We start from the raw sequence: 72,089 nt of genomic DNA, 5'->3' as shown, positions 1-72,089 counted from the left end.
GATGTTCTCAAAACCTTTGGTTGAGCCTGACAAGTGGCCTCATCATTAAGCTAAAGATATTTTTTTGCTAAGAGCTGGAGTATGCCACTTTCAAGTAGAAGATGCAATTGCCTGGGTATTACACCAGTCAATTGATTTCAGCTCCCTTCCCAGAATCAGACAATTTATTAGTGAATGTGCCTCCTCGGATGATTTATACACTCATCAGCTTGACAGTATTTTGAAGAACTCCTTCCATCCTATTTTGGCAGGTCTTTATTCCTATCAGCAATCACCAAAATTCAGCCTGGCCCTTTTCCCTGTATACCTGCACTCTGGTGTTACCTACTACCCTGCTCCTGGATCTCAGCTGCCCAAGAACTAAATGCGAGGGAACTGGGAAAAGCAGCAGCAGTTTCCAGCAGCTTTGCAAGTGTATCTTTCATTTCCCCTGCGTTTCTTCCAGCAAGCAAAACATTTAGTTTCAACTTGAATATAGCGCTCTGTGTTAAAGAAAATGCAATATGTTGAGGGGGCTTAGGTGAGAATCCCAAACAGATTTTCATTTAGATCTTCCAGCCTGAATTGCCTGTCCTCACCTCCACTTTGGCAGCCAAAGAAAAAAAATTGTTACTCCTGAAGTGCTAATTGTGATGTTTTACATTGGCAAAGCATTAGCAAAGGTTTCTATTTAGTTGAGTCCTGCACATACAGTAACATAGAGCTCTTACTCTTACTTCACTTGAGCAATTATTGTAACTTTCAACATTAATCCTAATTATCAGACTAAAATGCTTTCATAAATAATTTTAAACACTGTACTAATGACTAATAAATATAATGAAGAGTAAGTATAAAGTAGGATGGATCCAGTTAAATTACTCTTTGGTGTCCAATATCCATGGCATGTTTAATGATTAGACTTCTGTCCATCTATAAATACTTATAATTATTTTCATTCATTACTATCAAACCCAGCAATTTGGCTAATTACTACAAACTGTAGTTAACATATTTTCATAAGTCATTTTTTAATTTCTAGTTATCACCATGTCCTTTAAGTTTCTTATTCTTGATGCCATTAATCTTTGATAAAGTGTTAGAAATAAGCCTTCCAAATTTTCTTAGCAATATACTTTCCTTCACTGAAACAATAGATTTTCATCAGTGCATGAAGATGTCACTATACATTACTCGGAATGATGTTACAGCCTGCAGTTTTGAGTGAGAATTGTACTATACAGTGGTACTCTGAGATTCTGATAGGTCTCTTTGTCTTCCACGTAATGGTATGCCATCCTCTGAAATTCAGCCTGAGATCACCATTTGCAGCAGTTTTGAAATCACTGAGTTTGAGTCTTACCATAACAGGATCCTATTAATGTAGCTCTATGGATTTCTTTGGAATTTCTCCTAATTTACAACAGTATTATAATCAGATTTTGACTTTAGATCTAGTCTTGGAAAAATGAGAAATATTTAAATTACATCAGTTAAAAACCATTTTAAGAAAACAATATTATCAGAACTGGTTGGGAATTCTCTAGCAAAATGTGTTCATGGCACAGAATATCCTCATATAAATCAAAATGTTATTTGGAAGCTTTTCCATATGTCATGGTACCCTGGTTCCCTTAGGATCCAGCCTACCAGGCAGATTTCTAACCCAAGCGGGTTCTGGTCAGCTCACCTACTCCCTCAGCAGTGCACACAAGGGGCTGGTAGCTAACTGAAATAGTGGGAATCATGGATTTCATTCCCTCGAGTCTCAGGTGCTCCACAGCTTATCTCTATGAGCTACACTGTAGAGCTCCTACAGCTTTCATGATTTGAATTAACAAGAGAGCATGAATCTAGCTTCCACAGTCATTGCTTCACAGCAGTCAGAGCTCCCAGGCTACATCAGCATTTATGGATCCAGATCTTTGCAGCACGAAGCCATTAGCCCAATAGCTGGCTACTCTGGGTCAGCCCATCAGATATCAGCCTTCTCCTGTTCTGTCTTGTCACCTACACTCACTTTAGTTGGAAATATCATCATTCCTCTCACAAATTCCTTCACAAACCAGAGATATTGCTTTTCTCATATAGCTCTAATTGGGACTGCCATAGTCTATAAGGCTTTTATGAGCAGTGCATTGCAACATTTGTTATTTCCTGTTATGCCCTGTCAATTTCACACGTCCCAATTCAGAGTCTGGACAGCTCAGAAGTCTTTCACATTTTGTGTGAAAATATAGTTCAGGTCAACATGCATCTACAGGAAAGTTCAGTTTCAGACTATGGGGATATACTCTTCAGAGTCTCGAGTCCTTCTTCATTGTTTGTCACCTTATAGACTGCCTGGAAAGCAATTTCCCATTCTAACTTGATTGTGTTTTATACCTAGAAGTGGATACAGTGTCATAACTGGGAGTAATTCAAAGTATTATCAGATTTCAGATGCCAGACTGAAGAAAATATTGGAGTTTGCTCAACTTCCAATTCTATTCACGATACAAATAAAGTCCAAAATTTGACATCATTCATTCCTCTCCCCTGAAAATGTTCTGAGCTGGGAAAGCTCTTGGTTCTGCTACTCACTATTTGACCTTTCACTGACACGGAAAAGCTCTTGAAACATAGAAAGGGAATGGAAATTTCCCTGCACTGATCAGAATAAATATGTTTATTTTAAAAAGAGAAAGGAGGTAGTTCTGGCTGATGTTAGAGAGAAGCATGCACGTGCATGTTAGATTAGAGGAACCATTCATGAATCATACATTCTTACCCAAATGTTATCCCTGCATTGCTACCCAAGCTCATGTTACCAAGTACACAAGTGCTGGCCTTGAAACGCAGACCTGCCCAAGGGCTAGTTTAATTGACACAGCCAGCTTTTCTAAAAAGGGTGTGTGTTTGCAGATTTGTGAGCTAGATATGTTCTAACAATGAGTCCCCTTATAGTCTTTCTCAATTCTTTGTCACTTTGCAAGACCTTCACTGCTCATCCAGTTTACCCTGCTATCCTCTGACAAATCTGGGCTGGGTGCCACAGACTCCCTGTATGATCTTGGCAAGTCATTTGGGGTCAGAATTTTACTCACACTTAATTTGAAGTTGTTCCACTGGTTTCAGTGAGATTACTCAAAGAATGAATTACTGCAGAGAGTGGTGACAGAAAACTTTATCCTTTCAGATATTTTTTGTGAGGGAACTCTGTATTTGCATCTGGTTACATGAATGAATTTGAGAAAGGCCACTTCTGAAGAAGAGTTTATAGAAGAAACATTCAGAAACTGAATCTTTTTGCATTAGTCAATCCAAGATGTTCCCTGTACACACTGGGATTGGTATACATTAATATGCCTCTTACTGTACCAAAGAATTTGGGCTCCCCAGTGCTTTAAGTAACATAAAGTTCTTCCTCACCACTTCCAGGTCAATTCTTCTGAAAGCTCTCCTTCCTGCTTGTAGGCACAGTGGTGTTTAGTGGATGATGTCTGTCCTTGATAGCCAAAATGGGGCACCAGATAGCCTCTGTATTCAGATGCACAGGATCAGTGTTCATCTCTTTTGAAAGAATTACCACTCAACAGGTGCTTTAAAGCTGTTCTCCTAGTTTTACTGCTCAAAAAAAATAGAGCAAGTCCATCCATTGCAAGGGCTTTGGTCCTCAACCTCTCCTAAGCACGCAGAGGATCTGAAGAAGATAGGGAAATTTCTAGTTCTATTTTCCTATTTTTTAACCTCTTTGTAAGTCTGATTAACTTAATATACATATGAATGTCTTCTAAGTCAGGGAACCAGACAACTTAGAATCTGAGTAAAAGCTTTTCTTTAGGTGGTAGATCCAAAACTTGATATTTGATAAAGAGGTCAGAGATAAGTTTTGCACAAAGGTTGTAGATAATGCGGATGCTAATGGAAACTTGAGGGCAAATGTGTTCTCCATCAGTTCTCTAAGAACAGCTCTCTTTCTGTGTAAACAGCTTTGGTATTTAGTCTTATGCAAACCCTTATATGAATCCCATTTTATGCAAGTGACTTTGGCTACTCAAGGTTAGGAATTTCAGCCTAGAGCCATACAAGAAGTCTTATAAGCTCTGTAAGAACCTCTTACATGTTTGTGCATATATTCTCATTCTCCCATTCTCCCATTCAGAACTTCCTTGACCATTCCTGTGCTAGAAAATTACTCTACACAAGATATTTGGTTAGATATGCTTTCAAAAGTTGCAAACTGTATGCTCTGAGTGATGGAAGGAACTTCCTGTCTCTCTATCATCACGACAGAAAGTTTATAATCTGCGTCAGCAGACATTTCCAACAGGTGATACCTGTGTGAGTACCTGCCTAATACAAGACCAGAGATATCTAATACAAGGCAAGAGCCAGTAATAAGATCAAAAGCCCTCTATGGGAGAAAACCCTTAGACTCTCTGGAAGCCCTGTGCAACTAAACAGGACAGGTATTTTATTGAACATGCATTTTTTTTGCTGTCTGTGCAGAGAGGAAATGGAAAACCAAATAAAAAATTAGCTGTGCCATTCAAGCTCCTTGATAGTGGTTAATCCTTGTCCAAAGTTGTTTTTTTATAAAGTGGATTTTGGCAACTGAGTGGTTGGTTCAGGCACATTCTTTGGAGATTTGGTTGCTAAAATCTCTTATTCCCAAACCATAAACATCTGTGTAATGTGCCTGTAAGTCATAAGGACTGGATAAACAATAAAATGCCAAGTTTTGATTTCTCAACTTTTGTCATTTACAAAATAAAAATCTTACCATTAAATTTTGTTTCCTTGTATTTTTCCTTTGGAAACTAGAGGACTAATATACTAATAACTGTCACTTCTAGAACAACAGACTTCTTCAGCTCAATCCAGATTACAATAAATTAACTTCCAATTAACGTGTCCAACTATAATTCAGCTAGGTATCAAGTCCAACATGTTGCCAGCAGGGGAATGACTCCATAGAGCCCCACTCCATACCACCTGCATCTCATGCAGTAACAGATCAGGCATCACAGACTCCCTACAGATTTGAATGAATATCCCATGCCTGGAGTGCAGGAATTTGAAAGGTTCACATCTGGAGCACAGCATCTTGAATGTAGTGAAAAATATTTCCTTTGGGAGCTTAGAAGCTGATAACTGACAAACAGCTTTAGACCAACACAATTTCACTCTCCTTAATGCAACTAAAACAGAAAATTACTGTAATTGCTAAGGATACAATCATGTAGAGAACTGTGTGGGATTTTTAATAAGGAATTAAATTAAAGAGGAAAAATCATAAGATAATTCAAAAAGAGTATTGATTTTATTAGTAGAAATTTTTGAAGAGCACTGTGGAAAACAGCAGTAGTGGTTTGCAAAATGCTAACCAGTATTTAGCAAAAGCAGGTCAGACCAAGCTCCTCCAAGCACTAAGCTGATTTCGGTGCCCTTGATTTCTTTGTCTGTTTTTCTTTCTGAATTCAAAGCCACGCAGACCAGAAAAGATGCTGGCTCTTTCTTAGAAATACTGTTACCCACTCAAGCCCTTGTAAGTAAGCTTGAAATGAGGAGTTACATTACAGATTATTTTAATGTTATAAATGAAAATGAACTGCAACTTAATTCTGTTTTGTTAATATTTTTCTGTCAAACAAGCTCTATTTGTTTAGCTTTATCTCTGTATAATGTTCTAAAATGGCAATATTTCAGGATAAATAAATAGTGTTGAACAGAGGAGACTTACAAATTTTGATGAATAATACTGGAAAGCCTACACGCTTCCCACAGGCAATTCAAACACTCCAAACCAAACTAAGCTGATTTTCAGGAGATAGAAGAATGATTTTTTTACTTTTGAATACAGAAGTTTTGGATATAAATGTATATGGGATCATTCCTAAATTCAGAGCCAAACCTAAACCTTCTGTGGTTCACCCAACACTGTGTTTCCATAGATAAACAGACTGTAAGCATGGAAATTCAAAAGGCAGATGAAAACACAGGGGAAACAAAGAAAATTTCCAGAACAGAAATACATCACTGTAAAATTCTGCTGGTGCCCCTATAAGAACAGGGAAAGAAAATGGCATATTGGATACTGAATTTATAGTGAAATGTTTTGAGTACTTTCCTGAACTTCTATATAGATGTATTTCCTAATGTTTTGGATTTCTGCTTTCTTGTTTGTTATCTCTGAGATATTTCTGAGAAGATTCATTCTGAATGCAATGGAAATATTTTCCTTAGAGCTTTTAAGCATAAGAATGTAAGTCTAGATCCATGGAAATAATTTCCAAACAACTTTGCTTACAAGGTCTGTTTAGGTGGATGAACCAAAATTAAAAGATTTCAAGCAACAAGATTTTCCAGGATATCTAAAGATTTTGGACATATCTTCCTTGCCAGAAAGAGGAAAGGAATAGCCTACTGGAGAAACCAGTAGCTCAATGCGCTAAAATGGCACTGAAAATCTCCTGTGTCTGAAAACATATCTCCTGTATTTATATCAGCAGTGAGCCTAGTGTCTTGCTTAATTATTAAAGAAATGTTAAAGGTACTAATGGGAAAATGAAGCCTCCCATTGCCACAAAACAAAAGCACAAGCTAAATCATTTTGTTGAATTCTTCCCTGTTTCATGCAATCATTCATTGTCATGGCTTGTGTTTGCCTCATAGTTGCATATTTTTTCCCAGAATACTGAACAGAACTCATACCATAAGTGCTGACTGTAAATGGTAACTGTAGGAAACAAATAGAGATATAAGCAGATGGGGATTATGCAGAAGAAGCCCTGTGTCACTGGAATAAGTTACCATCCTCAGCTTGCCACCAACTGCTTATCATGCCCTCATCTCAAAGGTTATCTAATCCTACAGCAGAGCTGCTGAAGAGGAAACTACTGTCCCTGCTGCATTCAAGATAAGACATCTTACCAAAAATCTAGTCAGGCTAACCTCGTTTTGATTGAGAGAGATTGAGGAACTTGCATAGGATGGGTGTAAAAGGAGTAGCTACCAAAGGAAAGCAAGGGCCAGGGTCTCAAAAGCTATGTCTGCTTGTACTGAGGGATCTGGAACAGGACACTCCACAGCTTTAAAAACATTCACCAGACTGTGGGCTGTCTTCCTAATATATGCAGCTGATATTCAGGGGAACATAAATGAGGATGAACTGAGTAGAAAAGGTCTCAGGGAGGTAGTACTGATAGGCAATGTTGATTTACCATGTGCTGTTTTTAAAGCCATGATCATGCTGATGGGTTTTACTGGATAGGAATATCTGAGAATCCTTGCTTTGTTAGGAACTCTTTTGCTGTACTCACCATAAACAAATATTATTCTCCATTCCCTCAGTCCTTCACTCCTGATCACTTGTTTTACAACTGTCTGTTACACAATCCAGTTTTAAATCCTTGGCACAAATGGCTTCGATATAATTCCAAGTACTAATTAGTTTTAGCAAACTAAAGGTGCCCTAAATTCACATGATTTGGAATTCTGTTTTCAGTTATATATGGATCAATACCTTTGCCTTCTTTCTTTTTTTCTTCCAGAAAATAGAACTTTTTTTTTTCTAGGCATCTTGCTGCAGACTCAGCCAAAATCTTTCTGAGTTTTTTGTCTTTCTGTGTAACACAAAGGAATCAAATGGTTTAATTTTTAGACATGGAACTTGTAAACTATTTCTCTGCCCTCATATTGGGAAAAGAGAGTAGTTAAAATTTAAAGAGTCCCAGAAAAAAAACAGACTCAAAATCAGTGGTTAAACACAGCACAGTCTAATCTAAATGTCTTTCTATTCAGAGAAAGTATACCTTATTAATTATAATGCTATAGGTGAAGCATCTCAGCGCCTTTTCCAAATATGCAGATTTCCTGAATGCTCATGTAAGCCATGCCACTACACCTTTATTCTTGCACAGAAGAGGGATAATTATGCCTTTGAAATTATGCTTCTGCTTTTTGACTGAAATGGCCTCTGAATAGCTGAACAGATTGAACAACATCTCTATCAGACTAGCAATTGTTTATTCTTTTAGGATCACAAATGACATGAGCTGAGGATGGTCAAAAATAGTGTGAATGAAGATAAGATCTTTGCTTAGTCTACAACATTAGCCCAGGACCACCACTGTAGTATAAATTTAGGGAAACCACCAGCTCTTCCCGAAGTGTTGCCAACACTCAGAGGATAAGACTGTTTCAGCAAAGCCATATGAAGGATTTTCAGCACTGTAAAAAGAAATGTGACATGTCAACCTAAGGAAAAAGAAGGCCTGCTGGACAGCACTGATCCTGCCACAGGATGAAGTAGAAGAGTACGGAGGGAAAAGAGTGGTATAAAAATCAAGTAAAATGGCTTGAAAGCATGGTGCTTTGCTTCCTGCTGCTGTGAAGAAGCTGGGTTTGGGAAATGAAGGGGAAAAAGGACTGTTTCTCCTATCAGAGCCCCACCTCCAGCCACACCATCATATGTCTTCAGCAATAGCAGCAGCAAAACTGGCTTCCCAGGGTCTGGGTGTCTGCAAAGCCTGAATCAAAGACAAAGGGGTTTTTTTGTTGCTTCTGACAGTCGTCTAAACAACTGTCTACTCTGTCCATATGCAGACACCTGATCATCTCTTTGGATAGCAGTGAATACATTTCACCAACCAATTCTTCCTCTGGTCTAGGAGACTTCTGCATATTTAAGGATAGTCTATTTAAATGTAGTAGCTTTTGGAGAATCATAGAATCATAGAATGACTTAGGTTGGAAGGAGCCATAACGATCATGTAATTCCAACCTCACTGCCATGGGCAGTGTTACCAACCTGTGGATCAGGCTGCCCAGGATTTTATCCAACCTGGCCTTGTATGCTTCCAGAGATGGGGTATCCACAGCCACTCTGGGCAACATGTTCCAGCATCTCACCACTCTGAGTAAAAAATTTCTTCCTAACATCTAACTTAAATGTACTCTCTTTCATTGCCCCTTGTCCTGTTACTATCAGACCATGTAAAAATCAGTCCCCCTCCTGCCTGTAAGAACCTTTCAAGTACTGGAAGGCCGCAATGAGGTGTCCCTGGAGCCTTCTCTTCTCCAAGATGAACAATCCCAACTCTCTCAACCTTTCTTCACAGGAGGGGTGCTCCATCCCTTTGATCATCTTTGTGGCCCTCCTCTGGACCTTCTCCAGCAGCTTCGCATCCTTCTTGTACTGGGATCCCCAGACCTGCACACAATACTCCAGATGGGACCTCACAAGGGCAGAGTAGAGGGGGGGACAATCACCTCCCTCTCCCTTCTGGCCACCTCTCTTCTGATGCAGCTGGGCTTTTAAGCTGCAAGAGCACACTGCTGGTTCATGTCCAGATTTTGGTCCACCAAGACCTGCAAGTCTTTCTCCTCAGGGCTGCTCTCAGTGAGTTCTTCCCCCAGTCTGTACTTGTATCGGGGATTGCCTTGACCCAAGTGCAACAACTAGCACTTATAACCAGCCTCCAGCTGGACATAGAGCCATTGACAACAACCCTCTGGCTACAGCCATCCAATCAACACTTTATCCACCTAATAGTTCAGCCTTCAAATCTGTATCTCTCCAATTTAGGGATAAGAATGTTATGTGGCCTTGCACAAGACCAGGTAGATTACATCAGTTACCCTTCCTTAGTTTGCCCTTGGTGAGGCCATGCTGGCTGCCTCAGATTACTTCCACATCTCGCGTGCACCTTAACATCTCTTCTAGGAGGACCCACTCCATGATCTTCCCAGGCACAGGTGTGAGGCTCACCAGCTTCTAGTTCCACAGGTCTTCCTTTCTCCCCTTCTTGAATACGGGAGTGATATTTCCCTTTTTCCAGTCACTGGGGACTTTGCCTGACAGCCACAATTTTTCAAATATGATGGAGAGCAATGTGATAACCACATCATCCAGTTCCTTCAGAACTGTGGGACACATGTCATCTGGCCCCAGAGACTTGTACACACTCATCCTCAAGAAGTGGTCTTAGACTTGCTCTGCTCTTACATTGGGAGGGATTTTGTTTCCCATATCCCCACTGCATCTAGACAGCATCCCTGTATTCTTCCCTGGCCACCCACATTTGCTTCCACTGCTTACACTTTTCCTTTATTTTCCCCTCAGTCTGACCAGCATGTCCTCGCTCAGCCATGCTGGTTTCCTGACTTGCCTGTCTGATTTCTTATTTTGGTGGACAGAGAGCTCTTGCACTCTCAGAAAAGCATCCTTAAAGTGCTGCCAGCTCTGTTCTGTTCCTTTGTCCCTAAGGACAGTTTCACTGAGGATCTCATCCAGTAATTCCTCAAACAACCTGAAGTTCACTCTTCTGAACTTCAGGATCATGACTCCTCTCTTTGCCAGGTTTGCAGTTCTCAAGATTATGAACTCAACCAGGACATGGTCAGGCTGCCTCTGATCTTAACCTCTTTCATGATCTCTTCTGCGTCGGTGTGCACCAGGTCCAGGGTTCAACTCTGGCAGGTCTGTCCAATGCCTGAACCAGAAAGTTGTCGTCAATGGACTCCAGGTTCCTAACTAAAACCCACAAGCGGTCAACCTGTTCATGACTATTTTGTAGGGGCAGCTCTTTGCAGTCTATCCACTTCTTAACATAGAGGGCAACTCCCTCACCTTTCCTACCTCACCTATCCCTTCTAAAAAGCTCATAGCCATCAATGATGGTATTATAGTTATGTGAGTCATCCCACAATGATTCTGCAATAGCAATAAGATCACAGTTTTCCAATTGCACTATGGTTTCCAATTCCTCCTGCTTATTTCCCATGCTGCATGCATATATTAGTATTGAGGCAGTTCAGCTGGGCTTTCAGCCACATTACCTTCCTGGAGGAATACTCCCAAAAACCTGTGGGACAAATCTTAGGTTTTCCCCTGCTGCTTTGTAAAGTGGCAGCGTTCCCTGACTCTTCTCTGTTCCTCAGCAGTACATCCCCTCCCCCCATCGAATCTATTCGATGGGGGATGTACTGCTGAGCTACAGGGAACTACAAGGGCTTTGAATCACTTCCAGACACTTAGCTCTGAAGAGTCAGGAAACTACTTCCTTCCCTGGCTTCCTCTCTACTGCCATTATTTTCCCCACCCTCATCCTGTTTTAAGGTTGAACAAGATCTGCTGGGAATTTAAATGAGGTCGGTAGCAATGACTCTCAGCTGAGGATGGCACTTCAAGTTCAATGCTCTACAGGAGCTAGTTTAGCTTGAAGTTTTGTCTCTTCAATACTAAATTTGCAGGGATTCAATATGCATCTATTTCAAAAGATCCTGTATAATTCAAGGGCACTTTTATTCAGCATTTAGTTGCAGACCAAATTGTACTAAGAGAATAATTTCAAATGGCCCCTGGAGTACAGACATCATCAGTTTTATGTCCCAAAAAGCCTTCAAGAGCATATTTTTTTTAGCCTGTCCAAACTACTGTACCACCCTTGAAAAGCATCTTGTTATGAAGTAGATAGCAAGAAAAAATGCACATACTGCTGACAAACCAGGGCCCAGAGCTGTTATTAAAAAAAGTAAACCCAACACAATCTCCCTCAGCTATACCTTCCTCTCTCCTTTACATAGGCATGTGAATTCAAGGCAGATTATTACAGAAAATGCATACTGTTGTATTGTCATGGCTGAGGCACATCAGGGTAAGGCTACATCTATACCAACAAAATTAAATGGTGTTGGAGTTAATTCTCTGGCCCGAAGGGCAACTATTGCAGTCTGGCCACATCTATATCCCAAAAATCAAAATAAGTTGTCATAATCATTCTCTCTTGCGAACTGGGCTTCATGCATGCTAACTCTGAGGCCAAGACTTGGAACTGTCTAGGAGTCTCTTAGATGGCCCCTGTAGAAAGTAAATCAAATATTTTGTTCTTAATTTAAGATATGATCAAATTTCAGTGTTTGTGCTTGAATACTGGCACATTTTCATTACTAAAATAGTTACAACCTGAGTGGCCATTGCAGAGATATATTAAATAAATCACAGTCGGTCTGACCACAGGTGCCACATGGGCATCTGCATTATTCTTTCCTCTAAATCAGACTTCGTGGCCTCAACTTGCATTTTGTCCTGCAGCAAAGCAGTGAGAGGGGAGGCTATGATGCCCCATGGGAAGTGCAGTCTATTATGGCAAGCACAAAGCTTTGAGACATACAGGTGCATGTAGTACCTAAAATATACTACACAGATAAAAGGAAGCTTATTAATTACTGCTGTATAATCAAGAAAAACAATGTTGTTCTGTAGAGATATTCAGTCTGCAAGAAAACTTCATTTGTCATTAAAACTATTTTTATGGAAGATTTCCTGTTTGTTTCAAAGTGTCACGGTAACTGATTGCTGCAGGACAGAATAACATTGCCTAGAGTTTTTTCTCCCCATGCATTCTCCCTTTCATTCTGTTTGGAAGGCAGATGAATGTTTTCTTTGCACTCTCTCAAACTGACTGCTGTATTTCCTCCAAAGCTTTACTTTCCTGATGTTCTAATTAGTTATATTTTAATCTTCATCTGTCACTGTGCAATAAATGTTGTTAGTTTACCTAGTAGCAGGAAGAATGATTATGCATGCCATACATTGGGTTAGTTTCCAATGGAGTGTCTGTCAAAAACATTCTTCTTCCCTCGGAATGTACATACAGGCTCTACATTGCTGTCATTATAGTAAAGCAGACAGACCTATCACTTTGGCAAAACTTAAACATTTACTTTGAGAATAACCAGGAGTATTGCTGACTGGAGGTAAGCTTCAGTGACACCAAAAGCAAAAGTGTTAATGAGTCACAGAGGAAGCTCTTTTTAATAAAGTTATTTTTAAAAGGTAATAGAACAATGTGAGTTCAGCAAGTACTGTATTGTTTTGGTGAATCAAGACTTGTGCAAAGACTTGTTCAGCAGTTTCTGTTCACAGTGAAATGTTCCACTCAATTTACAAGTAATCTATGGAGCTACGAACAGGAGAAAAATCTCTCTTTTTTGAAGCAAATAGAATGAGATAAACAATAAAGAGGAACAGAGGCATGCACACTGCCCCATCTGAATCTTAGAACAAATGTAGTACCAATTTCAATGTGTCTAGAGAGAAAATACTGGAAAGTGAAGCCAAAACGCAAAAGCTGAATGGTCTTGAGTGGTAAAATATCTGGAATTGAACAGAAAGAAAGAAAAATAAATAAAACAGATGTTGGGAAAGTCTCGTCTAGATTAAAGAATGGGCTACTTTACATGCTTGGATAGTCTTCATTTAAAGAGAGAAGATGATGGAGTATAACTAAGTCAGGTGGTTTGTAAGACTTTAATAGGACTGTGGCAAACACCACCAATGGATAAATAGCAACTTATTTCTGAAATATTTATCTTTTTCCCAAAGCAAGGATGCTCAGTACTATGCCTTACTCTGATTCTTTTCTAAAATATATTTGGAGACAGAGCAGATAAACAACACAATACAGACAGGTTTCTTTTTAAATTAATATTAAAAAGTGATTTAACTGTCATAATCTAACTTCTGAAATTGCTCAAACTGAAAGATGTAATAGTAGGATGGTTATGGGCTTTGACAAATATAGTCACTTCCTTTGAAAGTCAATGATTTGAAATGTCCAGAGCACCATTGCCTGGTTCTCCTCTGCCAACCTCTAAACCAACCAACCTGCAAGTTTGGGAAGAACAATAGAGAACATCTGGCCTCATAGTGCAGGTGGGATGGAAATCTAAGAGAGAATCCTTAAGTGTGCAAATGTTTGTTTCATTTTCCTTCTTTCTCAATACCCTGATCAGTACTCAAATATTTACACTGATTGGCAATAAATTAAGTTAAATTCCCCAAAGCTGAACCTGTTTGCCTGCGACATCAAGTGATCTCTCTGTCTTTATTTCAATCTACGTGCCTTCTATCTCATCTTTTCCTCTGGGTGGGGGAAATGAGTGAGTGTCTGTGTGGGTGCTTCGCTATAAGCTAAGGCCAACCCGCTACAGATGCATTATCCATCAAGATGACAAAATTCAATTTTGTCTGTGCTCTGAAGAAGCCTAAGATTGGTTCAATATAATGTTCAATTACTATGTCTCCCATGTGGTACAAAGGTATTTGGTGATTCAAGTCTTTCTTATTGAGGAAGTGCTTTTAAATTAATGTATTTGAGAAGAAATTGAAAACTGTTCTCAATTCAATGCTTTTGTGCAGAGGAAGAGATGAAGATCATACTTCAGTATGACTGCATTGGGAGCAATGGGGTTATTTGAGATCTGACCACAATATTACTCAGTTCAGAATCTGTGCAGAGCCAGGGTATTCTGTGCTAAGAAAGACATCTGGAAAAAAAAAAAAAAAGGCATGTTCATGTAAAACACAGGAGAAGTCTCTCTATCAAGAGAAGTTAAAGCAAGCACACCTACGGGCCAAATATTATCCCACTATAGCTAAAATAGCCTTAATCATACTTCCAGGTACTAGAATACATTCAGAATCATACAATTACCATTGAAAATTCAACTGCAGAAGTTGATAAATTCTGAGATTATAATGGTCTATGTTACTAGAACATCGAATATTTGCTTATTATAAAAGCCGATCAGTAAGGAAAACATCAACATACTTGGAGCAAGGAATTTAAATATATATTTATTTTTGTTGTCAATTAAAATATCAGTATTAGATTATCATTAGCATTGCATAGATATTTTACTTTCAAACATTGCACTGTATCTGAGCCTAAGAACATATAGAAATCAAACTCTCTGTCTTGAAGATCTTGTTCTTTAGACCAGTCAACTGGTTCCTCATGCAGTAGGACAGTGGTAGAAAACTAATAAAATTTGTACCTCCTAAGTCCATATCAATCACCGAGTCTCAAGAAGAAATAGTGCTTCCATCTTAGGTCATGTTAATCTGGTAAGTTTTTTATCTGATAAACACACAATTGCCTCTAGCACCATTCAGTTCTTTATTCCTTCTTAAAGGAGAAGCAGACCTGCTGACTTGTGCTATTGGATTTTTTGATGCGGGAACCTTTAACCAATAAACTTCACGGTGTCTACCAGTGCATTTTATGCAAGCTATTAAACATCCATCAGATGGAAATGACTCACAGTCATTACTGATTAGGTCATATTTGAGCCAGTGACCTAGAGCTGAAGAGTAAAGACAGCTTAAATTGCTTTTTACCGTACAACAAAGAGCCATATGCCAAAATACAGTTGAAAGATGTAATTTAGCATACTTTCCGTTATAACAAGCAGTTATCTGTTGCACTTTTAATTCCAGTCAAAGTAAAATCTTTGATAGTTCACTACTTACAAAGCACTACCCAACCAAACATAGCTATGGTGAATGCAGACATTTTCATGCAAAGATCAACAGTTATTTTGTGGTGCTTTTTTTTTCAACAGCTGCTGAGTTTTGTCAGCACACCAAATGCTACATTTTGTCTTCACAAAGTTTGTTGATGTTAAGATCCAGAGATGGAAGAAAGTTCTATGAAAGCATTACAAGGAATATTGTTGCAGTTGAAGCATTCTTAGTACAATCAAGTCTGCTTTGTGTGATTTGAAGTATTCCCAAATCAAGATTTTATGAGTCTTGTTTTTCTTTGGCTGATTCTTTCACAGACAGAAATATTTGATAAATGGCAGCAAATGCTATTAACCAAATGATCAAAACTGCTGTCAACTGTGGATTTCCATATGGTATCCGTTTTGAATTGAAGTGGAAGGTGATGTGATTACATTCATAAACTTCTTAGGAAATCCTTACAGTACTTTTCAAAGCACAAAAGGAGAATTCCTGGGTCTTACATACGATATTACCCAGACAAAAAGGCCACAGATCTGCAAAGACTAAACTAATCTCTGCCCTTCGTATACAGCATAAATTCAAATCTGATTTGCATTCAGGATAACATCTGAATTTTCCCTTAAATTCAGTTCCAAGGGTATTGAAGGAAAGTAAATTTGGTTCAGTTTTTTGCAGACCTGAATATAAAGCACAGCTGTATTTGATGCCTCATTGTTCTACTGAAAATATTCTCATGGTGTTTGTTCAAGAGTCTTTTTGTACCAGCTGCAGTTTTCACACTATTTCCAGTAAGAATTAAAAAAAAAAAAGGAATTCACAAAGAACAGCAGAAAGCAAGTTTTAGTTTTCTGCAGCAGTGTATTCTGTGAATACAAAATGAAACTCTTGCTCTCTCCTCACATTTCAGCATTAGTAACTAATTGCTTCAACAAACCAGACCACAGGCAGTAATCATTATCTCAAGGTGTTGGCTAATCTCTTCGCTCACTGGTGATAGGCATCTAAAAATACCTTCTTTCACACCCCAAATGTAATACATAGGTAGCTTTTGGGAACATATTTTCCATAGGAACATAAGGTAAAATCTGTCATTTCAATGAAATGATGCATGTTACTAAATGACACATGGATTTGGATACCAAGGACATTAGTAATTCAGAAGGAAAGTTAATGCAGAGATTTAAAGCATTAGTTTGGTGCTGTTCTCGTCTACTTTCCAAACAATCACATGAAAACATCAGTATATTTGAAAATTGCTTAAAGCCTGTTCATTGTCAGAGTACTCCTAACTGTGGCAATAGACTCCTAACTTCCAACTCCTGTAGAGGCTATGTACAGCATCCACATACAGACAGAAACAAGTAAGAGTTGGAGAGTACATTTGCATTGTGTTGATTTGGTTGCAGTTTTCTCTTTGTCCAAACAGCGGACAGTCCCTTGTCCAAACAGCATAGATTTTAGTTTACAGCCTGTCAAGGTCACTCTGAAAATATCTTCCCCTCTCCAGCACACTGCTGGAGAGCTTTCCTCATTTAAGTATCACCTGTAAAGTCAGTGATAACTGTTAGGCTGACCAACCTGTTATTCCCAAGATTATCCTTCTTGTTTAGATATGACTTTGGCTTTTACTAGAAACCTCTTCCAATCACCACAGTCTTCCCAGAAAAACAAAGAGCAGCCTTGCAATGAGGCCAGTCTTCCCCAGCATTCTTGAATATAGCCCTTCTTGAAGTATGAACTGGTGTATGTTCAGTTTGTTTCTAAGCTCCTTATTAAAACCTTCATCTACTTCAGTGTACTCATGTTTTCCTTAGACTTCCTTTTGCTGCCAACATATTTACAGAAACCCATCCATCCTGCCTTTCATACCCCTTTCTAATTGCAACTCCAACTTGGAGTTGCTTTCATAATTTCATTCTTGCATACTCTGTCTACTTTGGTACGTTCCTCACATGTGGTTCCTCTTTAGGAGGCTGTCATTCAGATTTTAAGTTCCTCAATTTCACAGTTGCCACAGCCAAGGATACCTTCAACCTTCACATCCCCACTCATTAGTTCTTTATCTGTGAGAAAGAAATTCTCTGTGGTCTATTCAGCTTCCATCCCTCAAGTCGGGTTATGCTCATGCACCAAGATGGGCACTTTGTGTGGAAGTGGAACAATGAGCCCTGAAAACACTAAAAGCATCACAGATGGTCCTGCCAGTTCATACATCTATCTCCCTGTACTGGCTGATTGTTCATCCTGCAAATGGGGCCTACTGCTTACAGCAGAGCTGACTGCACCTGCATGTCCTGGCAGGACTTGGCTCTCCCGCTCACAGTGCAATAGTTTGCAATGTTCTTGCACAAGATGTAGATGGTTGAACATTATTCAAAGATGTGACCAACTCAGGTGTGCTGACCTTGATCCAGCCCATGAGGGCATGCTGTGTCATTGTGAACCAACCAAAGACATACTTAAGAACTGTTTGGAAAAATTAACCACTAATTGAAGTTGCTGTTGGCAGGCCACTGATCAGCTAGGCCTCATGATACAGAGAGAAAAGGACAGAAAGCAGGAGTTCACAGTGCAGAGAGGAAACTTACACTCAGCAAGATTTTGTTCTGAGGAAAAACAATTTCAATCTACTGGTAACAGGTGGTGCACAGGTTTCACATAGCCAGTTAGTGAACCCCACTACAACATCCATACATCGTGCACTGTGGTCACCAGGGCCTGGCAGATTGGGAATTTATAGGATTTCTAAATGCAATAGTTGTAAACAGTCTGTGTTGGGCATGATATAGGATGAGATATCCTGTGCTCTTTTCCCTCAGATTTAAAAAATAGAACAAACTCTGTTTTCTCTTTTGTTGCCTGACTAGGAATATGTCAGTCCTACTCACCTTTTAACAGGGAGGTTACCCAGGCACCTTACACTCTTCTACAGCACAGGTCTGGAAATGCCTTTGTTTTGGCACATTTCTGCATCACGATTCTTCTATTGCCATGAGCTCTCAGGCCCTAAGTGGCTTCTAGAAACAAAATAATTCTAGAAAAATAAATGATCTGCTATCTTTAAGTATTTCATGGTTATGCTCTGAATGCAACTAACTCAACTTGGTCCCACACAAGCAGATCTCTGTCTTCAAGGTTTTGTTTGCTCAAAGCAGCTTCTCCTTCAGCATGCAAAAATATCAGTATGCTGACAAAAAATGATGCATGTTAAGAGCAAAACTGAGACAAAAAGAATGGCAGTTAACAAGTGTTAATGGCATCTCATACTGCAGCACTGGAAGGAACTGTCATAGCAAGAGTCCTGAAAGAGTTGTAAGAGTTTGTCCTGATAGAACAGAAAAATAGCATTATCAGATCTGGACATGCAAATATGAGTATAAAAGGAACATCTTCAATATTAGCAGTTTCAGCCTTCTTCTGTTCTCCCTGTCATACTTCCTCCACCACCAGTGGAAAATCTTACTCTTTCCTCTGTATTTCTCTGAATGGTAGCTAATCAGAGAATATCCCTGCAACTGAGCATTCTGTTTGACAGTCTTACTTATGAATCTGTTTCTCAGATGCTGAAACCCCACTGAGACTTGTATTTCAGTATGAGTCATATTTCATCACAGTATGTTAATTCAGTTATTCATTTCCATTGAGGGATTGTCTTATAGAACACGTCAATGGAAGCCTTATTGTTTCCAAAAGAATATTATGTCATCTTAATGCGGTTTAGATCCAGTGCCTGCAGCTGCCTTCTGTTTAAGACTTGTTTCATTTAAGTTTATAACATTCTGAGAGACTAAATTCCCATTCATAGCTGCTTGGATCTAGGTCTTTAGTTTTATTATTGATGTGATGCAGCACAAGTTATCCCTCTAAAAGCAGTTCTCAGCTGAATGGTTAAGCAAAACATCAATCCAGCCCCAGGGCTCAAAGCTAATCTTTCAGCTCATTACATTTTAAAGATTGCAAACAGTCAGAAGGCCTGGAATTTATGTAACTTGGGTTATATACAGTAAAAGCATGTAAAAGTTATATAACTTAATGTTCATATCAGATGTTGAAAAATAATAGGTAAATCAGACACAGGAACATAACAAAAATGCCTCAGAGCAGTACTTACGGTTATCCTTTGACTAAACACACACAAAAAGCAACGTATATTTGTATGTGATTAATTCTCTCACCATTTCAAAATGAAATTCACATTTTTGAACTATTTAATTTTTAGAATAGCATTTTCTTTAGTACTTCAATAATCTCAAATCTTTGCAAGTTTAAATTGATTTTATAAACAAGCTTATTAATTTTGCTTTCCTCATTATTGGAACGTCAGAGTTCCTACATACCTGGGCTGCCAACAGCTTGACTGTAGAATAGTGTTACAGCTAACACCAAGATTTTGCCATACAAATGTCAAAGGAAGTGCAGTCAGATTTCAACAGAAAAAGTTATGCCAATTCTACAGAAAGATCAAGAATTACATTTCTTTGTTCATATCTCTTTAAGGAGATATGAGACTCTTTTCCTCAGTGAATAATATTGCCCTGTCAAAATGATCCACAGTTTCTGTATTTAATTAAGAGCAGATACACCTTTATAAATGTATGAGAAAGATGAAGAAATTCCTGTGTGGTCCTCCAGGCTACATTATTAGGGAAGCCAAAAGAAAAGTTCCCAGTCATACTTTCTGCCCTTAAACTTTATGAATTCCAGCCTGACACCCTCCAAGTCTTTAAAAATGTACCTATTTTTTCTTTTTTTTAAAAAGCATTCTTTTCTTTTAATCTAGATCATTAATAAAAGACAGAGCTCCTGCCTGTCTGAGATGTGATGTTGTGGCCTTTTCCCCACCAAAACAGCCTACCTAATGCACCAGACACTGCTGGTCAGCAGAATAAACATGAGACCCAACATTGAAAGGTGCCAGAACTGCTGATATTTACCTCAGCTGCAGTACAGCACAGCTGTCGGCCCTGTACCAGACATGCCTTTAGCCTGGAATAGCTCATAACCCAACAAACAGGCTGTTGCACTCATACCTGGGTTGCTCCACCCCACCTGAGCCTCCAGAACACAGGAACAAGCAGCAGGAGACTGGGAACCAGAGCGATCTGAAAGTCAGCGCATAAAGTGGATGAAGAAATCAAGCTATAGTTACTCCAGTAAATTATAATTTAACACTTTTTTTTCATTTCTCAGATAACACCAATACGGTCATATCTTCCACCAAAGTTTGAGCTCTTAACAAGTACTTAAATTAAGATTCACCATCCCTTCAGATCTCTGCCTCCTTGATGGGAAATAAAAGGTTTTTATGTAGGGTAATTCAATCCAGCTAAAATCCAGATCAATTCCCAAGATCCTGCCAGGTCATTAAATCTACTACCATGGAGCCCTTTCTTCTTGAAATGGAACTCTTCTGCTTCAGGAGGACCATTCCCAGTGACACCCAGTGGAGGGTTCAGTAAAGGATGTTGTGGCTCTTGAGGCTTCAAGTGTTTCTCTGGCTGTTTGTCATTGCATTAACCTGCTCACAAGAAGAAAGTACCAAATTCCAAAAGATTTCATTCAAAATACGGCTCTCGAGGAATCCTATATTCACTGAACAGCCACAGACAATATATGCCTTTGTTTTAAAAAGTGGATCAACAGATCTAACCACTAAAGTCAACTTCATAGAAAACAGGAAAGCTTCCATTAAAATACATTTTGGAGGGGTTAGAAGCAGATTTTTAATCAATTAGATCTTTTTAGATACCTGGGGAGGAGAAGAGTTTTGGGATTATGACCTGACTCTATTCCCATTGAAGTTAATGGGAGTTTTGCCATTAACTTCCAAAGAGAATGAGGCCCAAAACTTTTGAGAGAATAATGCAGTAGTGTTTAATGATTCATGCAGACCTCCTCAGTCGAAAATACCTTTGTGGTTCCAAGTTTCCATCTACCTTTCCTGGATAAACATGGACATTAATTCTCTATTTCAAATTGTTTCCAACTAACATTTGCAATACAGTCATAGTCCGTTTTTGTCTTCTATTAAAAAAAGAAATATTTATCATGTTCCATGATGTTAGGAAATGCCAAAGAATCATTCCAGCAAGTAAAATTTCATACATCTAGCTGGCTAGGAAGAATAAATAATGACCTTTTCCACATGCCAGCAAATATAAAACGTTCATATTTCCACAAGCACAAGCTTAATGGCCATCTGAGATGTCTGATTCATTTATGATTTAAGCACTGTTTATAGAAATTGACCAAAGAATTTACTTGATATCATTGAGGAATGCAAAACACATGAGTAAATTATACAATGCAGATATCCACAAGAAATACACCAAAAGTGAAGCAAAGTACACTTACACTAAATAAATTTTTGCATGCACATATACTTCTATGCAATCATGTAAATCCAGTCTCCATCATTTCAGATCAATTCTGCAGTTTTTAAATTAGCATTTTATAATATCAGATTGGAAGCCTGAATCCACTCTTCTCTTGTTTTCTTTATAGAACTTCTTTTCTACTCTTAATCAACTTGCGTGCTATATGCGTGCTTATTATAGGGCTGCTACCAAGCCTTATCTCAAGTTGTAACTTTTGTTTCTATGAGAAACATTAATCCTTTGTCCAAAATAGCCACTTAGAGCCACTGGAGATTGGTTACGTGGCTGGCAGATGCTGTTTCAGAATGGTGTGGAGCTCCGCTGGTCATGCAATTGAATGTATATAAGTCCATGGGGCCAGATGATCTCCACCCCAGGATTCTGAGAGACAGGTGATGTGGTTGCTGAGCCGCTCTCCATCTATTTGAAAAATCGTGGTTGCCTGGTGAAGTGCCCAGTGACTGGAAAAAGGGAAACATTACTCTCATTTTTAAGAAAGGGAGAAAGGAAGACCTGGGGAACTACAGGCCAGTGAGCCTCACCTCTGTGCCTGGGAAGATCATGGAGCAGATCCACCTAGATGCTATGTTAAGGCACACAGGAGACAAAGAGCTGATCCGAGACAGTCAGCATGGCTTCACCAAGGGCAGATCTTGCCTGACCAACCTGGTGGCCTTTATAATGGAGTGATGGCATTAGGGGACAGGGGAAGGGCAATGGATGTCATCTCCCTGGACTTCTGCAAAGCCTTTGACATGGTCCCTCACCACATCCTTCTCTCTAATTTGGAGAGGTATGGATTTGAAAGATGGACTGTTCAGTGGATTAAGAATTGGTTGGCTGGACACAGTAAAAGGCTTGTGATTAATGGTTCTACATCAGGGTGGAGGCCAGTCACGAGTGGTGCCCCTCAGGGGTCAGTCTTGGGACTGGTGCTCTTCAGCATCTTCATCAATGACATAGATGATGACATCGAGTGCACCCTCAGAAAATCTGCAGACAACACCAAGCTGAGCAGTGCAGTAGATGCACTGGAGGGAAGGGAAGCCATCAAGAGGCACCCAGACAGGCTGGAAAAGTGGGCCCATGAGAACCTAATAAGGTTCAACAAGGCCAAATGCAAGGTGCTGCACTTCGGCCGGGGGCAGTCCCAGGTATTTATACAAACTTGGGGAAGAACTCCTTGAGAGGAGCCTGGTGGAGAAGGACTTGGGGGTCCTGGTGGACGAGAAGCTGGACATGAGCCAGCAGCATGCACTGGCAGCCCAGAAGGCCAACTATGTTCTGGGCTGCATTAAAAGAGGAGTGGCCAGCAGGGAGAGGGAGGGGATTGTGCCCCTCTACTCAGCTCTTGTGAGGCCCCATCTGGAGTACTGCGTCCAGGCCTGGGGCCTCCAGCACAAGAAAGATGTGGAGCTCTTGGAACGAGTTCAGAGGAAGGCCACTAGGATGATGAGAGGGCTGGAGCACTTCTGCTATGAAGAAAAGTTGAGGGAACTGGGCTTGTTTAGCTTGGGGAGGAGAAGGCTCTGGGGAGACCTCACTATGGCCTTCCAGTACTTGAAGGGAGTGTATAAACAGGAGGGGGAACGATTGTTCATGAGGGTGGATAGCGACAGGACAAGGGGAATGATTTTAATCTAAGACAGAGGTGGTTTAGGTTAGACATTAGGTAGAATTTTTTCACTCAGAGGGTGGCAACATGCTGGAGCAGGTTGCTCAAGGAGATTGTGGATGTCCCATACCTGGAGGCATTCAAGGCCAGGCTGGATGTGACTCTGGGCAGTCTGGTCTAGTGGTTGGCATCCCTGCACACAGCAGGGGCGTTGAAACTGGATGATCATTATGGTCCTTTTCAACCCAGGCCATTCTATGATTCTATGTGCCATATTTGTAAAACTTGCACAGATGTCTTGGGCACGTCTCAAACAGCACTAAATACTCCATCTGTGCATGGCAAACAATGGAAAAAGATCTATGTTTTTATTCTAAACCTGAAATTTAACCTCATTCAATGTATTCATAGGATTTCACCCCAGTCAATGCAGATATCTACAACAGCAGATTCATCTCATCTGTTGTAGAAGGTTATGAAAGGCTGTAATGAATTAAACTCTGGAAGTGCCTTCTCATCAATGGCTATGGCTATGTTTCAGTAAATAAAGTTTTTAAAGCTAGCGTACATGCTCAGCCTCCAGCATATAATTGTCTATACTGCTTAATTGTTATGATGCTCCCTGGTGTAGCTTTGGCCTGGGTCAACTAGCACTCTCCAAAACAGTCTGGATATATTTCAGGAGCTAGCACTGGCCAGGGACTGTTCTCATAATGACGAAGGAATGGACCATGTTTCATTTACTGGAAAGATGTAGCTTATATAACTAGCTTAGATGAGGTATTATAATTTCAGCAGGGCCCTCATCTAGATGAGATGAAACCATCTAGTACAGCTGAAATGTCTGTAGCTGGCCAGTAACTGCAGACATTCTGCTGAGCATAAGCACTTTGATCCCACTTTTACAGATTAACTCAAGGACTGCTGGTTCAAAACCTTGTCTTACCCCAAAATGGCTGAGATGGAATTTCTCTGTCTTGCTTAGAATTGGCCTCGTAGCACTGTTGTAGAAATGAGACCTAAGAAAAAACACATCTCAAATACATTGAATGAAAAGGTAAGGAGAAATGTGGGGATAAAGTCTGTAGTACTATGTAGCAAATAAATTAAAAGCAGTGTGGTCATTTTAGTTAATCAGCAGGATTTTCAAAATGTCTGTTCATCCTTTTATGGAGCAGTTGTTCAATACTGATATACAATTACACCGTAAAATGGGTATGTTATAATACATGCCAGGCCTAGTACCATATCACAAAAATAGGCGTGTCATGATTAAGACACTATCTTGGGTACTTCAGCTGGCTACTGGAAGCTAAGCGGGATAAAATAAGGCTACTGTGACTACAGGAAATTTTTCATATTTCTTCTTAAAGGCTATGTAATATGATAGTATGTAAAACAACATGAGCAATGTGTTTTCCTTTACAACCTCTCACATTGGTCATAAATACATTATTTCCTCTGTAGTGACTTCTCAGAGGCATTAGGCAATCTGGATGTAATTCATTTGACTTATATTTTGCAGGGTCATATTCTCCTGTGATATTGCTTTGCCATAAAGGGACTGCATAAAGAGCATCCCAGAACACTGTCAGACTTCAGAAGGAAAATTTTTCGAAGCAGTAAGCTGGCTGCTTATTATGGCCTATTTTGTGAAGTGTAGTCAAAAGGTGCAAACAATCTGAGCATCTAGCCTGTTAAGTGAAGAGTGGGACTTGTTTCATGGTCAAATACTTAGTCTCCCTGGAACAATTTGTTTGATTCCTGGAAGAACTGACTTGGACAATGAGATTTCCAAAGTTCCACTGGGCACCATGAGACTCACAGCGGGAGTGGTCACAGCCTGCTAGCCAAAAAGTTAAAAAACCTGAGGTACTCTTACTTGTGGTAAGTTTTACACACTGTGGCAGGTTTCACATGACTCCAATGAGTCATGACCTATGGCCAAATTTGTACCACTGAGTACAAGAACTAAGTATGTCATTGTGGTTATTTGAGTTCTTCTCTCATCCCAGTCATAGCTGTAGGTAAAAGCTCTTGATGATTAGCTATAAAATGTACTTGACAATTGCCTGGGATAAAAAAAGTTCTGAAATGATGCAACATCTACAGGCATTGGTGGAAAGTGTCCCATAAACTCCACATGGCTTTTAGTTCAGATTCTTCAGGGACATACTTTACTAAGTGGGCAGGGAAAGTAGGCAGTCAGGACGTGATTATCATCTTTACATAAGCTGCCTATCTGACTGCTGGGAGTAGGAGATCCAGCTGGGAATGTTCAAGCCACTGTCTGTGATGAAATTATGTCATCAATACTGTAGCTCTTGGCTAGAGTAATTTCAAACAATAAAAGTTCCTTTAGTTAGTAAAACTAGCTTTTGGATATATAGAAGGGTGCCTAGCGTCTCAGTGTTTCTCACCAAACAACATCTTTCACTCTAAAACAGTATTAAGGGCCAAATTCTCTGTGTGGCTTCAACCCAGACTCTAATATTACAGCTGCAAGTTCTGCACAGGGCGAGTAGCCTTATAAAAATACTAGTCTTGAAGAGTGTACAGTGTAATTCACACACAATCCAGCAAGGAATGGCAATGGACCAACACAGAGATAGAATGGTCATAAATAAGCCAGAACATTTCATTTGTTTCATTTTTTAAAAACATCAGTAGTTTTTTTGGGACTTTCATTAGAAGGGCACCTGGAAGAAAAGAAACATATCAAATGAAATTAAAAAAAAATAATGAAGCTTCATACCACTTCATAATTCATAGTAAAATTTAAACCAACCGAAGAAGGCAATATTTGGTAAGTCTCAGGGGGAAAAACAGAGTAGAGAAGAGTGATGTCTTCTTGCAATAGCATCCTAAAACCATCACTTCCTTGGAGATATTATACTAAGCTACCAGTGCAGCTGCAGAATTTTGTTACACGAGATGGGATTTAGTTTCCCTAATTCAAACCATGGAGGTAACAAAGCAGTGCTAGGGCATAGGCATCCAGCCATCCACACTACTTGTTTGTTGTCATGGCTCTGTCATGCTTCCAAGTTGAGGCAGTTTGGTGGTGTTCCAGGCACAGCTCAGGAGCTGCTGTGGGTGCTTCCAGTAGGTGACAGTAGCCAGCCTGTTCTTTCAGTGAGGATAAAGAAAGGTATGAGAGACTTTACTGACACTGCCGTAGCTAATTTGTGCAGTTTGGCTATAAAAGCTGGAGAATAAGCCTGGGCTCTGCTCTCTTTATTATCCTGGGTCTCATCTTAGCTGCCTGAACAAGCAAAAAGATTCTCACTCCCTCTGGAAGTGTTTAAAGTATCCAGCTCTCTTCATGCAGGGAATCTGCAGTATTCAGTTTGGAATTCAGTATTTCACTTGACACCTACTTGGATCAGGCAGTGGTCCACACCTTGATTTACTACAGCTGAGGAGCACCACATAGTGTCTGCAATTCCCTACACCTCTCTACAAGTACGTTTCTGTTGATAACATCAATGCGTTCTTAATAGCAGTGATATTAATTAATGACTTATTAAGTATTGGCAGCACAGAAGAACATGTTCAGCACAATAATAAATCATTAAATTAATTATTACAATAAAACTGAATTTTTTTCTTAACTCAGAACAAATGACTTGAACAAACTGTATCATGCAGACTAATATTTTAATTGAATATGTAATTCTAGGGCAGAGAAAAACAACACTACTTACATTTAGGGAGCCATGACGTTCTCATTCCTTAAATCCTTAGGGCCAAACTCACTTCTAATATATTCTGTACTCCGCTCTTGAGTTTTCAAAAGGTTATATTAAGATTGAAGAATTTCTAGTTTTAATGTAGAAGAAATAAATGCAAATGACAGTTCATTTTCTAATTCATCTGTGTTCTACCACTCATCAAAAACTTCGCTTGACATCAAACATATCTCCAAACTTGTCTCAGATTTAATCCCAGTTGTAGCCATGAGTATCACTTTTGACCAGTTTGTGGGCTCCATTTATTGTCAGAAATAACTGAATTCAGTTGGCTTAGGACACCTTTTCCAGCAGCAGCAGCCCTCTTGTTTAGACCACTAAACTGGGAAATGCTACTCTCCATGTCCAAACCAATGTAGTTCCCATCTATACAGGAGTCTTTCACTGATTTTCCTGGAATCTGAGCACTGTGAAGGAAACACTCAGAAGAGATTGTTTAGTGCTGGCCTTGTCATCTAGATGTTGTCATTAAAGAATGATGTTGTTAATCCCTGCTTTTAATGCAATAAATATTTCAAATCTTGCAGCAAAAGATTTCTACATAGCCTTTCTATTATCCAGTTCTTCTAGTGATGTGCATTGAGTTGGGAAGGTTCAGGTTAGATATTAGGAAGAATTTCATCTCAGAAAGACCAGTGAGGCACTGGAACAGGCTGCCCAGGGAAGTGATGGAGTCACCGTCCCTGGAGGCATTTAAGGAAAAGGTAGATGTAGTACTTCGGGACATGGTTCAATGGCTGATATCGGTGGTAGGTGGATGGTTGGATTAGATGATCTTAGAGGTCTTTTCCAACCTTAATGGTTCTATGATTCCATAAATTCAGCCACGGAAATCACTCAGACCTTGTGAAATACAACACAAAAACAACTACTATTTCTCTTTTGGCATAAAGTTACTATGGGAGCTTTGTAGCAATCAGAAAGATCAACACGATGGAAAAGGCGCTACAAAAGACGTAGAATGACCAGCACGATAGCAAGGTGCTACAAAGGAAAGGAAGTAGATCACTCACCCATATCAGAAGATTCTGGATTCACAGGGAAAAGCTCCACCAGAGAGGGATCTCCAGAAAGAGATCCTTCCTTGGTGGCAGTAAGCCCTTAAAAGAAGCCTAAGAGGCTTCCAGTCACACAGGTGAATTGCCTTCACCTGTGCTCCCAGGGCTGACTGGGTCTTTTCTCCAGGTGCTCAATCAGTGGTTCTGGTCATGACTCAACAGTTCCCATAGCTTCCCAGAGCTTGAAAGATGCAAAGACAGTAATGAAAATCTGTTAGCTAGCCGATGGTTCATAATCCTTTATCCTAGCCCTATATACTCAAAGTGCTGCCCCTATACCCACTGGAAGCAGCAGTATTTCTCATGCAGAGATGTGGTGGTGGCAGCTCTAGCAGGCTGTGTGCTCTAAGGTTCAGAGAAAACAAAATATGCTTTGCAGATAGGGCTAGTCCTCCTCACGTCATCCAGATCTGCAGCTCTGATGAACTGGGAGAGAGCAAGTAGAAATACTTCAGAACAGGGTATAAGGCCAAGAAAGAAAGTTGGCTTATTGTTACTGAGGAACAAGTATCATGCTGGATCTTATTTAGTATTTTTTATAATCAAGATACACTAAAGCAATTTTTCTACAAATGGGTATTACTTATTCTCACTGAATCTGGGGTCCAGAAATGTACATTTATCACCACCATCCATATAGATTCTTTTAAAGTAAAACTCAGAGGAACTCCAGAGATCTGCTGAGACAGATCAAATGTGCATGGAGTTATCCTTTCCAAGGAATGAAAGGTTCCTCCCAGCAGGTGCTGCAGTGACTCACTGAAACTCTTGTTATATACAGCTTCATAAATACATCTAAAAACAAATAAAAGGAAAGAGCGTGTTCTATTCCAGTACCTTGAAGTCTGAAGGAAAGGCTTAATGGTAGAATTCAGTTCAGGGTAATTCAGCACAGTGCACTAATTGCTGGGGAATCATAGCCAATTCATTTTTTGCCAATAATATTCACTAGTTACTACCTAGAACTGCATTCAGCTGAGTCTAACAGCCTGAATGGACATCTTCTGTTTTTTATTAGCTTTTCAATGATTTCAATGATTTCTTCACTTACTTGCAATCTCTGTAGTCTCATAAATCTGACATTCTTTTCTCCACTGATGCTAAGCTTCAACATCAGCTATGAAGACTGACTGCTCACTCTCAAGGACTTTGGGAAATATGGATTTAAAACTTAACAGGCTGAAAGGACCCAAATGAAGCCTCATGTGTTGTGAATTACTCATAATAGATGAAATGTGAATAACACCCACCCTTCATTATTTTAAATGAAAAACAGGACATTCATCTGTATCAAGAGAGAAGTTGTTGGAAGAATAGGACAACAGACTGAATTCTAGGTTCATAATCTTCTTTAAGTCAGGTAGGCGTGAATTCAGGTGTAGAAAATGCAGTTCACCTTGCCCATATTTAGATGTCTCCACAGCTGGTAGATGTCCAAAAGCTAGTCTGCTTTCATCAACTAATAGACATTTCTAAGACAAACCTGTTGACCTGTTTTATACATTTGCTGTAAGACAAGGTGAAGTGCTAGCTTCTTTCCATTGACTATAAATTGAGTCACAATGAGCAGTTAAGATGTAGATGTCTAGAAAAACTCTTGCCAGCATTTCTTTTTCATATTTTCTGTTTTCTGCACACCCATTAAAAGTATCTGGGAATCCCATTCTGAGGCCCAAATCTCTGCCTAATCCATAGTCACAAATTCCACTCTCCTTTATAGCTGCCTAGTAGATGAACCTGAAAATACTGTGTGTCACTGCTGCAAACCCTATTGTGAATCCAGAAGCTCAGGTTATTTGAAATCTCTTCCCTAGTGGCTTGTGCTCCCACAGCTATCACTCCTTCAGTTAAGGCTCCAAGATACCTGTCATGCAATATCCAGTATGTCCAGCTATCTGAGAAAAGAAGCCAGAAGAAAAAGTCTTCTGTGGCTATTTAGTTAGTAAAGATTAGAATATGATGAGTCCAAAACAAATAAAACAAGGAGGAAATAAATATACATGACAGATATTTGTCATGTTACTTAATATGAAGGGCTTAATACGAAGTAATTAGATGTATCAGTGATACAGACAGACTGATTCTAGTTAATATATGCAAAGAAGTGCTGGGTATTCATGCTATTTCTGGAATATTATGCTGTCAACTATTCCTAGCCTCCTTGGCAGACCTTGAGACAGCCCTGGAAGTAGGAAGCAGGTAGGCAAGTACTACAAATTGCTCTTTCTTGAGCACACAACCAGAGCCTTTAATTCACTCCAGAGACATCAATCTCAGTGTCCACCATGATCAGGAGTGGATATTTTCTATGTCCATACACAAAACAGAAGATAGTTGGAAGCTGAAAGATAAACAGAAGTCATTAACCTATTCTACATCTGGGGAAAATTAAAAGAGAATGTGCTGAAATGTCTTTTCATTTCCTTCTAAGGAAAAATACCCCATCACTCATAAAAAAAACTATTAATTGGCTGCAGATTGGCTAAAAGTCATGTCAATTACAGTAATAATAGTGGCAGCTATGAATAGTTTTGGTATTCAAGCAGTTGTAAAAAAGTTCCAAAGTTAACGATCCCCTGCAAAAAGAAAAAAAAAAGAAAGAGAGTTCTCAGCTGTATTTGAGTTTGGCTACTGAGAAGTTAAGGCTGTGAAATAACAGTTTGTGCCATGAAAAATTTCTTTGCAGTAACAGTTTAGATGAGAACCCAGAGACATCAGCTTTGCCTTGTAATCCCCTGACATGAAACACAAACCCTCTCATGGCCCAGCTGCTCAAGCTGTCTCACAGGGCAGATCAAGAAGGAACCTTGTCAGCTATTATTGATCATTAATTTATTACCATATTTTATTGTAGCACTCCTGCTCCATGACAGATAAGCAGAGTCAAGAGATTTATAGGTCTTTTGAACTTGCAGGCTAAAGCAGCAGTGGCTATTAAATAGTGTACTGTTATAAAAGAAGCTGAGGCCCTATAAAAGAAGGAAAATGGGATGAAAGGTGTCTCCACAGATCTTCATCTCATCTCCCACAGACTTATACTAGTCCACTAATTTCTGATTAATAACTCATTAGGGATGGAGTGAATTTCTAGAAGGAAAGTAAAACCTGTTCTAAAGAGGCATGACTTGCCAAAACCAGCAGACATAATTTCCTTCCTCTGTGGGCAGGTAAACAAACATTCGATGATGAATCAGTATGGTCATTAAGGATTGACCTTAACCACCTTTATACTGACAACCCTCTGTTATGTGAGATAAAACTGAAGGAAAACTTGAACTTTCTGTTATAAGTTATCAGTCTTCCAAGAACTTTTTCTGGGCCACTTTAAATAAACCAAATCATTTTCCTTTGCACATAGATGCCTGGGCAAGAAAATTTAAATAAATAAGTACATTTCATGTCACTTAGATAAGTGACAAGCACTCTTTAAGGATATTCAGTACATTACATTCCATCAGCTGCAAAGGAGATATTGGCATAATAATAAAAAAATGCGGTACTTTATTTCTTTTTTTTTAAGTCAGAATTTTTTGGTTGGGTATTTTTTGGTGTGTGGTTTTGAGGATGTGGAGGGGGATTAAGTGTGAAAACAGCTGGATATTCCCAGTATTTCTTTTTTATCATTTCTTTTTCTTTTTCCCTCAGAGTAGCCACAGTTCTTACTTTCTCCCAGTTTGCCAATAGTTTCTGCTCACATGCACTTGCATTTTTGAAAAATCTACCATTTCCTTCCCAAACCATAGCATAGCAGAATGGCTAATGTTGGAAGGGACATCAAAGCCCACACACCCCAACCCCTGCCATGGGCTGGCTGCACCTCACCAGCTCAGGCTGCCCAGGACCCACCCAACCTGGCCTTGAACGCCTGTGGGGATGGGGCACCCACAGCTTCCCTGAACAAACTGTCTTCTTGTAATCAAATATTTGTGTAGACTCAAAAATGAATTGTCCAGTAATTTTAATATATTTGTTTCTTAAAAATAGTGGACGTGAAATTAACCTTATAGAATTACAACCTGAGACAGGGAGCATAATTAGTCACATTCAAAATCAGACATCTTAAGCATACATAAGACTTACTCATTATGAGAATTTTACAGCAGATGTGATCTATTTCTATTTTATGTGGCCTATTAACAAATGTAGCACAATTCCCAAAGAAAATTCATTCAAAAATTCACATAGAAACATAGAATTATCTAGATTGGAAAAGAACATATTGACTGAGAAGTATGAGAGAGTATGGGGGATATTTGTATGCACTGGATCACTTCCAGTGCTGTGCTTTAACCCTCTTTGCAACTAACCTGTTCCACAAACTGTGGAGGTGCCAGTGAGGATTGTTGTGCTCCACCAAAGCATAAGAATTTGATTTCTCAGGCCCTTAGAGGGGGGTAGAGCAACACTTTTTGTCCCAGTTCCTCCCTACTCCCACTGCAGACACACATCTTTCTGTTGCTCAGATGAATGTAAAACAAGTTTCATCTTTCACTGTCAGTAAGTATCTTCAGCCTGAGCATTTGTATGCATTCAGAAGGAATTTCTCTTCTATTAATTTGTTCAGTCTTCCCTTACGCACACGAACTTTCACTGGATAATGAATGACCATTTTTTATTCCATTTGAAATAAGCTTTGAATGGCTTCATTTGAAGATCTTGCTCTTGCATAGGACAAGAGAGCAGAATCAGCTGAAATTCCACACTGCACGACTTCCCTAAGCCTGCTCAATAGATTAGCAGTAGGTCTGGAAATTAGGTGTTCTGTTTTTTGCAAAGCACCTTCTGTTTCTGCAGAAAAATCTATATCACTTCTTTCTGACTCTGTTCTGAAGCTAGAGGAATTTTCTTGCCTATTTCCTATTCAAAAACATTCATTCTCCCAAACATGGTCTCCCATCAAGTAAATGGCATCAAGCCTTCTTGTTTGCAAATGTTACTGTGGGAGAACAAGTTGCACATTGCAAAACTGCAGGCCTGAATTCAGCATTTAAGTAAAGCAGCAGTTGTAACAGTGTTCAGAGATGATCTTGCTTTGCATTCTCTTTCAGAAAAAACTGGAGTTTTTTCTCCAGTCATTCAAGAGCAAGAGGTCAGCATCCACAGAAAGCCCAGCAGTGTTTTTTCTCCTCATTCTCTGTTTAATGTAGTGAGGACTAGCAAAGATACAGCCTTCCCACAGAAGTTTTTACCCAAACATTTTATATTGCAGTCCTGCTGTTCATGTCTTTATGTGTTCATGATTAAATGAAACCGCTCTTCATCTTCCTTGATGGTGTCCTAGCTCTGTGCTGCTCACATCATTGTGCCATATGTGCAGTATGGATGTGTTGTTCCTAGTGTAGCTGTTAAACCCCATATGCTTCAGTCTGTGGGAAAGAAAATATTATACATGCAATCAACAGGCCATTTCTCATGTTTGTCTTTAATGCATTAAAACCAATTCTTCAGTTAGATTTAATATGCATAACTCTTGACTTACTCATGCAAACCCTGCAACCATGCTTAAAAAAAAGTACTGACCCTAAAATTCAGGGATACCACGTGCCACTGTGATATCAAAATTCCACATAGACACCAACCAGTAGAAGAAGGAGAAACATGGGAAGAGGAAGAGCATGGACTCTACAGTCAGTCTACATCATCTGATATTTTTAAGCATTATCCATACAAACCTTCCTTCTGAAGGTTCATAGAGTCATAGAATCATAGAATGGTTTGGGTTGGAAGGCAATATTTGGTAAGTCTCAGAGTCTCGGTGGGAAAAACAGAGCTAGAGAAGAGTGAGCTCTTCCTGCCCTATAGGAGCAGTAGCATCCTAAAACCATCACTTCCTTGGGGATATTGTACTAAGCTACCAGTGCAGCTGCAGTAGATACAATCACTGTTCTAATTTTCTGGGAGTCCAAACGAGTGAATGTAATACTTCGGGACCTGCAGTGTATTGCACATTGACTGTGGAAAGGTGAGATGCATTTTTGTAGAATTACAGAATCGTAGAATGGTTTGGGTTGGAAGGGAGCTTTGAGATCATCTGGTTCCAACACCCTGCTATAGGCAGGGACATATCCCTCCAGACCAGCTTGCTCAAAGCCCCATCCAGCCTGGCCTTGAATGCTTCCAGGGAGGGGGCATCCACAACCTCGCTGGGCAACTTGTTCCAGTGTCCCACTATCCTCACAGTAAAGAATTTCTTCCTAATATCTAGTTTAAATCTACCCTTTTCCAATTTAAAACCATTTTCCCTTGTCCTGTCTCTACAAGCCCTTCTAAAAAGTCCCTCCCCAGCTTTTCTGTAGTCTCCCTTCAGGTTATTTTCCTATTGTATATTGTGCAATTTGGTGCAACCAAGTATTACATGACATTACTTAATTCTGCATTTCCTCACCTCTGGGATGATGTTTAAGGCTAATTCCTCTTGTTCCAGAATCAAGCACCATGTAATGAAGAGATAACCTACCACTCACCCTGTGAAAAGAACATAAGTAATGAGACAACATTACAGTAGGGAACTGGTTGACATACACAATAAGTAAACTATACTCTGTTCCAGACAGTTAATGATGAATTAAAATTAACCCCTGACTGTTGCTGTTTTCCTGGATAATACTTTAAGAAGTGATGTCCTTAGGTTCAAGACTCCTAGTTATCTTTCAGGTTTGACCTTAACTGCAAGCAGATATTACAGTGAAGTTCTAAGTCCAAATTTCCTAACAAACACTATGGCAAGACAAAGGCTGAAATTAAAAATGCTGTTTTGTTGGTTTAACCTGAGAACTTGATTTTTAGTTACTGGGTTCGGGGCAGCAGGGAGAGGGAGGGAGCTCTACTTTTCAGATCACTGAAAATGTAGTGAAGATATTTTTGCAATTTTTTACTTTTATTTCCAGTGAACCAAAAAATCAGCTAATGATGCAGCACATTCTGGGATTCTTGGGTATTTAGCAAGCTGCAGAACTAGTGAATCATCACAGCAAAAGCACTGCACTGTCAGAAAGCAAGTCCACTTGGGCTGATCAACTCTGAGGTCATAGTGGTGCAGTTAATGAAGGGTCTGATATCACTGGATGATGGGACCAGATAGAGACCACATGAGGCTGTCTTGGCAGGGGCTCTGGCCCAGATTCTGGTATCTGCTTGCATATTAGATAATTCTCCATTGCCAGAGAAAGAATTTAAATCTTCCATTTAAAATACGCCTGTCTATCCACTAAATTTACCGGACTCCTTGATTTCCAAATGGAATTCTTTGTAATCTGACCCCTGAAGAAGAAGACCTCCTTGCTCTAACAGGAACAGTGAGGGAAAGAGCAAGTAAGAACATGCACGCATGCATGCACAGACTCTTTGAAAAGTACACTGATAGAAGACAGCATTTCAAGCTGTATGCTAATACATTGCATTAAAATGCACTCCTAATACATTATTTGTTGTGTGACTGAGTAGAAACAGCATATGCAAATTGATTCTAAGCGTGCAATGTAATTCCCATGTATATGAGCTGTGCAAATGGGAATTCAAGTTTGTTATGAGCACTGACTGAGACACGATCTTTGGTTGTTTCATTTTTTTCAAGCTCTGAGTCATCAGTCTCACTGCCTGATAATGAATTTGAATGAAAGTCTATATAATACTTCTTCATTCTCAATCAGATAACATACTGTCATCATGTCATTTCCAGGGAAATACTGTTCAAATCACATCTTGCAGTGATGAAGCGAGAGATTGCTTTTTTTTCTGGAAGGGGAGGGAATATTTGTCACCTTAATAACATAAAAATGGATACTTCTGAGAACTCTCTGCACCAGTTTCATCGAGCTTGGGATCACTGTGCCATTTTCCTAGTGACTTTCAAGGGCTCATGCTGGGGGACACAAAAAGAGTGAGTGAAATGACTCTGCATTGTATGTGGCTATAGAAAAACAAAGAGAAGGTGAATCACCCATTTGCAGGACCCATTGCTGTCACTGCAATTTTGAGTATGCTCTTTTAGAAAAATTAGGACAATTTATAGTGGACTTTTCCTCCTCTCTTCTTGTTATTCAATTTTTCCCTCACAAATTCTTCCAAATGCCCTTATGAAGGAAGATATGAGCTTATGCTCATATGGCATATGTATGGCCTGGAGTCAGCTATGGGGGATGTATGGTATACTTGCTAATAGAAGAATACTGCAGCAGGGATGACAGATCTCTGGACACTGCCTTTCCCTGGAATAATCCTGAGTCTGATGTAAGGAGAAAAAGGTGATCAAGTAACAGCTCCAAGAAATATCCAAGACTTGGTCCTAGATTTGAGAAGGAAAAGGAAAACAATAAAAGCATGGATTAAAGCTGGTGACTCTGAATAACAGCTATTGTACCCCAAGATGTGAGCTCCAGGAAGAAATTTTCCTTGAGGGCAGCTGAATTCATGACTACTCCCACACACTGTGATCTGGTCACCATCACAGTTCCCAACATTTCTGAAGAGATGTGATGCTTACTAAAAAAGAAAATCTGACATCTTCAAAGGAAGAAGCCTGCTGGCTGCAGAGCATATCTATCAGAACCAGGGTGCCCCTTCCCACCCCAGTCAGTGACACAAATCTGCCAGACATAATTCCTGCAGCTACCTGCACACAGCAGTGAAGTCTCCTCTGTCTGCGCTGGCCCACAGCAGTGGATGCCGCTACCTAAGCAGAACACAGTCCAGTTTTGAGCTAACAGATGGGGAAGGTCCAAAAAGGGTATCATAGAATCATAGAATCACAGGGGCGGGATGGGAGCTCTGGAGATCATTGAGTCCAACCCCCCTGCTTAAGCAGGTTCCCTACAGTAGGTTACACAGGAAAGTGTCCAGATGGGTCTTGAATATCTCCAGAGAGGGAGTCTCCACAACCTCTCTGGGCAGCCTGTTCCAAGGCTCTGTCACCGCCTAATGTCTTTTCCAGAGCTCAGGACCCTCAACTCAGTCCAGAAGGTGACAATTTCTGTGATGTCCTGGAACCCCATCCAGTATCATGCACCAATCTGAAGCTCTCAGTTAGGCAGTGACAGGTCCAGATCTCAGCCATTCTCAGCCAAAGGTCAAGATGCTTTTTTGGCTCCTTAAAACATCACTGAGACAGGCAAGGATACTCCCCACTCCTCCTGATAAGGCTGTGCAAATACTGAAATTTAGTGTTTGCAACTCTTGATCAGATTACAAGAAAGCCTGGCTAGTACTGCCTATTTGTGAATTATTTTTGTAACAGTATCAGTGGACAAGTTAGGCACAAAGACTAGGACCTAGGCCTCCTAAGCAACTAGCACAGATGATTAAACACCCCCTTACCTCTTATTTTTCTATCCATACAGTTTATGTATTTTTTGATTACAGGCCACAGATAGGATACAGGATGAGATATTCCTTGAGGACGGGGCAGAATGGACAAACAGATGGCTGGGAAAGGAACCAGATCAGGGAAAGGACAGGGGCAGAAGGAAAGCAAGGAGGAAGAAAAGAGGAAGACTACTGATGAGGCCGGATTTGTCCACGAGTTGGATGTGGGTTTCAGGTCACATGCAGAGGGCTAGAGAATCAACTCTGAAGGGCAGAAGGTGGTAGTAAAGTGAAGACAGGAATGTGGAGAACTATCATAGGAATAGGAGCCCACAGTTTAATAAACAGAATCGAAGGAGAATGTATGAGAGGTAAAGGGGGTGGTAGAGAAGTAGCACACCCTTAGTAGCACACGGTTTCAAAAACTTGATTATTAACGTCTGATTCCTCTGCTTTTGCTAACAAATAGTGGAAGCACTGGCAAAAGTGCATGTCTGCATCGCCCTCTAGTGCCAGGTCCTCTCAGGAGACGTGTGACACCTGCGAGTTCTTTGGCCGTGCTAGGAAGGAGATCGGAAAGTTGAGGCTGTTGAGAGCCTGCATAAAGGAATGAGAGGAGAAAATGCAGGGATCTTTTTTTCCCCGTCATTGAAAATAAACATAATAAATTGCATCAAAAAGACTAAAGTAAATTTAATTGAGAGCAAAGTGCCACATAATTGTCTACTTAAGAAAATGTCAACACGTAATTGTTATTCACTATTGTGAATGTTGTCTACCACTTGTACCTGGAAATGTTAGTGTTAATTTAGCATCTTCTGCATAAGCATTGAAAAAGATGCACGTGAAACAGAAGCTTTAATTAAAAAATAGATGGATGATCATAAGAATCAACTTTCTTACTTTGTTTATTCAGTTATTTATATTGGATGTTCAAGCTTATTCTCCTTCAGGGCTTCTTGTCCAGTTCAAAAAACAGTAGCATGGAAACTAGGCAGTGGAGGGAAGAGATTTATGGACTGTTTAAAACTCCTTTGACCTTCATTTTGACCATGATGTTTGGTTGATTTTTAATTTGGATTTAGTTTTACTTGTACAAATGTGGTGCTAATTTGCAGAATACTGCACAGTCATGTAAAGTGCAGAAATACATACTTTTGAAACTAATGTTCATACATTCCAGATAGTGATGTGGAAACTCTGAGGAAGGTCCTTTCTACACAATGTATAATACAACAGGTGTAAATTCCTGGTATTACACCTATTGCTGAGATTTGGGTTAGTCTAATACAATCAGATCTCCGCAAAATCACAGCAATCCTCAAAATGCCGCTAAAAATTGTAGTCCAACCTATTCCTCAAAAATACCTGCTCTCATCCAGCTGTCTGACCACGATTGCTTAATGCATTGTGGAGCTCCCCAACTTCAGTAGTTTGCAGGTTCACAGCACCTGCTGAAACTCAGACCCAGTAGTCCTTGGCCTCTTAAGGAAGTTACAGAACAGGTCCTACTCTTTGGAATTATCTGAGATTCAAAAGTTGATTCAGAACAGTGTATTGGCTTGTAATTTTGGACTATGGCATCAATGAGACTCACCTAGAAACGAAGAAGCCTATGCTTCCATGCTGCAGGATCAGAGCTGATCTCCACTAGAGGCTGGATGAATAACAGCTATGGGTCATATCTGGGCTCTAAGTTCCCACTCTAATATTGCAGATTAAATAGACACTATTAATGTCTGATCTGGGATGAAGACATTACTGATAGTTTTCAAACCAAAAAGACAAACAGGAATGCAACCAGGTTGAAAGCTGCCATCCTTTCCTTCTTTTAACATCACAAAACAGGATACTTTAGACAAAAAGACACCTCTAATAATAACTTAGTGCTCCTTTCACCTCAGAGTTGCTGCGTTGGAATTTTTACAATTATTAAGGAATCCTCCAAACTTCAATTACACTATGAAAAGCAGAAAAAAATATTTTTAGAGATCTGTCTCTGAAATAAAAGGATAGACAGAACTTAAAACTCAGAATGGTTGACGCACTCTGAAAAATGTGCATGGCCCCTGTGTGTGTGTTATAAAACTATGCTTAACACTTTATAGAGCTTGAACTGGCCATGCACACTTTATTAAGTATGTGGAAACAGCTGTTCACAATTAAGGTCTTTATTCTTCAAATACCTACTACCGGGCACAGAAATGACTGCTATATGTAATCCAAGTCAGTGATCTATATCTCCTCATAGACATACTCAACAGTATCCTTAAACTTCTTCTCTTTATAATAACGTTAGTTTTCCTGCATAGTAAAAATGGAAACTTGGAGCCTAATTTTCCTCTCACTCACATCAGCATGAATCAAGGCAACGGAGCCGCGCTGATGAAAGCAGATGCAAAATAGAACGATACTGAAATCCCTAGAGCACATTTTAACTTTTGCAAGCTATGTATCTAAAAACAAAAACAAACACCTGCCAAGCTGCTACCCATAAAAAGGTCATTCTCACAGAGAGCAGCAGAACTTCATGACAGATATCCTTTCCACAAGAAGAAGGAACTGTTTGTCACCACTATTACGCATAAACTATGGAAACAGACAGCAACAGCTTGGTCAGAAATCTGCTTTCCTTGATCCTGCATACACCTTTTCCCTTGGCATTATTAAAATATGCAGGAATGGAATATTCTGTTACTTCTGCAGAACAAGATACGCAAAGGAAATGGTTTGGCAAGCTTGTTTCCAAGTGTAAAGGGCTTTTTAGTTCCCAGTAGTCCTGCCAACAAAATTAAAGCTTTTCAAACAGCACTCAAGTTGGTCTTTCCTTAGGATGCATTTAAATGTTCCTAAGCCCACTAAGGTACTTCCTTTCTTTCAAATTCTTTGTGTCCAAATGCCACTTACAAAGGATGAACATGTTCCAGCAGATCCTTAATACAACGCTCAGGAAAGTAACTCCTCATCACACCTTGAGAGCCACAGACATTTGAAGTCTGATACGGCAAGATATTTAAACAGGTGTCCAGTTTGAACAAAGACTCGATTCCAGTGAATGCAAAAACAGTAAAAACCTGAATCCATAGTTTACAGAGGACAAGTGTTAATGTCCCCATTATTAAGCAACAGTTCAGTCATATGTCTGCTTGTTAAACATGTCAAGCCCTGAGACGGCGCACATGGTGCACCAGAAAAGCAGGTTTTGTGGCATACCTCTTTTTTTGTGACGTGCCATAGTCCCCACATGCATGCAGCTCCCTTTTGGAACTTAATCCTACAGGGCCCTGATAAACATGGCAAACACCTCCCAGCAGAAAGCTGGTTCCCGAGTGGAATTCACTGTGAGCTATGTTTGGTTTGGGCTTTTGTAATGGCATGTGACTCATCGAGAAAAGTTTTCAGGTGAGAGCACTGTGAATTACTGGTTGCAGCCTGAGCCCTCCATTGTAAAAATGAATGCGCTTTTGAAAAGATACCGATCCAGTTCTGTAAAAATGTAGACCAGGTAGGATGTGCTGTGATCATTTACTACTAGACTGTACCACTACTACATATAATTGAATTTGTGATGATAGTTTAAGAGGCAGTAATATAATGCCAGCCACATGCTAAGTAGTAGTGATACAAGTGCTGGACAGAGATTGACTCCAGCAGTGTTTACCCAATTTGTGGAATTTAGCCATGGTAATTAAATAAATAGATGTTACTTTGTGTTTTCCATATTAATTTCTTATATTTATGATCCTGTGTTCTATAATGGTCAGACTAATACCTCTTTGTTTGCTCCAATGGGCTGAAGCCATGTGAGAACTGGTGTTTCTTTGAAAGCTAGGAGGAAATTGAAGATTAGCTTGAAGGATCTTGGAAAAGCAACACAAATCTTCATTAGAGCAGTAATGAGCATTAATGCACTGTAACTAAAATGGTCTGTTACCTCTTCTTGTTAGAAGCAAGATGATAGATGGAGACCATTTCCTCTTTCTGATTACCATTGCAATTCTAATGAGTTTAGTGAATAAATATATGATGGAACTTATAATGGAAGAAAACAAGAGCATAAGGCAGTGATTTGATCATGTAACTACCTTTCTGCCTGGAGAGACAAAGCCATTTAATTTTAATGGCATAGGGCATGGATGTTACAAAATGACAAGAGTGTTCATATGTCTTCCTATGAATTTTGGAAGGAAGATTTTTGCTGTTTTCTCTCTAAGTTCAAGAGATCTGTTCTAGATGACAGACCTAACAGGAATAACCCTCATTTCCATATATTTGATCTATCTTGTACTCCTCCTTTCTAACTGTCCTCCTGGTTTTACTTCTATATTTCAGTTTCATATTGTGAAGTCATCAGTGTCCCAGACATAGTACTGTGCTGTGTACTGTGTGTGGTGCTTAAAGGAGGTTAAAAAGCTGTGGGGTTTTGACGCCTGACAATTGTCTTCAAATTATTGTTCCTTTGTAATAGCATTTAAATGACAAGCTAAAGAAAGGTGCTATACATGAATATATAAACACACGGATATTATCAAGCCAAAATCTACCTTTAGATTCTGTGCCTGTCAGTCACTAAGGATAAAAAGTATTCATCATATATTGCAATTATCCCATTGTTGAGTAGTCAAAAAATCAGCAAGTCATAAATGAAGTTCCCCTGGAAAAAAGTATCCAGGCTTTAAGGCATGAAATTGTTCAGTATAGGCTCTAAAGAAGAGCCCCACTATCCAGTTGCACCCTGTAATAAACAAATATATAATAATGAACAAGGACTTTTAATATCTGTAGTCCTTCATTAAATCATTTTAAAGGTTGACAATTTCTTAAAAAATAATTTTCTTCTTTGGTATAATTGTTATATGAAAATACCGTGTATAATGAACAATCTGAGTTACTTGCTTTTTAAGAGAGAAAATTAAATGGAAACATTTGTTGTCTCATCTGCCTGTATTTCTAAATATTTTCTGAATTATCTTCAATAATATGAGATCTAAATAGTGTACCTAATGGTTACATCAAAGAATTGTGTTTGTATTCTTATGTGAATAGGGAGAAAGTCCATGTTTCCTAACATATATGCAAAAGCACACGACCTAGATACACATATTTCTTTCCAATATGACCTAGGCTTCTCCAATCATAGGCAGACATGAATTCTTGCTCAGAGACAAAGTGAAGGAGAGGGACAGCACAAAATTAGTTTCATAGCGTAAGTTAGGAAGCTCCTAACTCCAACTCTCCTCTATAAACTTACATATTCTGTTTTGCTAATGTACAGCAACATGCCCACATGATTCCAGCTTTATCTTATGGCCCAAGACATTCCCCTACTTTATATTTGTCATTACCAGAGCAGGGTTGCCAAGGGTGGCAATTCCAGGAATGGAAATAATCCCTTACTCTTCCAGACATCAGTATTCACCACATTCCCAACAATCTCTGCTTACACAACTCCTCATGCATTTGTTCATGTCCTGGGACTGTCCCCATAGGTTGGACAATGAAACTGTGTTTTTACTTTTGAGGAACTGTGTTGAAGACACAGTAGCTCAAGCAGGAGACTTCCAACATCTGAATGCAGATACAGCGTAGGGTTTTTACAGTGTCAACCAAAGAATGAAAATGGCAGCAGCCTTTACACCTAGATTTTCTGTCTCAGAAAAGGAATTTAATCTTGATATAATTTCACTAATAAATATATAGCTGGGCATTTCATGTCCCAAAATCTCACACTGAGTGTTTAATGGAAAAATCCCTCTGCAGGTAAATACCAGTTCAGCCATGGAAAATTGTATCTATACAAACAGGCACTGTTGTGGAGTTAATTCTTAAAGCTATCAAGGAAAGCATGAGCCAAGTGGGACTAATTTGGCCCTTTATATATGGCATATAAAGCTATGCATAGGAGACCGCTAATTTGGAGAAGAGGCCAGCCTAGCTTTAATTGTATCTCTAGGCTATGCATTCTTCAGCTGATGCAAATGAAAAAGTACAGATGTAATTTTGGCCCATGGACAACTCCTATTTTTTTTTTACTGATGCCACAGAAAAGTTGATCATGTACAAAGTGGCTAATAAATAGAACATAATATAAAAACTCTCAAGTTTAAACAATTCAAACATACAATTTTCTTTTTTAAAAAAAGGAGAGAAATGGTCAGATTTAATTTTCTGTATGTAGATCTCAGAGCAAAGAAGTTGCCGTATTTTGGCTATAAATTTCTCCATAAAAATGGCACCTATTAATATGAATTTTATATCATATTAAAAGTACAAGAAACTCATAAAGAATTGTACCATGCAATACAATTTTCCTTTGTTTTTTGTCTTTCCTGTAAATATGGCCCCAAATTATTTGCAGAATGAAATCATATTATTTAATTTTATGATTTATATTATTAGTTTATATAATCTCAAGCCACATAGCCAAGGTTTCCATAGACCTAGTCCATATGGATCATGCAGTCACTTTGTCTGGTCTCCACACGCTCAGCAGACAGCCTGAGAGCTCAAGAGAACCCTTTTCGCCCTTTATGCCTCCCCTCTCTCTTCCCCATAACTGCAGCCAAGAATTAGTCACAGCTGCCTTCCTTCAGGTTTTATAAGTCTAACTTAAGCCCTGCTTCTAAAACAGACAAGAAGAAAAGTCAAACTTGGGCACATGAACCCATGTAAATTCCACCAGCACTTACCATTAAGCACAAAGTTTAATTATTCATTGAGGGCAGAGCTATGGAAAGAGGCAGATCATTGACCTCTGCCAGGTAGAGCACTAACAGGGGCACATGCTCGATCTTTAGGATGTATGCAAAGCTCTCTGTTGTGGCTCATCAAAGAAGTCCTGCTACGACATCTAGTTGTGGAGCTCTGGGTCATCCCATGCTCTGAAAATACATGCTAGTGTGGAGCTCTGGGTCATCTCATGCTCTGGAAATACATTCCAATGCTGTTATCTCTTCAAGCATCATAGAAAACAGGAGAAGGGATTTCACTCCTGTTTTGTTTTCTCTTGTCTAAGAAAGCCAGTGTCTCAGCTGCATCATGGAATAAATGTTTTGTGATATGGGCAATCCAGGGCATGATACCCAGGAATCATTTGCTATGAGACAGAGTCAAATGAGTTTAAATTGAGATGCTGACTCACAGCAACCCATCCTGTCCTGCCTCCCAGCTTGTTTGCACAGAAGAAAAAAGCAAAATTCCCAGTGCTTTCAATGGCAATCATGAGGTGCTTTCACCTGGGTAGCTCACCTGGCAATATAACCTCACGCTATTGGGAAAAATAAGAACAGTTTTTCCTAGCTGCATGCTGCAGAGACATCTGGGCAAGTTATCTATCCTAACCCATCCTGCAGCACTGTCACACAGTTTCTGCTTCCACTCAAATGCCATGGGCAGATTACAGTGGGATCTTTGGCCAGGGGCCTCAAGGGTAGCAGGGGATGGGGCACTGTGACAGAAACACGAGGCACACAGGATCACTCAGTGCTTACCATCTGCCAAAGGGATGCTCACAGCTCAGACTTATGTTTTGGAGTATCTTTGAAATGAGCATCAGTCTGAAATCCACTGAGCTGTGCTGATTTCTCCCTTTATTAAGTGGCTTTCCTTCAGTGGAGTAGTGCCTGAAGCACCTCTCTGCCAAGCAGAGTATAGTGATGAGATGGTAAAGCCACTACTAAGAAGTAGCCACCTTTCCTGAAGGAGAATTATTCTTTAAATCCCCTTCAATCTCAAACCATTAAAATCACGTATCATGTAAGTGTATGCTAATATTGTCATTTACCTGGCTGTGCCTCTCTTTTGTTCTTCATTTGCTGGTCACCTGGGAGGGCTTAGTATAAATTTTTGCAGCCATGTTTGTGACTTGCAAGCAATGATTTAACTTCCTTTCCTCCCCCTCATTTCTGGCTCACGCAATGCTGCAGAGTAAGGCTTGGCTTCCCTTGGTGCCCGAACCCCTTACCACTGTAAACAAATATTCCAGTGATGGTACAGAGATCACCTCTCAGAAACTGCAGGTTGATTTAAATTCACTTGCTGCAGCTCCTCATCTCAGCTGGTGCCCTGCTGTGTTTAATTGGCCCTCTGAAAGTACATCTTCCTTACATCTTGATTATTTTGAATAGGAGGTGAGAGGTGAGGAGAGGAGGAGTGAGGAGCAGACCTTCTCAAAGGAGGGGAAGAGAATGGAAGGAAAAATGTTTTGAAATAACTTTTTTAGAAAAGATATTTAATAAAACTGTGCCATGGCATACCCCAGGGGTATGAACTTAGCTGTCTATGCTGATAAATTTTAAGAATGGCCCTTGGTAAAGTTTTGGCCTGAGCTCAGTAGAATTCTTCCAAACAAGTCCCGGTTGGGAAGTGGCACAGTTTTGGGGTTAGCAAAGGCCATCACCCACTCCCAACAGGCAGTCTGTGTTGTGTATTAGGCGAGTAACGGGGCTTGGGCTGTAACGTGGAAGGCCCTTCCCCATATGCTTGCTATTGGTTCACCTACTTTACTTGAACCTGTGTCGTAATCACGAGGGGCCGTGCTTCTTTGTTTTCATAACAAAGGGCACAACAACTCCGTATATGGCCTTTCGGAAGAGACAGGTCAGAAGCGGGAGATTCAGTATGATTGGCCAGGAGCCCCGCGTGAGCTTCTGGAACAGTCTAGTAAAAAGATAAGAAATACTATATAGTTCTGTAGCTTTTACCAATAAACGCCATTTTGCTGCACATCATATTGATACTGTGTGTGGTATTTGGCCAGGACCAGGTTTTGGTTCTCTCTGTGCAAGAATAATACTAAAAGGGTTGCCGGAGTTCGGTAACAGTCTGGATGAAGCCACCTGTGTCAGACAATAACTGAGTTCAAAAGCAGGAACTCAGCTAAGCCACACCAAGACCTGATGCTCAGAAAAGAAAATACTATGCCATTTTTTTTGTATAAATGTAAGCTATGCAATTTATGAGTCCTGTCTTGAATGGGCACTGTGCTTTACAGGGTAAGAGATGCCTTTATAGCTCATGAAGCTATGCTTATATTCATAGAATCATAGAATGGCTTGGGTTGAAAAGGACCTCAAAGATCATCGAGTCTCAACCCCCCTGCCAAGTGCAGGGTCGCCAACCACTAGACCAGGCCGCCCAGAGCCACGTCCAGTCTGGCCTTGAATGCCTCCAGGGACGGGGCATCCACAACCTCCCTGGGCAACCTGTTCCAGTGCGTCACCACCCTCTGTGTGAAAAACTTCCTCCTAATATCTAACCTAAATCTCCCCTGTCTCAGCTTAAAACCATTCCCCCTTGTCCTATCACTATCCACCCTCACAAACAATCGATCCCCCTCCTGTTTATACGCTCCCTTCAAGTATTGGAAGACCACAATGAGGTCTCCCCGGAGCCTTCTCTTCTCCAAACTGAACAAGCCCAACTGATGATCCACTTAAATATCCTCCATATTGGCAAAGAACTCAAATCTCAGCACACCATTTTCTGAGTAAGTGCTGCAGCCAGGAGGCTGTTTTAAAGATGATGGGCAGAAATTCCTCTCCCAGAGGCAGTTCAGGAATGGTGAGCCCACTGCGAACCAGTGCTAAGGGGTCACAACCCTTGGTGGAATGCTGTTTGGCTCTCTGTGGACAGTCTCCCTCTCTGCTCAGTTTGGACTGTTCATCAAGGCATGAACTATGGAAAATGCCAAAGGGATAGCATATCCCTAGATCTATGCATATCCCTAAAAATTGAGAGCTAGATCCATGCAAGATACAAACAAGATATCTTCTATGGTCTTCCATGGGAATACTCATATGCTTCTATGTATTCACATAGGTGATCTGCTGAGGTTTGGTGGGCTTTTTACCAAAATAAAATCCCAGATCCAGAAAGATGTATTTCTATCTACACAGCCACGTTCTGGTACTGCATCTTCATTCTATCAGTACTGTAATTAATTTCAGAATGTGTCCTCTCTAAACCACACTTCAGTAGGGTTGTATTTTTGAATAATTAAGCTTTAAAAAGAAAGTCTAATGAGACTAATGGCTATCAAATTACTAGATTTTGAAAATCATTGATTTTCTCATTTGCACTCATACATGGCTGCTAAAATTAATTGATTTCATTTGCATATAGAGATTGCATTTGCTTTGACTTCCAGAATGTTTCTCTCCCGAGTTTCTCATCAAACTTTCAATATTCATTTTCATAAAAAGGCAAGTGATCCTTTAAGTTCATTTGCATGGGAACTGAGACATTATCCCTCATCTAAGTAAGCACTATTTTAATTATCCTTTTTGTTCAAATACATTCTATTCCAGACTGCTTAGATATTTCAGCTGTGCTCATCACCGTGGTATCTGAATACCTTACAAAAAATTATGAAATGCTTCTCTTTCTCTTCCCGACATCAGCTAAGCTAAGTCATTTTTTCCACCCCATACCAACTTTCCACTTTCTGCCTCATAACTTTCCCTTCTTTTGCTCCTCCTCTATCTCCCTGGTTGAATGGGAAGGCTGAGCTGTTCATGTATTTGGAAAAGGTTAAGGTGCCAAATGACTCGTCTTTCCCCTTCTTTAAAAAGTAGCACTAAGAAAAACAGAAACTTTTTCCAGGAAGACCTATTCATAATAGTAGAGACAGAAATACAAAAATAACCCCATATAATGATACGCCAATTTAATTTAGTGAAATATGCTGGTGCTAACCATTTATTCAGACATGTCTGCTTAGTACGAATGGCCAGCTTCTTTCAAAATGAAAGATGCATCATGATCAGTACATTTCTCCTTATCATTTCTCCTGTATAGAATACTGATCATCTGCTGAACTGTCTATGTGCTTTATTGTCTATTCCCAAAGTGTGAGATTATATCTCTAATTTCATAAAGCACATCAGAACTTCAGAAGATAATTACAGGCAGAATCTCTCTTTTATTGTCACTATCTCTTCTTCCACAGCCTTTGCCTCCTTCATACTCTATTCTGTTTTTATTGATTGGTTGTTGTTAAACTGTTCTTAAAAATCCTGATTTTTCCAATTTGTGGGCAGGAGAGTGGATCAAATAAGTAGAGTTAAAATTAAGTTAGGAATTTACTGTGGTTTTGTCATTCCCATCTCCTCAATGAAGGAGCCACTGCAGGAAGCTGGATTCCTGGGGAAGATTAACTTTGTGGCTTTGGTAATGTGGACTTGAACAAGGGCATAAATCCATTATGTCTTTCATGTGTAGTGATGAATAAATAATTTGGCTGGAGAACTGGAAGTGGGAAACTGCATGAAATTCAGGCTGAAGTTGATGATTTTCTGCAGGTGAGATTTTCCAAAGGGAAAAAGTCCAAATGACTGAACTGGTGAGAAAATTAGGAGCATATTTCATCTACAAGATTATCAACAGCAGACTTAGGTTAGAAACATATTCAAGTGGAATTTAAGTTATGGAAAGTGTTTTTCAGTAGCAAGAAGGTTTGAGTATGATTTCAAATGTGCTAAATCATGGGATACTGACTGTTTTCTCTGTCCAAGTGCTTTTGTGGTTTTTCAGTTTCCAGATCATAGTTACAATTCTCTTGCTCTTCATATTAATTATCCTATGGCTATGCCAGATAATCTCAAAATAATAGTCTAGTCTCATCACAACTAAATAGTTTTGTTCTTTCCTGAGCGACAACATGGGAATCCATTGCTATCAGAATTAGCCAAGTAGTCATGGTCAAATGTTGGACCATAGAAGTCAAATCAGTAGGTATATTTCTTTGGTCGCACCATTTTCACTGATGATAGATGTGAACAGAATAAAAACAAACAAAAAAAAGAGCATTTTCTTTGCCAAAGGAGAGCATTCTGAAAATTATTCTGTCACTGCACTGTTTTTGAGTAGTAGCATCTGTGCTTGCACAGCGATGAAATCTGAGCTTGTAAGATCCACTTACCTAAGTTGAACAATAATTAGTATCAGATGGTCATCTCATTTTGGGTACACAGAGATTGATTCTTAGAAAACCATGCATGCAAGCAATGTGCCACAAAGCCAGACTGTATAACAACAAATACAATTAGGTGCCTTACCACTAGTAGTTTCACTGACATTTGATTTGCATATCATTTAGGTGTTGGGTTACTTCTTAATACCCACGAGTTTGACATTCATAAGGAGACTGCAGAGAATATCAGTTTGAGTGATTATTTACCTCAGTACAGAATCTTTGTGGGAAAAAGTTCAGTCCTGTAAATACAAACTCAAAGTCCTGATTCAATCAGATGCGTGATCACATGTAACCTTAGGCTCAGAATCATTACAATTGACATTTAGTTTAAGAATGTTGCTTAAAACAAGCTTTAATTAGTGGAGATTTCTGTTGTTTCTTTCCTTTCCCACACCTCTGGTGTATCCTTACAGTGGTCTGATATGCCCTAAACCAGATTTTCACCAGTCAGTTAATCTGAATGAAGACACTGAAGAGCTATTGGTAATTTTCTCAGATGCTTTGGCCATTTTCTTACGTTTCACTTGAAGATCTAACCACAGATATTTCTACATGTACATTTGAAGAATAAAAGACAGGCAGGGCTAATTAGTCATTTAGCAGATGTGAATGTATTCTTGAAAGTACTGAATTAGGCTTCTCCATAAAGAGTCCATTATGATCAGTAGAGGAGAAGAAATGTATTTTGTTATTGTTGATGATGCTAAACATTTTCTTTAGGTGGATAATATAAAAGGAGAGGACTATTCATTTCCATACATGAATATACATTTCACTGATATGGAATTGACCCTTAAAATAGATGCATTTCTGTCTGGTTTGTGGGGACTTGCCAAGTGAATGAGGGCTGACAACATCCACTGCTCATTTGATGAGCAGTGCTGGTTATTATTGATAATGGAATTTATTTTATTCTTTGTATGTGCACCATACACTAAACTCAAGCTTATGTAACTTTGTCATTACTAAAAAATAATACCTGCAACAGGTTTAATGAATTAAACCATTGGTCAGTACTGTCTCTCCAGCCAAATAAAAGGATGTAGAACAATGGAAAAACTCTGTTTTTCTTTTAATCAAAATTCTAATCAGAATTTCATAAATGCGACTTGCAATCATGATAATAATTGCTCATACTCTATGCCAAGGGAATTTGGGAAACAAAGATTTTTCTCCACATTACAATCAAAGTCTAAACACTACAGATTTATCCCTTTACTTCGAGAACAGTAATATTGTCAAGAAAGCAGCTTGACACTTCCTTCTTAAAATGAAGAAGGCCAGCCTGAGGGTTGTTTATTTTGTGAATGATAATATTTTCCTGTCTTAAAATTGTTTCTTATTGGAAAGGAAAATGTTAAATCCTTAATATGTTCATTAGAAGTTGCTGGAAAACAAAATACAGAACTAAATGAAGCATGAATACCATCCAGAAATTGCATTGAGGATGTACTTCGAGCCATATATTTTAAATAGGCTTTGGCTGGCTTGGGTGTAACCCTTGTTTAGGGGGTTCTTTTTTCATTTGTTTCTTTCTTTGTTTGTTGTAAGTGAAGTTTCCTCAAGACATGTAATGAAGTAATGAACCAAGGCATTTTAATGAATAGCTCAGTGGAAGGCTATTGATCATTATGGCCATCAAGATTTTTATATAGACAATTATTTTAGCATACAGAAATCACCAACAAATGCACAATGTGTCATTATAAAACTGAGATGATTTTTAGAGTTCATACATATGGTCATGTACTCTACAGTAAAAATGATAATATTTAACACATCTGGGTTATTCCATTACCAAAGTACAGGCATTATGGACTGTAAATTGTGGCTCTAAGGCACAGGCTTGGCTAAGAGGAAAAGTAATGGTCTGGTGCTCCAGCAGGAACCCGTATGGGAGCTGAGCCTAAAGGCATCACTGAGGACAGAAGCATAAACCCATAACTGAAGGATTTTGAAGACTGCAGCATGTACTCCCCCTGGCTACTCTGTGCTCTGTCATTATTACATCCAATGCACAAACGAAGATTTCTAGCACAGACAGAGTCATTAAGGGCCCTGGCCATGGTTCAGTACTGCTCGGAGACTTGGGCAGTCATTTATAGCAGCAGAAGGGACAAGGAAGTGCAGACATCTTGAGAAGCTGTAGGGAGAGCTACAGCAAAGCATTTTTCTTTTCCCTAAGAACTGGAGGAAGAGTGTAAGTGATTTTATTAGTTTAAAACATAAAGCAGTTTGACTGTTTTTCTTTTTTAATTTAAAGCTATCTGAAAGTGTGCAAGAAATCTGTATAAATCACTTACAATGTTGGATTTTTCCTAAAAAAAAATTGTTTCAATTACAATTAAAAAAAAAAAAAAAAAAAAAAAAAAAAAAAAAAAAGCTCTTCAAATACCTTTAGGTGAAGAAAGGATTGATTTATTGATTTTTGCTGCAAGAGAAAATTCACGTTCCAGAAGTATTAAACCAGGCCCAAGAATAAAGAGGCAATAGCAGAAGTACAGAGGCAAAAGCTCAGTGCCCTCACAGTTCAGAGAAGCATAAGGAAAGCTTCCCATTCCCTGTAACCATTGTTACTTAATCGGTTCTTGACTAATGAACTTATTGCTAATGAAGTCTCTACAGAAGATCAAAAGATACCGAGGGTCCCATGAACAGATCTTTATAATAATGAAACATTAACCAGAACGAGATGTTTAATTTAAAGTAAATGAAATCAGCATCACTGTTGATTACAGTCTCAGAAACTGGTTTTAAACTACCTTCTATTCCTAGAAGTATGTTGCGTTTCATACGGAAGCTCAGCATGGTTCACGTCCTATGTTTTCTCTGTCCTATAACAATGGGCCTGACAGCCATTTCCTATGCAGGATCTCCTGGATTAGAGCAGATTCTCTGCCTGTGTTTGGGACACCAGAAAGATCAAGATACATCCAAAGCAGTGAATAAATAAACAAAACCTTTGCTTTTCATAACTCTCAGCATGAAGGGCCCAGTGTGCAGATTCCTCTGTGTACTACGCAGCTGCTGACGAGAGATCATGTTTAAGGAAAGGATCTACTGAAAGCTCTCTCTTGACAGGAGCCATCTCAACTATTTCTGTAGGAAATGCTGAGAAGGGCACATATTCTGATCTTCCTCCTAGGGCTGAGTTTCTGTGTTCTGGGTTCATGGCAAGTGGTTAAATATTTATGCCATCTTTATGTTAAAAAGCAAAGCAACAGAAGGAGGGCTTCAGCCAACATCCTTTTACTGATTAATTTTGCAACTACATTCACCTGGAACCTGGGATGCTTGGCTACAGTTCTCTCTTCTCCATGTGGGGATTATACTGGGACTCAGCTGCTCTCAAGCTAGGAATCTATTTCCTGAACATAAATCTAGTGATGCTTTAGGAATCTGAGTTGAACTTAAACATAAAGCTGCTGCTCCAGAAGAATGCTGGCATCCCACAAGTCTTTCATCACATCTGTGATCCCCAAAAATTCCAGAAACAGCAAGGAGTGCCTCAGAAAACAGTGAGCACCTATGCCTTGGCAACTAAATCCCATCCTCCATGCTCAGTCCATTTGCCCAAAGATAGATATACAGTGCTGTCTACCTGGTCACCTGACACTGCTGCTACTCTTTCAAAAATATGCTGTTTTCTCATAGGTTCTGTATCATATCTGCCAAACCCACGTGGATACTGATTTTCTGCTATAGCATCTTCAGTAGGCTGACAGACAGACTGGAACCTTCCAGATGAGATTCTACTCAAAAGTAGGACACATAAATAAAGCAAGATAAATGCTAGATGATAAACGCTAGAGGTATCCTAACCTCCCTTAGCCATCAGTGGAGGGCTATTTAGTACAGCTAGCAGAATGATTTAATTCACACTATAAGAGATAGTAGCTTGTCATCTAAATTGCTCTTTAAGCTCCTCTTGCCATTGACTACCACTGGAGTTTATATTCTTCCAGAACAAGTAGACATCTTGGTGCAGACACTTACACATCTTAAGATGAAAATGTATTCTCTGCTGAGATTTGAAAGCGTTTAACCACTAAGCCATAGGCTGCTCTGGTTATTGAGGAAAGCCAGTATGGGGTTTTAATCCCTCCTCTAAAAGCGTACACATTTTACAGAGGATAAATAAGAAATCATTGGACAACTAAGAGATAAGTAAGAGATTTATATTCAAGCTCCAAGAGAAGTTCAGAAGGCTCTGGAAGTAAATAAAGATCACATATTCCTGCCTAGGAGGCAAAAATATTGTCAGGGTTCCTTAGTTTAAGGAAATGTAGATCAGATTGCTATAGTAAAAGAGAATGTTCAATCAAGAAAATCAGAGCAGAGAGTTTAGAAATATTAAAATCAGGCAAAAAAAAATCAAGAAACATGAACTACTCTCTTCTATAGATAATTAAAACCTGTTAATTACCCCTGCTGTTATTTAAATGGTGCTTCTGCCCAGGAGGTAATTCAGTTTTAACTGAACAACTTTTTTGGTGGCAGTATTGTTTGTTTGTTTGCTTTAAATTGAGCTACAGTTCCTTGTCAGCTGCTCTTAGGAGCAAAAGAGAAATCTTGCCTGCTTAACATCTGCTGTCAGATTACGTTGCCTCTGCTCTCAGAAATGAATGCTGAAGACCAATTCAAGTTCCTGTCAGCTGTGATGCCTTTTGGACATGTTTCAATCAAGCAGCAGGCTTTTCTTTACACTTAAAGAATCATTAGAACAGCTAAAGTCTTAGGGAAAACACATTTTGATTGCAATTGTAGACTAATGTCTAATTCATTTAAATTATCATGCATTAAGTAAATATTTGAATTACTTTGAGATCTATCACACATAATTGTAGCTCTATCTTGAGTTTAAATATTTCTCCCTCCTCAAATTCTAATCAATAGAAAGCAAAACAACTTTTAGAGTTAGTGCTACAGCAATCTGATATGTCAGTGTATACGCCCACAAATTCTCCCTAAGCATTATCTAATGTTTCGCATATTGATGGTTCCCACATCTCACAGTGAACTTGGTAAAAGTGAACAATAAGCTTGAACATACCTCAGATGGTTTATTTCCATCTGATATGTCAGCTAAGGTCGTATTCTCCTGTCCTGATGTCTTAAATCTTAAAGGTGCCCCTGGGCCCACTATGTACGGCATAGAGAGTTGCAATGTGACCCTATCTGAATTCTCTTCTTGTCAAACAATTGTCACAACACTCTGAAATCTCTCACAGTGACAAGCAGGGATGAATCAAGCTTGGTGTTTGAGAAATGGCTGTATGGGCTCCCATGTGAGTCACCTTTTTCTTATCCAAGAACTCGTCAACAACTGCAGTTCTCTCGTTTTCACACAAAAAAAAGAAGCAAAATGTTATGACACCTATTTTAGTAATGTAATTACAACATTTGGTGTTCTCCCAAAGTCTCTATTTCTAGAGCCAAGTGATTAGCCAAGTATCTCAGTTTTCAGTCTTTCACAGAGGCTTCCAGGAGAAAGCTTGGAAATGTTCTAATGTTACCCCTACAGGCTCATAAACCAAAGGCAAGTAAAAATAGTTAATAATGCTTCCCCATTTCTAGAGCTTACTATTTTAAGCCAGTCACACAACTTCAGGTGGCCTGTTTCATTATATAGCTTCGGCTATACTGTCTTCACCTCTAAAGTTGATGTAAATACCCACTTTCCACTTCTGAAAAGTACCTACAGAGTACTCTAATTTTAATCTTTCTTCAAAACAGAGTGCAGGTAACCAGTTAGATTCAGTCAGCTAACTGATACAAATCTAAGATTTACACCACCCCACTTTTCTTTTCAGACAAGATCTGGGTACTTAAAACCTACCATTTCTTCCCAACTCTACATTTGGGATGAGTCAGTCATCCACACACAAAAATGCATTTTTCTGGTTTGGTAGCATCCAGCTGTTCCCTTTGCAATGGTGTTGCCATGTTATTTTCTTTTTAACCAAGGTTTTTCATCAAACCTACTTCAGACCTACTACCAGCAGAAGTCTGGATATGTCAGATCCAGTCTACATGGCTTACCAGCAAAGAATAAGAGAAATATAGACTAGAAAAGAGCGAGGATCCTCAGAACAGTGTTCAAATACAAAAAAAAAAAAAAAAAAAGTAGCTGCAGAGAGGAAAAACTATTCTGTTCTCTGTTTCTGGGAGCAGATAAGGAAAAAGCATAATGAGCTTAAATGACAGTACAAGGAAGGAGCAAGCAATACACGGTGAGTCTGGTATAATAGATCACCTGGGAATGCTGTGAGGTATCTTTAGGAGCAGGCCTCCCTGATAAATCACAAGAGTCAAACACACTGCTGACCTACTCTTGCCTGAGAGATGCAACGTATGATTTCCTGAGATCCTTTCAGCCCTCTTTCTCCACAATTTTATGCACAATCATGTGGACTGCATGCCTGTTAAGTAAGATATGTCCCAGGCCCATTGGATTAACCAAGAAAGAGTTGTGGGTGCATGTGAGGGCTGCACTGATTGAGCGGCCCCAGGACATGAGAGCCCTACTCTTTGCAACTCCAGATGATATGCTGAACTAAACCAAAAGTATTTGAACACTGAACTGAGTTTTGATGCTCTGCATCGTTCTTCAGGGAGAAGAGTCCAAGGACAAATACAGTAAGAAGATATCTATGAGCCACAACACCCAGTGCATGGCACTCAGAGTGGAATTTATGTCCTTCCATTGGGCTCCCACAGTTCCTATGAAGTTTTTTATTTTAGAACAGGTACTTCACAAATGAATTGCCTTCCCAAATTTCTTACTAGTGACAGTGCTAGCTGAAAAGAAATACAAAGCAAAACAATCAAGAGAGATTTAAGATCTTTTAAAATCTAGACATTTCTCAGCACTCAGACACCCCAATGACTTTTCTTTGCAGGGTCTGGGTGCTGCTCCAAGCAGGGACAGTGAGGGACACAGAGAAGCACAGCCCACACAGGGGCACGTCAGCACAGCAGAGGGATCTGCAGCTTCAGGGGCCCCAGGCTCACTTTTTATTTAGTTGGGTCACTTATTTTAAGGCACACAATCTTCACCAAGATCTTAAAATTCTGTATCTACATCTACAACACTGCCCCAAAGACAGAGAGCACTCAAATCCAGAGTCTGTTCAGCTCATCACAAAGGGCTAACGCTGACACGCCTTTCTTATTTTTTTTCTTGTTCTAGCCACTGTCTGTCCTCAAACTGTGATGAATAAAACAGGACCTATTTTTCCAGAATGATGGAGAAATATCTAAAAAATCACACAGAGAAATAAAGCATTTCTCTGCTCATTTCTTGAAGATGGTAATCAAAGCAGCAAAGTAGAGAGGATTCCTTTTTCTGGCATGGAAGTACTTTCATTCTCTGATCACCATAATTCAGCAAACCTTCCTTCTGCTCCCTTCACATTGTGGAAAGACACATTCTCTTGTTCTCAGCTCGGGTTACCGGCTCTGAGGTCCTGCTGCAGAGGCGAGGTGGGGCAGCTCACAGAAAAAAGCCAAAACAAACTTTTAAGACAAACTCATTTGTAACCTTAACTAGGAAGAATCACTCCTCAGTAACGTTAAAAACAAAATCGGAGCCAGATAGTGGAAAAGGACAAGATAAATACTGTACATGCTGGAAAACTCCATCCCTCTGCTCTGCTGACTCACAGCTTAAACATTGTATGAGTCAGGTGACGTTACCGCAGTGATAAATCTGATCTGTATCTACAGAGGAGGACTCCTGGGCCAATCCTTTGTCGAGTACTGGGGAAATCATTACCATATGTGAACATTTTTTTGTGGTGCTTTCTGACAAAATACATATTTTCCATTCTTTATTGGGCTGTTTATCTAGACTAGAATTATGATAAACTTCTCAAGTGGTTCATTTTCTGAAGATTCATATGGAACACATTAAAAATAAGTTTCCATAACAAAAATTACTCAGCAGTAGAGCTGTGAGATCTCGCACACCCCTCCCTGCAGATAAGCTTCACAGCCAAAGTGAATATGAATGGCCCTGCTTGCGGCTTCCCAGCACTCAGCTGCACGTGCCGGAGAGGCAGTCCCACTCCTCTGCGTGGATGCACAAGGCCAGGATCTGCCTTTCAGAGGCTATGATTCAGTGCTTCAGCCTGGTGAATCCTGTGTTCCAATATACTGGATATAAGGCAGAAAATATTCATGATGTGGGTGGTGAGGTACTGGAACAAGCTGCACAGAAGAATCTGAAAATGGCCCATCCATGGAGGTGTTTAAGGCCAGGTTGGATGAGGCTTTGGGCGACCTGGCTTAGCAGAAGATGTCCCTGCCCCTGACAGAGAGGTTGAAACTAGGTGATTTTTAAGGTCCCTTCCAACCCAGACCATTTTATGATTCTATGATATTTGCTTTCTCCATTCCTTTTAAGGTGGTTTCTCCTCAGTGAAAAAAGGGAACCTGTATCTAATTCCTAAAAAAAAGACACTGAAAGATGAGGAAAGACATTTGCTTTGTATCTGTGTACCTACATGGTCCTTGAGTACAAAGGCTAGAGATAATCTAATTGACACCGAAGAAAATATTTGCCTAAATGAAATGTGGATGTGGATGCACATGGCAGTTCCATTTGTACTCCATCTTAGAAGTACTTCATTTTCATCCCAGCTAAGGCTTTCTGACATTTCATGCAATCACATTTTCATTTGCAGCTTCGAGAAACTTTAAGCATTGAGGGCTGAGGTTTCACGCTTGCCATCTGTCCCATGATACCTTATTTCTAAAAGTAGCCAAGAACTTTTCACAAACAAAATGGATGAAAAATAGAGAAACTACAGCTAAACAATGTTAAAGAAAAATTAGCTGTAGAGCTTAGGAGCTCTGTGTTTTCCAGGAACCCTGTGTGGAGGAAGAGCTGAACTTTTGTTAAAAATAAACCTTGTTTATTCACTTTTATTCCTGTGAAATACATCCACATCCTAAAAATGAACAAGTCTCTGACAAGTAGTAGTTTACACATACCTCATAAAGACTTGCCAGAGTTTAATAGCTGAAATCCCCAGGCAGTGCCTCTTCACTAAACACATCCCACCTCCTTACAAGGTCTATATGTGACTGAACTGTACATGCTTTATAGCCACTGGAAAAATAAAATAATAAAAATAATACATTTTAAAAAGTATTCTGCAGCATAGGGCTAAAGAAAAGAAATATAATTTTCCTCTGCAGTGGTTGTCCCCATATACGCTAGGCATCCAGCACACTGAATGTGGCTCCAGGGAGCTGCTCTCTCTTGCAATCCCAGTTCATTCACTGCTAAAACCAAGCATCACAGAGAGGAGGGAGCTGCCTGCCTCCTCTGGGGAAGAACAAAAGGTAGATCAAAGTCTGTGAGGAAAAAGAAGTATATAGAAGAAGGTGGGATTTCTTAAGGAGAGGTCTAGGTCTATATGTCAATAAAGGAATAGAAACTTGGACTGAAAAAGGGCAAATTTGGTAAACCTCACAGAGGAATAGGACTTAGAGCCTGAGTACGGCAATGTGAGGTATAGGTCCAAGCAGCTGGCACGGCCATGCTGAGGGAAGGGATGGGACTGTGCGTGTGCAGAGAAACTGTGTCCAGAAGTACATGAGGAATGGGATGAGGCTGATTGTTTGTGTAGAGGAATAACACTAACATAAAAAAAATGAGAGTTGATGAAGTCTGACAAAATATTTGATGAGGGAAAAGGAGTTTGGGGAGGGGAAGAGCAATGAGGTAAGAATGCCTAAATGGGACATTTCTGAGATGGTTAGTGAAGTGGTAGGCATAGGACTGGGATGGGACTGGAATGGGACTGGAACAAGGACAGGGAGCTCAAGAGTTATGCGTAAGGGGCAGAAAAGTGGAACATAATCATCAGAACTTCAAACTAAGCCCCAAATCTTTCAGCTCACCTCTTCACCTGAGTACATGTCTTATGCCCTGCTTGTGTCCCTTTGTGAGGTCTGCCAGATTCTCATTACGTCACAGAATCATAGAATCAATTATGTTGGAGGAGATCTTTAAAGATCATCTAGTCCAACTCCCTGCAATGAACAGGGACATGCACAGCTAGATCAGGTTGCTCAGAGTCTGATCCAGCCTGATCTTGTACATCTCCAGGGATGGAGCATCAACCACCTCTTGTTCCAGTGCTTCACTACACTCATCATAAAAAAAACTTCTTCCCTATATCCAGTCTAAATCTCCCCTCTTTTAGTTTGAAACCATTTCCCCTTGTCCTATCACAACAGACCCTGCTAAAGAATCTGTCCCTGGATCAAGAAGCCAATCTCTGTCAGTGGCAGCACTGCTGATGAACAGTGTTGTATCTGTGTGGGACAGCACATGGGAATGTCCAGGAGGAGAAGGATAACTCCAATAAATTTAATATGAACAAAGTCTGACATTGTTTTGATCTCATAACAGGCCATGGAAAAATGTTACGAGGGTAATGGGGCAATAATACTACAGTGGTTGCAGTGCGCAGTCCATACCACCTCACCTCCTGTGACAGTTTTCTTCCCATTCCTGGCTTATCATCATACCCCAGCCTTCATTCAAGAGCTTTGGAGGAGACACAGAGCCTGGAAGGTAATTACTCCAAGGTCCTGACATGGTTCCTCCAGAACAGAGAGACTCAACTGTCTCATGGGCTCACCAGAGGTAGGACAAAGCAGGAGGTCAGGAAACTATTTTGCTGTAACAAGAAGATTCATGAAGGAACTGAAATCCATACCTAAACACAGGATATAATTCCACCTTTTCATAACTGGAAATAACAATCCTGGTTTAAATGATTTACACAGCTTCTCACATGATCTTTGTGTCAGAGACAGGGATGAAATCCAGCTCTCCTGAGTGACATTCATCTACTTCAGCCACAAGACAACCCACTTTCTCTCTTCTGTCCCCTGCCTCATTCATTTCACATCTTCCAACTTGTGTAACAAATGAGTCAGGGGACTTAACAGACAACAGATGCCGTCACTGCATAATTCTGATTCATACCGCTGGCAGAGTGGAAGAAATCATGTGTGATTATTTAATTCAAGACTGTAACCTAAGGAACTGAATGAAAATTCACAAACAAAATTAATTCTGATATTTTGTTAATTTTTAAATTAACATCTGCAAGTGCCGAAAATGTTTTGTTTTTTTTTTAAGATGTTAGCTGTTGAGTGAGTTTCTTTGTTTTGTTTTCTGCTATGATCTAGCTTTGACTACAGCATAGAATCAGAGCAACAAGAGCACAAAGGCAAATACTTGGGTTTCTCTTTTCTGATTCACTATAGTCAAAAACATGAAACAACAGACTTACTGAAGTCCTATCAAGAAAACACCCAAAAGGCTTACACTGTCTTTAATCTGTACTTTTATGTGTACTTATTCTGTATGTACAATCACATCGCAGTCAGATATACAATCACATCCGTTCCTGATGTGTATTTGTATAGGAGTCCTAATCTTTTAGGACTTTGGAGATCAGTCCAGCCCACGTATGTAGCGCACAGCGCATGGAACAGATCTGACACTGTGCATGTTCAATTTGTGGTGGGTTTGTTGTGCAAAGCAAACACACACACAGAAGTAACAGTGCCCCAGATGAGTCACGTGTTCATTAACTACTCCACAGGCCTGCCAACATTTGCTGTGGAAGATAATGCGATAGATTGCCAGCAGAAAAGTTTTCTGCAAGGGGAAAGAAACAAAATTCTCTGCAAAGGACATCACACCAAAGCTGTAAGTTATGCATGAGTTCATAGAATTGGAGCATTCGGATGTTTAGTTTCATACACCTCTAATCCACTTTTGTTCTCATGGGTTATTATTTGACTAGGGATTGTGCTTTCTTGTTTTCCTCTCTTCCATGCTCACAATGCACTGCAAAGAGAGGAAGAAGATCTGGAGAGCAATAGAAAATAACTTCAGCAGACATTTTCTTCCTGGCTGCAGATGTACTTATTGGATTTGATAACCTACAAAGATTTTTCAAGTATCAATGACAAGGTTATGATTTATAAGTAAATCTTTAAAGAGTCTTTAAGATAGAGAGTGCCTCCCCTTATTACAGTTGAATTTTTAAATATTAGGCTATAGAAAATTCTCAGTAGAATAAATAAGAAGGGCATTGACATAACGTGTCCTAAATGATATGGCTAGGCTTCTTGGAGCTTCTTGAACAGCTATTTGCTAAAGAACTGGAGACAAGGAATGCACTATACTGACCAGACCAGCGTCAGCTTTAGCTAGGGCCTTGCACTCTGAGCCCCATCTGCCAAGATGGGCTTATTTGAATCCAAAGTCCCATCATCCAGATCATAGAGAGAACAATATCACAGTGCAATAAGCAAGTGAGTCTTCTCAAACTGCATGATTTTTCTACTGTTTGATTATGAGAGGAGTGAGATTTACCATTATTCACACTGACAAAGTTTAAATTAACTTGACAGTCTTATGTCTTCCCAACAACAAACAGAGAGGGAAACATATTCTTTGAGAAGAATATGTTCTTTGAGATGAATTCTTTGATTCATTCAAAGCAAAAAGCTGACTTTCTTCTTTTGAGCTGGGACCTGTACCTCCCTTGGTAGCAATGCTTGAGACCCGTGTACTTGATCCAACCATTTGTTCAGTAGCCTCAAATCTTGGAGACAGCTCATAAACTCTGCCTGGAGAAGCTGCCTGCTCTCCCAAACAGGTTGCCACAGAGGCATGTACAGGTTGAGCTCAGGAGTCAGCTCAAGCCGTAAGCTCATCTGTATATACATAGCTGGCTTATAAACATCTGAGTTGGGCTTCACTTCTGAATTACCAGAAGGAAAGCTTTCATTTTTACACCAAGAAGTGAGAGAGGTTGGAAGATTTCCCAACTAAATCACACTTGACTTTGTGATTGCCCTCTCCCTTCTACTCTCACTTTTATTTACAAGTCAGGCATGCTTTAACACAGAAAGCAAACCAGAGAAGTTCGGACCCAGACATCCTCAAGGTTGCTGAACAAAGGCTTGAACTTGTGTCTCCTTAATGTTTCCTTGGACTCAGCTGATGGGTCTTCAAACTCCACTATTTTTTATTTTTTTTTGTCTATGATGCAGTGTTTTATTAATTCCACTGAACTGCTATATTTGTTCTTAGTAGTTGTTTAGTTATCCTGGAAATGTGCATATGTTAACCATAATACGATGCAGTTAAAAAAGGGCCATCTTTTCATACATATTCTCATTTTAAAAAGTGAAAGAACAAGGAAACTTCAACTCAAGAGAAGAAAGGGATTAAGATACAGTTTCTATCAAATCTTCAGCATGCCTTTCACAAGCTCTTATATTCTCACTTTGTAAGCACATAGTGTATAGTACATGAAGTACAAATGTCATCAATCTACTGTTTACAGTCTCTCTAGCCTGAATGGCTAATAAGTTTAACACATACGTTTTTCAGTACAAATTAAGCCTGTCAGAATGACTCACACTTCTATATAAAGGAAGTTCTAAACATATTTATGGGGAAATTTAGTTGTCAAAGTCAGTTAGCTTGTTGAAGTAAGAGGAATCCCATGTTTCTTTCTAACCTTTCAGAGAACATGGTATTTGGCAAATGCAGACCAGTGCAAGATAAGTGGTTTTTAAACTTGTTTGTGTATGGGTGTGTGTGTGAAGAGAGCAATTACAGACTCAGGAGAGCAATTCTGTAGAAGTTGAAGACATACTTCTCTGCCTTTTAGGAAAGGCAAGGTCCTTTCCATAAGCTAGTGAAAACTGAGGAAGGGCTTGTATGCTGTTTTTTTTTTTTTTTTTCCCCAGTGGTACAGTTGATATACTGAAAGACATTACCTACAACTCTTGCTTTGCTGGTATCCTCAGTTATAACACTACTACTTGTTGCATTTCAAGATCATCTTTAGTCTTTAGTTTCTGAAATGTTTATATAAATATTGTTGCTCAGAATGATCTTTTCCAGAAGAAAAGGTCTAGCAAAGCAAAGGTGTTATAAGCTAAACATAGCTGAAAGCCATACCATTCTTTTTTTTTTTTTCCAACCAAAAAAAGTAGAATAAAAAGGCATGCAGAAGTTCTTCATCAATTTATTTGGTTGACTAACCAAGAAATGGATCTTCTATTCAGACATCGTTTCAATGGAAAACTTCTGAGCGGTCTCTAATGAATCCTCCCTCTCATTGTTGCTCAATAGAGACCCTAGAAATTGTGACGGCTTGCCAGGAATAGATAGTTAGTTGTTTCTCCTTTCATTATCATACCTCATATCCTGAAAAGAGACTTAGAAGCATAGAATCAGAGAATCACAGAATGGCTTGGGTTGGAAAGGACCTTAAAGCCCATCCACTCCCAACCCTCTGCTGCAGACAGGGTTGCCATCCACCAGATCAGGCTGCCCAGGGCCCATCCAAACTAGTCTCGAGCACCTCCAGAGATGGGAAACTTCTCTGAGCAACCTGTTTCAGTGCATCACCATCCTCTGAGTAAAAAAAAAAAAAACAAAAAAAAATCTTAAAATCTAATCTAGATCTCCCCTTTTTTAGTTTAAAACCATTCCCCCTTGTCCTATCACCATCTGCCCAGGCCACACACGCCTCCTTTACCCATTCTGTGCTTCAGAGCATAAAACCTACATCCAAAATGGATGAACTGTTGCCTACAATGCACACCAGTTAATGTTCATTTGTTTGTTTCCAAAGCAACAGCCCTTGTGCAAGACCAAGATTAACAGCTTGAAACCTTGTGAGAAAGGAAGAACTTCATTTGAACCATAAGTGCAAAAGAACTGCAAAAGACCCTGGGGCCAGAAGAAAAAGTAGCAATAGGAAGTGTAAATCTGGAGCATGGTGGTGACAGAAGCCAGCCAGAAGGAAGAGGGTGCAGGCGCAGGAAGGATGGCATAACTGGAGGGTTAAGGGAAAAGAGACAGTTAACCTTGACAATTTATAGCAGACAGTGGTGCTTCACTCTGGAAGGGATGACAAGAAGAATCCTAACCTCTTTCCCTCAAACTCCACTCCCAGACTTACAGCCGTCCCTGAACTGAGGTTATTAAATATATATATATATGAAAAATACAAGAAGCCTGAAGTACTTGGGAAGAAATATAGCCTACTTTTCCATATAGATTGCCCTCACTTGTAGGTTAGAATGCTAGGTTGCATGCATAAGCATCTTCATTTTACACCTCTTCAGAAACCCAGGCACACACCTTTAGGCAGTTGGATCACTGTTGGAGTCTTTCCCTAAATGCCCTGTAGACTTACCCAGCAAAAGCAAAGCAGAGTGTGGGCCTTGTGGGCCTTGTGATTTGCATTCTTGACCTTTAAACATTAATAAGCCATCTGAGTCCTTTCTTTGGAGCCTGGGACCTTATGTGGACTTCAGTCCTTGTTTAGCTATTACTGCCCTGTGCTCCAGCAGGCAGATGGAGCGGCGTGAGGGACGTCCTTCTGATATTCTCTTCTTCTCAGCACCCCATTCAAAGAACAGAAAATATTCAACAAAAATGTTCATCTCTTCAGGATCACCTTTTAATCCAACAGAGGACTAAAGTAAAGTGAAATGCCTGTTAATGGTGAGACAAAACAGTTAAGCTGCTAAGGATCAAAGCAAGCCTTAACATGACACTGTACACCCTCTCTGTGGGCAGGTAATGCTAAACTCACCCACTACAAGCATTACTGTATTTTTAATGAACATTTGAACTCTTCACTTCCATCCAGCAGACATTAGGTTAGACGGTGTCCTGAGACAGGTGGGCAGCGTTTCACGTTATAATTTTCAGTTAAAATTAAGGCCCACTTTCAAGCCCACTTTTTGTAAAACTGCCCACTTCTTCTAACTAATAGTGCTAATCAACCAATGTGGTATCAACAACAGGTTGTAAGGGATTGCTGTTACCTAATTAAAAGAATTTGCTTTCTGGAAGATTGTGTTTAGTTCCTTTTTTCGGAAAGGAAAAGGAAGCTCAGCATCAGCTGAACTGTTTCAAGTCAGGCCAGTCACCATGGCAACATTTTTTCTGATATTAGAGAACATCACTTCGGAAGTGTGGTTAGTGTAATAGCATCAAGGATCATTTTCATATATTCACTTTAGTCTTATGACTTAAAGGCATGGTGTCCTTTTCTTGTGAAAAAGGCTGTGATATAATGCACCACACAGAGAACAGAGGGGCATAAAATTGTGCATAGCAAAGAAATTGAATGGTTTCAGCCGAATATAGGCCTTGGAAAGTTTGGCTGGCAGAAACCTACGTTTAGCTAACCAATAAGCCGATTGACGAGCATAGCTGTTCTAGCCCCATTTTTCTCCGTTGACTATAGTATAACTGTATTTGTCTGCTATTTAGCTATAATCAGATGCACAGATGCAGAATATTTCTGAGCTGCACAATATTACCTTGAATAGTGACTGTACGTGAGTTGTTTCACTTCTTGTCACATTAGATTGAGCTGTGTTTAAAATATGCTGGTTTTGCTTTTAACAGAAAGGATAAATATGTAATTTTACTACACTCGGGGATTCTTAGTCTGTAATGTCATTCTTTTCACTTTTTTCCTCTCTGGAGGTAAGAACACAGCTTCTAAATGTGCTTGAAAAGGGCTGCCTAAGGACATGGCGGATTCTTAAATGAAATCTTTGGGATGATTTGCTCTGATACCATGAAAAGTGCTGGATTCAGTGCAGGATTAGGAGTGAATATGATGTGTACAAAGCAGAAAGACAGCCATACCTATAATTATCAATATAAGTATTCAAGATTCTTCCTTGTCAGCTAGAAAGATCAAAAATTCATGATAGGATCAGAGGCCTGTTACCTCAATTGAATCAATATTCAGTCTGAATATTACATTTCAGAATAAATAAGTACCAAAAATACATATCTCACACTTTTTTATTCAGTGGACTAAAGAAATCTTTTCACTATTTACCACACTGTGAGGAATAGAGAGCCAAATTCTGATTTCACTTCCATCCGTGTAAGACCTGATCTGGCAAAGGAAACTCCTCAGGATTTACAAGGTGGTAGAATGAGCTCAGGATACGGCCCCGTGTACTGCATGAGGTAATGCTTACCCCTATAGCTGCCTGGAGTGTTTCCTTATGGACCATGGAAGAACTGTTTGGTCTGTGCAGGAATCACTGAGTGAAACTCGGTGGCCTCTCTTCTGCATGAGGTCAGACTAGATAATCAGAGTGCTCCCTTTCGGCCTCGAAATCTATGAATCTATTAAATGAAAACAAATGTTACAATTAATCAAACTGCTTTTCCTCTGCTCTAACTCACAGTGTTAGTCATGAAAAATTGGCCTCTCAAGACACCATTCCTTATGGCCATTTTGACTGGTGTTTGGTGCAATACTGCCATGAATTAACCGTACCACAATTGTCAGTCTTTCCATTACATTTTTTCACATTGGTTGCCTGCCATACATGAAATCCTGAAATCCTTATTTCATTCTGGCTTAGCTGAAACTCGAATCATGTTAGACCTTCAGAATACACGAATAAGTGTCCCGATCAGTAATAAGATTCAGTAGGAGTTAGAATGGTAACATCCAGCTGTAGTAGAGACATGGAAGTGTCTGCCAGCTGCAGCCTGCAGCACTGAGACACTGCATAATAACAAAGGGCATACATCAAGCGTGGGCAGAGTTTAATGTCCTAGAATGGAAACCCTGTTGCATCATCCATGAGTAGAGGATTGAATTATTATAATTGTCTAAGTGTAAACAGGATACAAGGTGTATATTTTTACTTGGATCCCACACTCATTATGTATTTGGCATGGCCATAAACTATGACCAGTGCATGCTGCAAAACCTGAGACCCATCTGGGGTGATGTGAAGTGGATAAAAATAGAGATGCCTCCGTCACACAATAAAAAGTTGACAATCTAACCACCCTACCCAATGATTAAGCTTTCCTGAAAATAACTGTCCTCAGTCACATTAATTGTTCAGTGTAATTGTTCAACTTCTTCCGGTGAATAAAATATATGAATTGTTAAATTTATCTGAAATTTTAAGTAATTTACCAATAGTTAAAATCAAACAAAGTGTACAGGCTGCGTTATCATATATGCAATGTGGTTACAAAATATATTCTGCATTATCATAGGATGCCTTGGAAAATGGGATTTATGAAGGTGAAGTTTTGCTGTATGCAGTGTGCGTTGTTTATTATGCTTAATACAGTGATTTGGGTAAAGATCGCTGCACTGAGAATAATCTTTTAAAACAAATAATTTTTCAGAGATAATTTTCCAGATAAGATATAAATGGAAATATATTCTACCTCTTCTTTTCTTCATATTTGGCCATCTACCAGCCTGTATTATAATAATGCAGTAAGGGACAAGAAACTTTCAGTTACTCTCAGAAAAAAATACAAAACAGCAATACATAAACTTGACTGAATATGAAAAAAATAGTTATGGATTATTTCATGTATAAATGTTCTACAGCTACATTCTTCTGTCATTCTCTGGGCTTGGGAGGCATATGAATTTCCAAAAGGGGAGTGAGTTTGAAATGGCAATGTCTCCTCTGATTACCAACACTAGGAATGACTGATATAGGCTTTTCTACTGGGTTAAATAAAACATTCCAATACAACTGTCATCTTAATGAGTATATCATTATATGAATGACTCAGAAAAATTTAGCATTTTGAGTGATTTCATTAATTACATCCTATTCTCCAGGACAAACGGTAGTGCTGTGGTGCCTACACATACCCTTCTTGCAATGTTTTTCAGGTGTCAGAGGATATCTGAGACATCCACATTGCATTGGCAGATATGACCTGCCTCCTCTGAAGTTGCAGCTGGAGATCAGCCAGGATACTGCAGAGCAGCTACCATGGCACGAGGCATCGATGGTTAGTCAGCTGAATGGAGCCTGAGGCATCCAAGTTCTCGCTGTATTAGCACAGATCTACTTGATTCAGTCGCCAGAGTCTGGAAGGTGACTCAACTTGCCTGATTGTAGGCAGCTAGTGGCTAAGCAGCCAAGTTGCTCTCTGGGTTTCTGTGACTGTGTTAACAAGATCTCCACTGACTCTAAAGGAAGTCTAAATACCTAGGTTGCATGGAGATGGGTATACATGGGTACATAGAGTGTATCCATGGACTCCTAAGTATAGTGGTCAATACAGCTGCCCAAACATTTAGCATTGTTTCAAATAATTGAGTCATCTAACTGCTTTCAAGGAAGGCAAAGGTCTAATGTACATTCTGTACTACAATTCTGTCACAGTGATGTTTCAGATACATTTGAGCATACTCTGTTCTTGTGAGACCGCACCAGGAGTACTGTGTCCAGTTCTGGAGTCCCCGGCACAAGAAGGACATGGAGTTGTTGGATTAGGTCCAGAGGCGGGGCAGAAAGATGATCAGAAGGCTGGAGCACCTCCCCTACAAGCCTGGAGAAGAGAAGGCTCTGAGGAGATCTTATAGGAGCCTTCCAGTACCTGAAGGGGACCTAAAGGAAAGCTGGGGAGGGACTTTGTGTAAGAGCAAGTAGTGACATGGCGAGGGGAAATGGTTTTAAACCAGAAGAGGGTAGATTTAGACTAGATATTAGGAAGAAATTATTTACTGTGAGGGTGGTGAGACACTGGAACAGGTTGCCCAGAGAGGTTGTGAATGCCTCCTCCCTGGAAGCATTCAAGGCCAGGCTTGATGGGGCTGTGAGCAACCTGGTCTAGAGGGAGTATCTCTGTCTAGAGCAAGGAGTTGGAACTAGATGATCTTAAAAGTCCCTTCCAATCCAAACTATTCTATGATTCTATACCACATCCAGATGTGGAATCCTCAGTAAAAGAGAGGATCAACAGATCTAAACACAGACCTGTTGGAGTGCATCCAGAGGAGGGCCACAAAGATGATCCAAGGGACGGAACACCTTTCCTATGAGGACAGGCTGAAAGAGCTGAGGCTGAGCCAGGAGAAAAGAAGGCTCCGAGGCAATCTGATAGTGGCCTTTTAGTATTTAAAGGGGGGCCACAGGAAAAAAGAGGACAGACTCTTTAGCAGGATCTGTGGTGATAGGACAAGGGAAAATGGTTTCAAACTGAAGAAAGGGAGATTTAGGTTAGATATAAGGAAAAAGTCTTTCACAGTGAGGGTGGTGAGGCACTGGAACAGGTTGCCTGGAGATGTGGTGGATGCCCCAACCCCAGAGACTTTCAAGGTGAGGCTGGATCAGGCCCTGGGCAACCTGATCTAGCTGTGCATGTCCATTGCAATGTTCATTGCAGGGGAGCTGGACTAGATGGCATTTAAAGGTTCCTTCCAACTAAAGTGGTTCTATGATTCTGTGATTCTATTTGCCTGTATCAGCCAGCACTAAGAGGATAAATTCAGGCAACTGAACTAGAGTCCATAATTCCTCCATAATGCCTTCAGCATGTGCTTCTGCATTCCAGATTGCAGAGACCACAGCCCCTAATAAAAGGTAAGCATACTTAAAGTAATATTGAATGCAGAACTGGGCAATTAATTAACCAGCTGTCATCCAGTCTGGGTTTTGAGAAAACTCAACTCACTGGAGCCTTTAGCCAATGGCAGTCACCATCCTTCTTGTCTCATCATCCATCACCACACTCAGTGCAATTTTAAATCTTTCCAGTCCATGACTGCATTTACAAAATAGATTATCGGGGCAACCAACCTCAGACTGCCCAGAAGAGGGTCAGATTAATAACTGGGAGCGGGTGCTCCCAAACTGTCAAGGGCAATCAGAATTAATGCTTGAGGGGAAATAAAACTGAGCAGATGAAAACCAAGGAACTGGGACTTCCCTGAGGGATGACGAAAACACTTTAGAATAATGGCCCAATTATTTAATTCTGAATTTCAGTGAAAATCCTATAAAAGTACTTAAAACACCCCCATTAGCACTAAATGAGCTCATCTTGATTAATGTTATTAAAATAATTGCCAAAGGGTTTAGTAATGATTAAGTCTTTTATCTCAGGTGATAAATTCTTAACATTCTAGGTACATTAGGATAAAGCATAAAAATAAAAGTTTATTTTCATTTTTATTTTTCTAATTTATTATCTTCTTTCTTCACCCCACCAACAGACAAAGCAACATGCGTGCATTTCCACCCTAATCTCTGTAAGTGTTGTAGAGGCAAATTATGCAATAACATTCCCATTGTTTCAATTGGGTGCTTAGGTGCTTCCACCTGCTCTGCCCATTGACTCTGAGTGCTATTCAAGACAGCGGATTAGAAGATGAATCCCTCTAACAGTTCCTAACATTATCTGCATGGTGTGGTCCTCCTAATCAAGACTGCATATTGGTGTCACTCTACTGATGTTGGGTAAGAGTTTTGTTGTTCCTAATGTTCAAAAGATGCATTGTGCATGTCATAATATACCTTGAGAAGAGCCTTAGAGTCCTCAGTAACGTTTCCCAGGTTCCAGTGACATGTCAGCAGGATTTTTCCTTGTGTAAGGGCTGAGAGCAAACTATACTTATTGTTATAACACTTCCAGGTGTTCAAACTGTGTTGTACTCAGAATGATAGGAGGTTGTCTTCCCTTATCTTCTCCGCTGCAGACTTCTCTGGCTGCATAAGGGCACACTGAGGTTTGCTCTTGAACAGACATAAAAGGAAAGTTTGGGAAGCTTTCCTCTGCTGTGCTGTCACACAAGCTATAGACCTTATCACTAAGTATGTAGGTATTTTGTGAGAGCCCTTGGAGACTGGAACCACCCAAAAGAGACAAATTGCAGATAGAACCATAGTGGCATCTACTTCTGGAGAGGTACTGCGAGGATGGTGCCTCTATGATTAGGAGGTCTGAGGATTTCCTGTCTTCAGGTAAATACAACAGAGCTATAGGTGACTTGAAAAGCATGGCACCAACTACAAACCTAGCATCCTGTGTGAGCATGTGGTGAAGCTAGTACGATCACAAGTGAGCTGTTCTGGCTGGTTATGACACATCTGCATGGGTTTCCATCACATCTCTACAACACACTGCAGACCATCAGCTCTTCATCCCAAACCCTGCTGATATTATTATTTCCTTGTGTTGTTTGTAAGTCCCACAGGGCAAACTACTGTAGCTGGACAGAGCAATATGCTCTGACTGCTGCTAGCAACTCCATTGAACAACACCAAGCAGTGCTACAGTGGAAAGAAAAAGGTGACTTCAGTTCTGTTAGGTATCTTGGCAAACCTGCTTCCACATATTGTTATCAAACAGCTAGTGATGCTGACAAAGAGTTCACTTGATCTGAAGTGGCCTTTGTTTAAAGTGGGTTTTTGATGTTATTTGTTTTCCTGTCCATAGAACAGCTTTGGACAGTACGGAGGGAAGTGTCAAAGAAATCTGAGCCTGTAAATAGACCACAAAATCTGAGCCCAGAAATGCAGACCTTGATCTGAGAGAAATAATTGCATCAAGAGATTTCATGCAATTGAAATAAAATCAAGCAAGTTCTAGTTACTTTCTCTGAATCAAGTGATTTTTTTATAAGTTTCCCATAAGTTGCGCAAAACCACTGGTTCTCCAATTCCTGACATTTCTTTGACAACTTGAAAGATCTGATGAAATCTCTGGAAATGTATATAGCATGAAATGTCTTCAAATTTCACAGATATTTTCCTTTCATCTCACATCTTGCAACATGTAGCCATTACTGGATAGCAGTTTACAATTCACTTGTCTTCACCCAAGCTTTTGTAAAATGTCCTTGTTTGTTGCTGCTGGA

General features: G+C 39.7%; 1 long non-coding RNA gene across 2 annotated transcripts; it reads right to left on the bottom strand.

Annotated features, from left to right (window-relative positions):
- On the bottom strand, positions 32,079–59,329 carry LOC110396459. 2 transcript variants are annotated; one of them, XR_002436980.1, is made up of 4 exons: positions 59,266–59,329; positions 58,351–58,468; positions 34,465–34,544; positions 32,079–33,445 (listed from the first exon to the last, which is right to left on the bottom strand). It is a non-coding gene; the product is annotated as an uncharacterized LOC110396459 (long non-coding RNA). The 2 variants fall into 2 exon arrangements; XR_002436979.1 differs by lacking the exon at positions 58,351–58,468 and having other exon boundaries at positions 32,080–33,445; positions 59,266–59,325.

This window comes from Numida meleagris, chromosome 3 (genome assembly GCF_002078875.1).
Source record: "Numida meleagris isolate 19003 breed g44 Domestic line chromosome 3, NumMel1.0, whole genome shotgun sequence".
NCBI lineage: Eukaryota > Metazoa > Chordata > Aves > Galliformes > Numididae > Numida > Numida meleagris.
Note: the sequence above shows the minus strand (reverse complement) of the source record. Positions and strands in the feature narration are given on the sequence as shown.